Genomic DNA, 70048 nt, shown 5'->3' on the forward strand with positions numbered 1-70048 from the left:
AAGGGAAACCAGAAAATAGTCAAGAACGGACGGCAGACTAAGCAGGCCAACCATGGCAGATGCATTAGCAATAGACAGATTTTGGACATACATGAAAGAGAGGCACGCGCAAGGCCCAAACCTCACTAGCCTGTACCTAGCCAATACAAGACACGGTGAGGTCATAGGTCAAAGGTAAGAGGGCATGGTTTGACGGTGGGGAGAGAGGAAAACCTATTTTGAGGTTCCTACTAGGGCTCTTTTGGGAGAACTATCCTGCTGGGATGACATACCACTTAAAGGGGCAAAACTGAGCTGGAACCACTAGGTGCATGCCATGAGGGATAGGGAGAAAGAAGGCACCCACACCGTAGCAAGAAAGGGTGCCACGACAAACAAAAAACAAAATAGCTTTCTTTTGTCTGGCAATGGGGAGTGGCACATAGACAGACCAGTGGTGGTCGGTAGGTACACCCATACCAGACAAAGGTGGTTAAGGGCTAAAATAGTAAAATTCAATCATGGCAGGCACTATAAAGAGGCCCTTGCCATGTGCAGATAAGGGGACGAAAAGCACCATAGTATTGAAAACTTGAAAACTAGGAAATAGAAAAACAAGGATTAAGAAAAAGAAGTAGAAAGAAAAAGATAAGAAAGGGGAATATTAGAAAAGAATGAAAGAAAAAGATAGAGAGTTAGAACGGTAGGCATGTACCAATAGGTTAATTCTCTCTCTCCCTCTCAAAATCTTGCTCTCTGCCAGAAACAAAGAGTGTTCTTGTGTGCCAACCATTCAGGTCCGCTTCCCTCAAAGTGATTAATTTCCACGGTAGGATCTCTCTAAGAGATTATTCACTTTGAGAAGAGGCGTTCTTCCCTCTTTGGTTTTGGTCCTGCGGATCAGACTTGATCTGATTTATTTCCTCTCTCAATCAACTCATATACCACCCCCTTATTCCCTTTACTTTTCTTATAAAATAATTGTTGTTAAACTGTGATTATCTTTTTCTTAAGTAGGGATTATCTGTTTACCTTAATAAAGATCTCAAAGTATTTTATTGTATTGTTATTATCATATCTGCCTACTGCAATCCATCTGAAACAGTTCTGCCCGCTGTAAGCGTGCTTCTGGCAGATGGGGCATAGTTTGCGCACAAGCTGGACCAAATTGAGTTGCAGTTGGACCGGTCTCAACTCTCATACTTAGAATACTTGGGCCCAATACAGCAGGAGGCAGCCCAGCCCACTTTAATCACAAAAGGCCCACTACACACTTTTAATAACACTCTTAAAAAAAATAAAATAGAAGAAGAATATAAGATCTCTTTTTGTTTTCTTATTTCTTCACTTTTGGTTTGGAATTGTGATGCTCCATATTGATCATATATTGATTAAGCATGCTTTATATGGATGTGTTATAAGTCTTACATTAGGTATTTACTAGGTTGGTTCAAGCTTTATATACAACTATAAAGAGTCTTAGTTGTGACTAAACTAGTTATTTTGGAGTATATCGTATGTGGCTAGTGCTTTTCTTCAAGTCATTAAAAACTTAAAATACCACTTTGTTAGAAGTTGGCATTCACACACTTACACTCACACATCACTCACAAAGAAAGAGACTCATGCTCCTAATGGAAGATAGAATTAATGGATATAAGACTTATAAGGATATATACTACACCATTTAACCTTAACTTCCATCACCCATATCGTCGATTGAGTATTCCAAAAAGAAAAAAAAAAACTCGACATCATGCATGACATCTTAGTCTTTTGTCTATATAAATGAAGTTGATGGTTTACAAAAGAGTTATTATCAAGAGCGGACATCATAGGTTAAATTCTCTTAAAAAAAAAAAAAAAAAACTTCAAGACATCTTAGTTTTCTTATATATATATATATATATATATACACACACTTACATAATACAACCCACATATTTAAATAAGCAACGCAAACAAAGTTGCATATATAGTTTTAGAAAATTATTTCCCCAAACCAACAACTTGAATTATTTCCCATCAGTGTCTTCTTTCTAAAAAAAAAAAAAAGCTTCAAGACATTGTAGTCTTCTTTTATATATATATACACACACACATACATAATACAACCCATATATTTAAATAAGCAACGCAAACAAAGTTACATATATAATTTTAGAAAATTATTTCCCCAAACCAACAACTTGAATTATTTCCAATCAGTGTCTTCTTTCTAAAAAAAAAAAAAGCTTCAAGACATCATAGTCTTCTTTTATATATATATATACACACACATACATAATACAACCCATATATTTAAATAAGCAACGCAAACAAAGTTACATATATAGTTTTAGAAAATTATTTCCCCAAACCAGCAACTTGAATTATTTCCAATCAGTGTCTTCTTTCTAATGATTAAGATACAAAAATGCGACCTCTTTTTTAATAATCATATAATTTATCTACAAAGATTCGTGACTCTAATCCTATTCCATTTTAAAGAGAGCTCATTTAATGTGTACAGTTATTATACATTGTTAGCTCACTTGTAATTAGTTGCTAATGGTTTAACCTTTTAGGATTGATGCTTCACCAATATGCATGGTATCAAAGTCTTTGTCCATAAGTCATGAGATTTTCATGAGTTCGATCTTATCATTCATTTGCTAGAATTGTCTTCTTTTGCTTTAGACACGCAAGGGCTACATTCTGTCAAATTTTTTTGCCGGGTTTGCATTAGATGAGATTTGCCAAGTACATATTTCACTTCACATGCAAATATTAATAATTCAGAAAAATATATATGCAAATATTAGTAGAGCCATGAGGCTTTGATGACAAAGTTATGAATATCATAAAAGTGTTTCAGTTTGATTGTAAAAACAATTTATTTAAATTCTTGTCATTACCTATGTAATGTTTTAAGATTTTATATATCAGGTATAATTTTAAATAATGTTATATCACCTAATAACTTTTTTATTGGATTAATTTTTCAAAAATCTCACTGTTGAGTTACATGTTTTCTATATTCTTAACATGCATACCAAATTTCATGTCAATTGAAAACTATTTACAATTCAATCTAGAAACTCATCTTTTATAAACAATTTTAATTAAATACGAAAAATTGTAATTTAAATATTTAATCAATAACATAGTTATTAAAATTACAAAAAAAAATGTTAAGATTTCATATTTTTTGAAACTACTTGAACTAGGTTGAAAGAGATAGTACAATCCAAAATAGTCGATATTTAAATCAATATATTTCAAGGGTGTAAGTTTTGATTCATTTTGCTTAATTAGTAAAAAATTTTATTGTCAAATAAATGTAGGGTTTAATCTTTGTTTATATCAAAAATTAATGTGTGTTTCAAGGGGATTAAGTATCGGTTACTGATCTTCCTCAAAAAAAGTATCGGTTACTGACCAAAATTTTTTTATCAGTTTGCAACAGGAAATATATAGTGGGATCCATCTGGTAATACACGTGTTGCATGAAGAATGCATTCTTTATCAAAATTGTAAGAAAAGATAGAAGTGGTACCTTATTGGCTAAAATTAATCATACCCGAAAAAGGACAAACTATCTGAATTGTTCCTCAAAGAAATGAGAGGCTGTGGGGGCCAAAGGCCCAAATCCTTGCTCATGTCTGATACATCATATCTTCTCTCTCTCTCTCTCTCTTCTTCTTTTTTATTTATTTTTTAACTCAAAAATGGGTAAAGGAGGTGATTAATGTGACTTTCTTGCTTGGGCGGGACTATTATAGCACCCTATCTGCTCTTGAGTAAGACTATACTCTCAATCTATGAAAAACTCAATTATTATATTTTAGACCATTTAGAATAGAGACTAATATATCATTTCACCACTATAATAAGAGTTTTTACAATTACCACGTAAATTTACCACTATAATAAGAGATTTTACAATTACCACGTAAATTTTGTGTTGCAACCTCCTTAACTCAAAGTCTCACCTAATTGAATATCATCTCATTATTTCAATCATTTGCGACACCATGAAGAAAAATCTGGATGTGTTTTGGTTGCAAGTCAGTTTCCCACCATACAAAAGGGTGGTTCTTACTTTCTTTGCCATGCCCAATTGGATATCAGCATTGCTTATTACGCCATGTAAATAAAAAAGACTGGGTTAAGAACTTAAATGTAACACCCATAACATAGAAATTTTGTGATTAGTAACTTAAAAGAGTATCAGAATTGGGTTTGAAAAGGATTTCAACATAATATTCCTTGAAGTCAGATTCCTTGGTGGTGGCACTTCTATATCTCAACCTTGGCCTAAGGTCAAGTTTGAAGGGACTCATCATTTATGTATGATTTGAAGTTTTGAACTTTGAAGGGAGGGTTTTTAATTTTGAGTACCAACTTTATTGGTACTTTAATTTGAGATTAACATTTTTTATTTATTTAAATCCATTTAGTCTAATACTCCAGTATATAATTAAGAAAATTTAATACAGCTGGATATATATAATATTAAAAAATATGTAAATAGTTAAATTAATGTTGTGCTTGTGTGTCCCAAAGAAGGGGGAAAATACATAAAGTCTGCACATGTCAGTAGATACAAAAGGTCAGATTTAGTTGCTGCAGCTCATAAGGTACATATGGTATTCATGGAAGTGAGCTACAGATTGTAATTGTTTAAGTCTCAGTCTCATCTCCTCTCACTTTCTCCAATTAAAATTAATTTGCAAAAGAGAGATTTTTTTTTTTTTTTTTTTTTGATATAGCTCATTGTTTAAGTACTTTTCAACAAGTTCACAAAGAAAAAAAGATCCTTCCCATCTTATTCCCTGGGGGAAAACTAAAAACCAAAAAAGTTTCAAGTACAATTTTTTAAAAGAGACAAAATAGGAGATCTACATATGTCCTTCAAAAACAAAATAGTAGATATGTTATCAAAAAAAAAAAAAGTAGATATACATCTGCCCTTGAAATATTTTGACTAACTATTGATTTTGAATGAAATAAAAAAAAATATATATATATATATATATATATATCAGGGAAATTTTATGAATAATGTATCATTAATGTGTTCCCAAAAAAAAAAATCATTAATGCATACAAATTCAGATTTTGAATTAATGAATAAAATTTAAAGGAGAAAATTAAAACTAAAATTAACAAAGGAAAAATGAAAAAAAAAAAAAAAATGGTTGGTTGCTCCTAATTCACAAAACCTGGTGAGATTTCAAATATCAATAGACACATACACACAAAAAGATAAAAAGGAATACCATAGCATAAGTTTTCACCTTTCACCATGGAAAATGTTTTCCCACCAATTTTGGGCAAAAGATAATTATGTGGATAATGTGTTTGAAGCCACATTCGAATTCGATACAGATTTTTATGAAAACGTTTATTTTGGGTATGCAATTCACATGTGAAACCCACCAACCATAATACTAATAGGACTACGTGGACCTAGCTGTCATATTCAAATCCAACTGTAACTAAAGGAATGGGAGGTCTTTTGAACAGCTTTCAATTTCATATACAGAAGAACAAGAGCCTACAAATATCTTATAATTAAATGGTTTATCTGTTTGTGTTTATAATCACCATTCCTTTTCCCTTAAAAGCCCTTTTATTTTTAACCATACAATTGTCAGAACAATTCCTCAATGCAAAGCCTAGAGAACTCATATATGAACATGGTTGGATCCAGCTTTTTGTTTGTTTATTTATTAAAAGTTCGTTTTTTAGTGATTTTTTTTTTTTTTTAATTTTGATTAGTTAAAACCATCAAATTGATTAATTTTTGTTCATGGACTCAATGAGTTACTATTAAGTATTAACTAAAAGTAATAGCAATTCATGCAAAACAATTTCCATGTAAAATTATAAGACCTCCGGCTGAAATTATATCATCATCATTTATTTAATTATTGTCACCAAAACATTCACAACAAAACTAATATTATATAAGTTTATGTCAAAATGATATGATATGAAATACTATTTTTTTTTTTTTATAGAGAAATATCATATACTATCTAATAAAGTTGTGTACATATTTTGGTTGTGCTAAGTGAATGTCCTCTCATTTTCTTTTTCTTTTTCTCCTTATGTCATATGGTGCACTATAACGTTTATAAGTATATCAAAATAATTAATATAGTTGTTCTAGGTGAAATCTCTATCGTCAACATTTCAAAATGTTTAAATATATTACTTTGATTAAAATTCTACTACCAAAAGTTTCTTGAAATTTAAAAGAGGGTTGATTAATTATATGATATTATTTTAATAGCTTACCATAATTTTTTTTTTTTTGGAGAAAAATTCAACCTATGACGTCCGCTTCTAATAATAGCTCTTTACCATTAGACCAAAATACCAATCGATTTTTGGTGTAGGTGGGGATTGAACCCCAAATCTCTTATTTAACTATCAGAGATTTTACTAGTTGAGTTAACTGGAACCCACAGCCTACCATAATTTTAATAATGAAAGTTGGGTTGTATATGTTGTACTTATACTATGTGGCTCGATGCAAGTATTATAAATACATTAAAACTATGAACATGTTTAATTCAAGTGAAATTTTATTGTCTAAGATTTAATAGATTAAAATACCACTCTAATTAAAACTCAGTTATCAAAATGTCTTGATTTGGTGATAAAAAACTATTATCAGGAGCGGACATTATAGGTTGAAACTATTCAAAAAAAAGTTATCCAAATGTCTCAACAATAAATTTGTTTCATTATTTATTTTAAATTACTTTATAATCTACTATAATGTTGATTTTTTTTTTATAAAATTTAAAATTTAAGTCCAACCAAACAAGCTATCATTGGGTAAAGTGGAGTACCATGTGTAAACCAAAGGGGGAAGGAGGTATGGGCTTTAAAGATTTAGCTTTGTTTAATGATGCACTTTTGGCGAAACAAGCTTGGCGGCTCCTACATAATGACCGGTCACTCTTTTACCGAGTTTTTAAAGAAATTTTTTTTCCTCATTGGTCAATCTTGGAAGCCTCGGATTCTGCCAAGGGATCTTATGCTTACCGAAGTATTTTGCATGGAAGAGAAGTGCTGAAGAATGGAGCAAGGTGGCGAGTGGGTAATGGAGAAGATATTAGCATTTGGGGTACTGCCTGGCTTCCATCCACCTCTGACCTGAAAGTTAATAACCCCATGGGAATTGATTTCCCAGAAATCAAAGTCAGCTCTTTGATCAATTCACATACACGAAGCTAGGATGTGGATTTGTTGAAGGCTTTATTCAGACCAGAGGAGGCACAATTGATCAGTGGCATCCCACTAGGAAGTGCATCAGCCAGAGATAAGGTGATTTGGCCTCATACTCAATCTGGGATATACACAGTAAAGTCAGGTTATTATTTCCTTTCCCTGGACTGAGATTTGTTGGATGGTGGATCATACATTCCTACCCCTTCAAAGAAGCCTTGGAAATTTATTTGGAGCATGTTAGTCCCAAGCAAGGTCCGGAATTTCTTGTGGAGGGCAGTAAAGAATGCTATACCAGTCAAGACCAGCTTAGTTCAGAGGAAGGTATTGACAGAGGAGACTTGTGATCAATGCAAAATGCAACCCGAGAATGTATTACATGCTTTGTGGTCGTGGTCTTGCCTTGATGAGGTGTGGATGTCCAATCGAGTTTGGAGTTTCAGGAACACAATGATTTTTTCAAATTTCCAGCAACTTATACTTCATGTTATTGAAGCAGACCTGGACCTGGAAGTGTTCTCCATGGTGGTGTGGTCCTTATGGCATAGATAGAATCAAGTTAGAGTTGGTAAGGCAGTCCTTCCACTCGGGCAGACCCTCGCTTGGGTTCAACAGCAATTGCAGGACTATTATCAAGCCCAGCTAGTGAAATCAGCCCCACCACAGACTACTCCTCACTCAAATACTCGGTGGACCCCTCCCTCTGGTCGCACGTTGAAAGTAAACTATGATGGAGCAATTTTTCGTGAAACTAGTGAAGCCGGATTAGGTGCTGTCATCAGGAACAGTGCAGGCCGAGTGGTAGCATCCAGTGTTGAAAGGGTTACCCTTCCTCAGACAATGGCAAAAGTGGAAGCAGCAGCAGCTCGACGGGCCATTCTCCTTGCGAAGGAACTGAATCTTAGCTCCATTACTCTGGAAGGTGATTCGGAGATCATTAACCGTGCCCTTCAAGAAACAGAGCAGTCCTTTGCTACCTTTGGTAACCTTATTGAGGAAATAAGATTTCACGTAGATTCTTTTCTTAATTGTAATTTTTCTTACGTTAAGTAAAGAGGGAATTCTGTAGCTCACAGTCTTGCTAGACATGTGAAACATGTTAGCGGCTTAGTTGTTTGGAGAGAGGATGTTCCCCCACCTATTGTTTTTGTTCTCTTAGCCGATTCTGGCTGAGTTTTTCTTTTAATGAAATTTAGTTTCTTTCTCAAAAAAAAAAAAAAAAAAGGCTATCATATAGGGTATGGTACTTATTAATTATGAATTTCAGAAAGTATGTAATTATGTAATATAAAAAGCATTACAACTCATTACTCTTCCATAGAAATTTTTTTAAAAAAGAAACCCATTAGTCATATTGATTTGTAATTAAATTATTTAACATTTTTAGTGTATATTTTTTTTTCCATTTTATATATAAGTAAAAAAACTGAAAGGTTGCTTGTAGCACTTTGTTCCTCTAAAAATATTTATGAAAAAATTCAATAAATTTTGAAAAAAAAGGCTACTATAAATATTCAAATGATTTTTCAACTATTGAACTTAAATTAACATCTCTATCTTCTATTAAGATCTGGAACATTTGTAATAAATCTACTATCTAGATTTAAAAAAAAAAAAAAAATTTATTTTGACAATTCGATAATTGGAGGAGATAAAATTTGATTATTTGGCAACAATTAAGAATTTTATTTTAAGAAAATTGTTGCATTGATTTACCAACCTATTGTGAGATTCACTAAATGAAATATAAGTCCCCAAAATGCAAAGAAAAAGAAAAAAAAAGGACGGGTCAAACAAACTTATTATATTTATATATGAGATTTACTAACATGTGACCTTAGGGCATATATTAATAATCTATTTTAAGAAATTTTTTATAAAAAAACGAAAAAAATAATTTATTGTTTTGACAATTTTTTTAATTTTTCATAAATTTTTTTCCAAAATAGATGGTAACCAGGCCCTTTAAATATTTAAAAATGATATTAAAAAAAAAAAAATATATATATATATATTAATTAAATAATTTCTTGAGTCCCAAAATTAAAAATAAATAAATGAAGAATTGCAAGGCACTATATATGCGAAAAAAGAAAAAGGTATTTTTATTTTCTAGAAAAAAAAGAAAAAGAATTACAGGGCATCTTGGAAAAAATCCATGACTCCCTAGTCCCTCCTCTCTGCTTTCCTGAAAAGCGGGGTCAGCTTGGAAGACAATACAGAGGGCCCCTCATTGCCTCTGAAAAAGTTACCTATTACCTTTGACAGATTAAAGAAACAACCAGGGGGCACTTTTGTACATACACATACACATGCACCTTAAAAATAAAAATAAACCAACCCTCTAAAGAAGAAAGAGAGAAAAAGAAAAAATACAGAGAGAGAGAGAGAGAGTGAATGTTAGATTAGAAAGAGAAAGGGAGAGTACAACTACAAGAGCTTAGTTGTGCTTGTATGTGAGTGTGTCTCTGTGTGTGGCCATTTAAGAGACAGGAAAACCAACCTAAATAATTTGGTTTCAGTTCTGTAAATTCCTTTTCTTCTTCTTCTTCTTCTTCTTCTACATCTGGTTCAACTTATTAATCCTAACTTCCACCATCTTCTTCTGCTGTTTCAGAAACAAAGAAACAAATTTATAATATCTTATGCTGATTCTAGAATTTGCACATTTTCTTACAATGTCAGCACTCTAGCTCCCCCTTCAATATCCAACCCAACACACACTTCTGTCTCACTTTCTCTTCTTCTATTGCAAGCAATTTTACACCACCACCAACCATGTCAACCAAATCCAAGTAAGTTCACTTACCCATTTTATCTCTCTCAATTTTCTCACTTTTAGCACTTATCTTCAAAGATCTGATTTGGGTTTTTAACGTTCTCTTATATTTTCTATTTGGAAGAGTTGTGGGTGTTATAAAATTGTGTTTTTTATTTTTTCAAGTTTTAATTTTTGGTTCTTATTTGGAAGATTAGTGGGTTGGATCTATTTTTTTGTGGTCTCTAATGGGGTTTCTCCTGCTTCTTTGATTCAATTTTGGGCGAAATTCTTTCTCTATGGTGTCTATTTCTATCGTCTTTCACAGTTTGTCAGTTTCTTAATTTGTTTTGTTAAATGGGTTTTGCTTCAGTTTCTTGATTCTTAGTCTTGATCTTGGCTCATTTTGGTGTTTTTTCTAGTGAAGTTGTACATGTTTAGTTGGATCTATTCTTAAACAATTTGTGCCCTGATCAACATATGTAGTTTCTTTCTCAAAAAAAAAAAAAAAAACATATGTAGTTTACATGTTATCTCTGTGTGCACGTGCGTGCGCTTCTATTGTTGTAGTAAGAATTTCATTGCTGTGTTTCTGATGCTAAATTTATGCACAAAGTTTCTCATTTTTGGCTTAGATCCATCTTTCTTTTTCATTCCTATTTGATTTACCTTTACATGATTAATATTTATGTATATTTCATTGCCTGTCTCATTTAATGTATTTTTTTTATGTATATATACTATGGTTGCTATATTTATGAGACTCTGCACTTGAACAGATCTGCTTTGTCCGAAACTCCTAACAAAGCATCACCGGCAACTCCTAGAGTGAGTAAACCAGGCAGGGGAGTGGCTAAATCAGAATCTGATTCACCCTCTCCTTTGCAAAATTCACGGCTTTCAGTTGATCGGTCCCCGCGAACAGTTACCTCGAAGCCTGCCATTGAGCGTCGATCACCCAAAATTGCTACCCCACCTGAAGTAAGTATTACAAATGCACTTCAAATACTATTTATCTTTACTAATTCAGTGCATAATTTGTTCCATTTTAAAACTTGGGATTTTGAACTTCTCAAAAGCATTGAAAATGAGGAGGGAAATTATTGCAAGATGTCATCATTAATTATTTGGGTCTTCTTAGGCAGATACTGAAAATTAAATCCTGGACAAATTGCTTTTTTGATGTTCTGGAATGAACGGTTAAAGAGGAAGTTTCCTAAAATAAATTTTCAAGTGTGATCTTCATCACATTTTCAGTTTGTTTATTTCTTGAAACAGAAAGAGATGTTCCCTTTTTACATTGTCTTGTGATAGGTGATTTGAGTTTTGATATGCATTGTTAATTTATCTTGTTTTTCAGAAACAACCTACACGGATTGCAAAGGCATCAGAACTGCAGGCGCAATTGAATACTGTTCAGGAAGATCTAAAAAAAGCAAAAGAACAGATAGCTTTGGTTGAGAAAGAGAAGGTGAAAGCCATTGATGAATTAAAAGAAGCCCAAAGAGTTTCTGAAGAAGCAAATGAGAAGCTCAAGGAGGCTTTGGTAGCTCAGAAGCGAGCTGAGGAGAATTCAGAGATTGAAAAGTTCCGGGCTGTTGAATTGGAGCAGGCAGGAATTGAGGCATCCCAGAAGAAGGAAGAGGAATGGCAGAAAGAGGTTGAAGCTGTGAGGAATCAACATGCTTTGGATGTGGCTGCTCTTCTCTCTACCACTCAGGAGCTCCAAAGAGTGAAGCAGGAACTAGCGATGACTTGCGATGCAAAGAACCAGGCAATGAGCCATGCTGATGACGCAACTAAGATTGCTGAGATTCATGTCGAGAAAGTGGAGATTCTCTCGGCTGAGTTAGCCAGGTTGAAGGCTTTGCTTGATTCAAAGATTGAAACTGAGACCAGTGAAAACAACAAGATGGTGATGAAGCTTAAGTCTGAGATAGAATCCTTGAAGCAAGAACTCGAGAAAGTGAAAAGTCTTGAAGAGAACTTGATAGAAAAAGAGGCCTCCATTGAACAGCTTAATGTTGAGCTAGAAACCGCAAAGATGGCTGAGTCTTACGCACGTAGTCTGGTGGAGGAGTGGAAAACCAAGGTTGAGGAATTAGAGATGAGGGTTGAGAAAGCAAATCAGTTGGAGAGATCTGCATCAGAATCTTTGAATTCAGTCATGAAACAACTAGAGGGAAACAATGATTTATTGCATGATGCAGAATCTGAAATTGCTGTTCTAAAAGAGAAGGTGGGGTTGTTGGAAATGACAATTGGAAGACAGAAAGGGGATCTTGAGGAATCAGAACGTCATCTTGATATGGCCAAGGAAGAAAGTTCTGAAATGGCCAAAAAGGTTGAATCTCTGAAGTCTGAGCTTGAAACTGTGAAGGAGGAGAAAGCCCAGGCTTTGAACAATGAGAAGCTTGCAGCTTCTAGTGTTCAGACCTTATTAGAAGAGAGAAATGAACTTATTAATGATTTGGAGAATTCCAGGGGTGAAGAAGATAAGAGCAAGAAGGCAATGGAAAGCTTAGCTTCAGCCTTGCATGAGGTCTCTGCAGAAGCAAGAGAAGCTAAAGAAAAGCTGTTATCCATTCAAATTGAGCATGAAAATGATGAGACCCAGATACAAGATCTAAAGTTGGTTTTGAAAGCAACAAATGAGAAGTATGAAAACATGCTTGATGATGCAAAACATGAGATTGATGTTCTTATGAATACAATTCAGCAATCCAAGAAGGAAATTGAAAACTCCAAGGCTGAGTGGGAGCAAAAAGAACTTCATTTGGTGAATTGTGTAAAGGAATCGGAAGAAGAGAGCTCTTCTCTGGAAAAGGAAATAAAAAGGCTGGGGAATTTGCTCAAGCAAACTGAGGAAGAAGCTTATGCCTCCAAGGAGGAAGAAGCTCAGCTGAAGGAAAGCCTACAGGAAGTTGAAGCTGAGGTAATTCATTTGCAGGAAACTCTTGGGAAAACAAAGTCTGAGAGCATGAAATTGAAGGAAAGCTTGCTGGACAAAGAAAATGAGTTACAGAGTATAATTCAAGAAAATGAGGAGCTCCGAACTAGGGAAGCTGTTTCCCTTAGGAAAGTTGAAGAGTTATCTAAGTTGCTTGAAGAAGCTACAGCCAAAAAGCAAACTGAAGAAAATGGTGATCTTACAGACAGTGAGAAGGACTATGATATGCTTCCAAAGGTAGTTGAGTTCTCTGAAGAGAATGGGCATGGAAGAGAAGAGAAGCCTAAATTGGAGCTTCCACTAAATCAATGTGAGGAACCCAGAAAAGAAAATTCACAGGAAGAGCATAATTTCTCGTTTGATGAGGCTGAAAAAATGGTTTCTGCCAAAATTGAGAACGTGAATGGAAAGATGAAGGAAGATGAGAGCAAAGAAAAAGAAGATGATTCAGTAGAAGTTGAATTTAAGATGTGGGAGAGCTGCAAGATTGAAAAGAAAGAATTTTCACCAGAGAGAGAAACAGAGCAGGAAAGCTTTGAAGAGGAAGTGGACTCAAAGGTGGAAGGTGGTGAGAGCTTTGATCAGATAAATGGGGTATCTTCTACAGAAAATATTAACGATAGTGAAAGCCCACCATCAAAGCAGCCGCAACAGAAAAAGAAGAAGAAGCCTTTGCTTGGAAAGTTTGGAAGCCTACTAAAGAAGAAGAGCACTAGCAACCATAAGTAGAGAAATAGACCAGTTTGGCCTAACTTGTGCTCTACTAGCATGCAGGTATATTTGGTATTATTTTTCACCTAAATGTGTTTGCTTCATTGTTTATGCTTCCAGAAAGCAGAATAGGTTAAAGAAATGAAGAGGCTTGTATTATCTTTTTAGTTTTTCCTTCTCTCTCATTTGTTTTTTAATGTGATTCCTCATGTGGGACAGTATCTTGTATGTGATGGAGAATTTTTTTTCCCCCTTCATTTTCATTGTGTTCATTGCCCTTCTTAGCTAGATTTTATGAAAAGGAGTGATAATTTGATTTTGTATCTTGATGTCTTGTTGCCAAGTCTGTATTCTAAATGGATATGATAGTTGTTGCAAAGAGCTGCAAAATTCTATCTTGATATGCAGTCGTCTATTAAATGGATGTCACCTATCACTGTTAGTTGTTGCAGAGTATTTAAACTTCTTTACTGCATAGAGTTACTGTTTGCAAAAGGAACCAAACAACTTGATGTATTTTGCTGGAATTGAATTTCATTTGATTTGGAAACAGTCTTATAAATCTAGCCAACTTTACCATTTCAAGTTATTTAATTGAAGTGTGCCAACTGATATTGGAAGTGAATTTCTATGTTGCCAAGTTCTGATGTGCCATGCATAAGTTTAATCTTAGGGAAATGGCCTCCACCTCCAACTGATTAACATTATCAAATTGGTAGGGAACAGCTACTTACCTTGCAAGTACAATATCTTAAGATCAGGGCTGACTTGAGTTTAGATGGTAGCCTAGTTTCATGTCAGACTCAAAATCCTTTTTTGTTTTTTTTTTTTTTTTTTGCTTTGTTGAAATTTGAAGAGAATTTCTCTGGTAGTTGTTGAGCGTGAAACAAGCGTGAGTGCTTCCTTTGTTCCCAACATATATGAGATAATCCACAAGCTTTGTCTTGTGTCAGCCTTTCCATGTATTGGAAACGCTGATTGCCTAAGTATTGGTGTATCAGATTGCTTATTTCACAAGTTGTGGTGAATTCAATAGTTCTGCAACATTGCTAATGTTACATGGACTGTTTTTTGATGTTGGATGGAGTGTTACACGTACAGTTTTTTTTTTTTTTTTTTTGCTGAATGAAAAATGAGGTTTTTGGTATGAGTTCATCGACCTCATGTCACGTAATAGCAATAGGTAATATCATGTGTACCACATAGGTCTTGTTATGGCTATCGCTCGACTTGCTTATCTCTGATGTTGGGATAAAGACTCTTTATATCAAGCTACACCTGTATGGTACATGTACAGTTTGTTGTGGTTGTTATTGTGGTCAGCCGTATAAAAAGTATACCGAAAGTAAGTGTTATGTGTTAGCATTATAAATAAGTGGCCCCAATGCATACTTATAGCCGAAGGAAGGTGAAGCTTAGGTGAGTGGGAGACAAGTTTTTTAGGTACTGAGCCAGTGCCATTTTACCCAACAAAATTATCATTTGTAACATGAGGCACCTAGAAAGTCAAATTCTTAACTAATGGTTAATATTAAAGAAGCTTTGCTTTGAACAATCCCAAGCGTATAGATTTGGGTCAAAAAGAAGGGGACATGCTTTGGAAATTCTCATCGGGATGAGTAATCAAACTCTTCTTGCTAGTAAGTACTGCCTAGAAATTTCCAAACTACTAATGAAACAAAAATTGTAACAGTAGCTTGGTGAAATTTGCACAACTTTTAATGCCGTCATCAACTCGTAACAGATAATATTACCATCTAGAGCATTCCATTAGCTCGTGAAAATTTTTATTTTTATTTTTAAATTTTAACTTAAGAATTTTTTTTCCCTATTTTACATAATTAATTTTCAAAAATACCTACATTACTTTTAAAAATACATACTGTGGGGATAAATGAGCCGAATAGGAGTATTGGGCCATGGGCCATGCTCGAAGATGTAAGGTAGCCTGAGGAGGGTCAAACAATAAGATAAGCGTGTGGGGCAATGTGATGAGGACAAGAACAAGTAATGACGAACAAAGGTTGTCTCTTGAGGATCCAAACTTCCTCGGGAAACATTGTGGGGGATTGGAACCCGGTTGCTTAGAGAATACTGTGCAAGAGGGTACCATAATTCTAAGGATAAGTTTCAGATAAAAGAATATGCAGTGAACTAGAAAATATTTGAAAAGAAGACTGCTACCACCACATTAAATGCTCTGCACCTAACTAACTGGCCGCATTTATGTAGAAATGATGTCTGAACAATGATATTGAGCCTTACAGCTACACACAAAGGTTCCAAGAAGAATTTGATGGGACAAACATCCAGAAAATCACTTATATAATCAATAGGTGGAAAGTTGGGATTGAAAAGGAATATGATTGTATAAAGAAAAGACTCCCGTGAGAAATGGGGTATATATTCACTAGAAAAACAAACAAAATGGAGGGGGAACATCTTGTACTTAGATAAACCTGAGTGAATATAAGAACATTTCATCCTCGGATTTGACCAAGGAGTGTTAGTCCCTTCAAACTGTGTTTTCTTATCTTTCTGGCACGAATCCAATCTATTGTGTTCCATAAATGATTTGCTAAGTTTTTACACTATATTTCATTAAAATATTATTTGTTTATCAATTTTTTTATTATTCTCAAATTTTCTCTCTTTTTGTGTATACGAGTAAAGAAACATTAAAAATTAAATTTGCATGTGAATAGTAACCATGTATATTTATACGGTTATTGTAACTCACATCTTATTTTTAACAAATTTACATGAATTGATGCAAATGATTTTTGGAGTTAAATGTGCTAAATTTATCCCTTATGCTATTCAATGATGGATGCAAGTACTCTAATAAAATCATTTTGGATAAACTGGTTTCTTAGACTTAGACTTTGTAGTCCATGCAAACTAGTTAGGGGTGTGACCAATCCAAGAGTTAAAGCTTTTCGGTTAGGGTAAGGATTTGCTATAAACTAAGTTGCAACAATTCTTGCAAAATGCATGCCTCAAATGAACTCCATTTGGGGAAAAATTCAATCTTGATATGGAAAAATATAAAACTAGACAGGTGTCTATTTAAGGCATTGACACATGTGCATTTTTATAGGAGTTGTTGCAATTTAGTTTGTAACAAATCTTTGCCCTTTTGGTTAATACTTAATAGTAGTAGGAGTATTAATAGAATTGACCGATAAACTACAAGTTATAAGACAAAATGTATAGTTTCAATCTTTTGCCAGAAAATTTGTTTCTCAAAGCCCATTGAGCTATTTCATGTGCTGCTCCATTTATACTTATCAGAGTACTGCTATACACCCAAAAAAAAAAAAAAAAAATTGACAATTTTTCACATCAGTTGAATTGGTAAGCTTTTATTGGTTTATCATTTAGGTTAACCAGTGACATCACTTTTTTTTTGTTTACTACTAAAAGTTTGCTAAATTAAATTAGAAGGTGTCAAGTTATTTTTCTTTTTTCTTTTTTTGTATATTATCTAGACTTTCTCGCACTTAACCTAGCAGAAGTTACAACTTGATAGATTTGATTTTAAGCATTTAATTTTAACATCTTGAAGAATTATTTCCAGCTCCCAACTGGGTAATGGTCCTGGTTTGTGTGTGCATTCGTGTAGTTTTGCTATTCTATGGTTAAATGATCCAAGCCCACCTCATAGGTTCTCAGTGTGGCCCATTGAACAGCTTTTGTTTTCTGCTTCTTTTGGCTTGCAAAAGAGGAAAGAGCCTATAGTACATGTGCTTCAATCAGGTCCTTAGACCTTACCACCAAAGCTATGCAGCTTCATTTTTCCCCAACTGCTGCATTACAATTAAGTTCCACAGATATCAGGGTTCTCAAAAAAAAAAAAAAAAGTTCCACAGATATTCTTCAAACATTTGGATGTCATGTCATATAGGGAATTCAGTGAAAGCCATGACTGTATGCCTACTAGACATGTCTTTTGCTTTTGTTAGTCAAGTTTTCCGGTTCATCAGGAAAAAAAAAAAAAAAAAAAAAAAAGTCATGTAAGTTGAAAAACATGTCCTAATTTACACACAAAAAAAAAAAAAATAACAAGAAGATTTGAAGTTAAAATCCTGTGGTTCAATGACTGTAATTTTATTGATTATAAGTTGATTGTAATAAAATAACTCTTACACTAAAATAGACAGAATATTTTGCATAGACGGGTGCGATTGTTCTAAAGTGTATATATTATTTTATTGATTTATTTTATTTAAAAATAAGTTAGATAAAAGTAGACTAAAGTACTGTATATTCTCAGCCTAGTTCGCAAAACTGCCCATTATACTTGTGAATTTTTACTATTATGCTTGGAGTATTCACATCCGAGAATTCTATCACATCCTGTTTTACAATCCCAAAAAGCCACTTTATCAATTATACAATACAGTTTTACAATACTCCCAGCATCTCAACTTTTATTTTACAATACAACACATTAAAATAATATTTTTACACAATAAAATAATATATCCCAAAATCATATCTATTCTCTCCCATCTCTCTCCTCTCTCTAATTTTTAGCTCTCTTCCATCTGCAACTTCCATCGGAGCCTTCATTTCCTACGAGGTGTTGAAATAGTCCGAAGCCATAATCTTATTCAACCTCTCTCTTAATGCCGAATCTACAACAACACACAAAGAGACAAAATCACACACACCAATTATTGAAAATTGATTCAAAACAAAGAGATCATCGACTGAACCATGAATTGGAGGAGAATCAAAAGATAGTTTTTTCTTAAGACCATTGAATAGGTTCAAGAAAAAAAATGCATCAATCAAACAAAATCCAACAATAACCCATCAACTCAAACACCCAAAACTTCATAGATCAACCAAAAACACATCAATCAATAAAACCCACAAACAAAAAATCCTAAATTTCACAACAAAATCCTAGATCATAAATAACCCACAAAAAAAAAAAAAAAAGGAACAAACCCATCATCAATCAAAGAAAGAAAAAATAAATAAATAAGAAAGAAGAAGATCGTACTCGCACTTCCATCTTGATCATTCGCTCCATGACGAGCTTGTACTAGCACTTCTCATAGATATGGCACTCAGTCTCGTACTTCCATGGGAGGTACAACTTGGCTTGCCTGCACTTGTTGATAGGAAACCACGCCGCAAACCACGCCGGAAAATGCTTAAACACGCCGATCTGCAATGAGAAAGAGGATAAATAATGGGAGTGGTGGCTCGCTGTGGTGTGGTGGCTACAGGTTTTGGGTCTGAAGAGAGAAGGAAGAGAGCAGAGAAAATGAGAAATAATGAGAGAGAGAGAGAAAGAGAGAGAGAGGAGAGAGAAAGTGTTGGAATTGTTTATAATAAAAAGTAGGAGAGAGAGAGAGAATTAAATAATAATATTTAAGTTTAGAATTGTAATACTTAGTTTTTACAAGTTCGAATGTGGGGGAGATTTTGGGCTTTTATGCTAAATGTACCTTACATATGGCATATGGCATATGGCATGCCGGGTGTGAACGCTCTTATGACACAAAAGTTCCACTTACTAAACAACCAAGTTGAATTTCATTGCCCTCCCTCCCCTAATGTTTTTTGGGAGTCATAACTCATATGTTGAATATCAAATATATTTCAATGTTATCATTACCATCATCTACTAATAAAAAATATTGGTGTAGCTAATAAAACATGTATTTGTTAGCTTAATTCCAATAAACAATGTCAGTAGTTAGGAAAATAAAAAAGAAGTGTTACGTCCACAACATTTTCACAACACTATTACAATAAATTATAGGGATAATTAAACATAACCCACCTGTGGTTGAGCGAAAATCACTTTGCCTACCCGTGGTTTGAAAAGTGTCACTTAACCTACCTGTGGTATGTTCTTGTCAATCTCTGTAACCCACCTCAAGCCTAGCCGTTACAAAAACACATTTTATCCCCAAAACACAACGTAATGCGAATCAAAATACCCAAAACTGAGAAACTTTTCGAGAGAAAGACTTGTGGTGAGATCAACGTGTTCTTCGTGGTTTGGAGTGTTTGGAGGGGGAGAAAGCACAAGTTTCGCAACATCGAAGCTAGGGAAGGTAGTTTCGGTAAAAAAAATCAAGGTATTTGTGTCTGTTCTCAATTTAGTGTTTCAGATTTTGTTCAAGTGCCAACTTACTGTGTGAAACTCTAAATTTGTACTTCCTAGGAATCGTGTTTTGTTGATATGTCAAGTGGTAATTTCTCAGGTTCATGTGGGCATACATGCAATGAGCAGACTTGTGTTTTGAGAACAAGTTTGAGTTTGTATAATTTTGGGAGGAGGTTCTTGGGTTGTAGCTGTTATAATGTTGGTCCTAATTGTCCGTTCTTTGTTTGGCTTGATAGCCCAACCTGTCCTCATGGGAATGAAATTGCACATTTGGCTCTGGAAAGGATGTTTAGGCTTCAAAGTGCTTTCCAACTTGCCAATGAGAGGGAAATGACAGATCTGGAAACGGCGGATGCAGCAAGGCAGATGGTAGAAGAAGTTAGGCAAAAGGCAGAAAATGCTCTTAAAGAGAAAGCCAAAGCCAAGGAGAGGGAGAGAAAGGCTCGAGCTGTTTGTACAAAAGTTAAGGAAAATGCCATGTTTGCTGAAGAGAAGTAGAGAATGTGGAAGTTTGGATGCATTTTGTCATGGATCTTTTTTGTTATTGTTGTGTTTTGGCTCAATTGAGTTCTCTGGAGTGAAGAGATCAAGGTTGTTGCCCTGAAGTAGTTAATTAGTTAGTAGAGATAGTTATGGCAATGGTGTTAATGAATTTGCATTGTAATAGCACTAGCCTACTGATGTAATGTTTTGATATGTCAATGAATGAAGAATTAGTCAATTATTAAGTATTTTGTGCATACCATAACAACCATTCAATGAAAGAAGTATTGGTCATGCCACTAGTCTCTGGGCATATAATGAAAGAAGTATTGGTCAATTATCAATGACCTGTGCATACTATAATAACCATTCCACAATAATAACTTCCATACACTCTGTATTGGAAAAATCTACTCGGACACAATCTGTAGCAGCAATAAATAAACTTCCATATAATCTGGTTTGGACAAATAATGTTCCATACAAACTGTTTTGGACAAATAATATTCCATACAAACTGAATTGAATAAATACCACAACTTCCAAACCATAATACCACAACTTCCAAATAATATCACAACTTCCATATAATACCATAAAATTTCATACCATAATAACAACCTGGAGTGTATAGTACCTTAACTTCTAGTAAATTACAAAAAAGCACATTCCATGGTTAGCTACATACATACATACATATATATATATATATATACACACACACACATATATAATTGCTCAAAATAAGGTGATTGTTTTTTTACACTAATTGATAATTACAAAAAACCAACAGTGGTCTTCACAAAAAACACTAGCTACACTAGCTGCAAGCCCACATGTTCTCCTACCCCTGCCTTTACTCCCAATGCTGGCATGCGTACCCACTAGCTTCATTTTGTGCAGCAAGCTGTCCTTTAGTCCTCGCACCACCAGTGCTCCTATTTGCATGTGAAGGCTACAAAATAAAAAATAGATCCACTTGTTAAAAAATATCCTAGTCTACACAACCATTCAAGAAAAAAGCAACTCAACTAAGTTACCTGTGAAGAACTTGGTAGGGTATCCCAAGTCTCCCTAGGTGTGTGAAGCTGTGGCTGTGAGGAAGAGAACCATCCTGCTCTATGTGAGATGGCCTAGATTGATTTCCTTACTATGAGGATGAAGGTTGAGTGGCAAACCTCATGTTGTAAGTTTGGGTAGGCTATTGGGATGGTGGCTGGGGTGCAACTCTAAATCTGGTACTAGGTGCAGGCACCCTTCCCCTTGCTTGCAACAAAACCTAGTTTTAGTACATAAATATCTTTGTAAGTTTAAAAACAAGTTTTTTTTTGCCATTTAAATCCTAATTACTTACAACCTTTTCTCTTTGAAGCCTCTGTCTCCTCTACCATGGTGTCTCCCCAGTGATGCCAGCCTTGCATCCTCTTTAGTTATGCCCTTCCTTTTTGCATTTCCCACACCTTACAGGTTTGTTCAGCTTACTTGCTTTGTAAGGGTTCCTAGGCTCATCAGGAGCCCTCTTTCTTTGCTTGGGTGGCTAGCCTGGTGGTTTGTATATGTAAGGTGCTAGGGGAGCAAGCTGTCTAGTCTCAGCCCATTCTGATTGGCCAGGCATGGGAGGAAGTACCTCCTTGTATATCTCCATGTAAGTTTCTTTGTGGTAGCATGGGTGGGTGTAGTTTTCTGGTGTCTCAATGTTTGTATAAATGGTTGTTTTGGCATGTTTGCATGGAATGCTATTTAAATCCCAAGACCTACAGCTGCATGTCTTCTTGATAAGATCAACTACATGCCTCTCATACTAACTGGCTACCTCATAAAGGAAACTGCCAGCTAGGGTAGCACTAAATGGCTTGCTTTTAAGATTCAATTTCTCCAACTTATCTTGTATGCTTGGACACAACTTTCCAACATACTTCTTTATCCCTTTCCTTTTTGTGTAAAGCATAGTCATAAGTCTAACCCTAATCCTCTCTAACATTGCCAAGATAGGCTTGTCCCTAGACTTCAATATCATTGAGTTAAAAGACTCATTCAAGTTATTTACCAAACAATCTGTTAAGGCCCTAGGAGTGAAGTGTGACCTTGTCCACTGTGCAAGTGTAATGTTTGCAAAATAATGATATGCCTTTTCATCCAAATCCTTTATGTACTGCATGCCTCTCTCGAACTCCATCACTGTTGTGGCAGTAGCACACCTCCACAGTACATCCTTCAGTTCCAATCCCTTGTGATCAACTTTGAAATTGTTGTAGATGTGTTTCACACAGTATCTATGCTCCACAGTAGGGAATAACGTCTCTATTGCAGGTATAAGCCCCTACAAATAACCAACCAACCAAACAAAACATGTTAGTTCAGCAAACCATTCAAGTATAACTCAAAAAAAAACATACACCAATTTTGAGAAAATTTTACAAACCCTAACTATGTGGGTGGGTTGCGATAAAAAAATGCCATTAAGAACCCAAATGCAGATCAACAACAGTCACACATACCTTCCCTAGTTTCTATGTTGCGAAACTTGTGTTTTCTCCCCTTCCAGACACTCTAAACCACGAAGAACACGTTGATCTCACCACAGGTCTTTCTCTCAAAAAGTTTCTAATTTTTGGGTGTTTTGATTCGCGTTATGTTGTGTTTTGGGGCTAAAAGGTGTTTTTGTATTGGCTAGGCTTGAGGTGGGTTACGGAGATTGATGGAAACATACCATAGGTGGGTTAAGTGTCACTTTTCAAACGACGGGTAGGCAAAGTGATTTTTGCCCAAACCACAGGTAGGTTATGTGTAATTCATCCTAAATTATAAGTAGTAAGTTGTTATTGGTTATAATTTAAATATACAACTTAAATTATTTTTTTACTTACTTGTAACAACCAATAACAACCTAACACCTAAAATTTATTATGAAAATTGTGTGGACATAGCATTTCTCAAAATAAAAATCACATCAAGTAAAAGATTTAGTCAACAAAAACTAAAACCAAACATTTAAAAAAACTAATCTCGAAAAGAAAAAAAAAAGGAAAAAAGAAGCTAATCTCCTTTATTTTCCTCCATTTTTTTTGATAGCCAAACAATATGAAAGCAAATTTAAGATTGGATCAAAATATCCAAAAATTACATTTTTTTTTCTTTTCATTTTTCAATTTTTGTTTCTTTTTCTTCACATATCTTTTTTATACCCTAAGTTAATTACTAAAATCATATTTAAGAGAAAAAGAAAAGAAAAATATCATCATATATTTATTTACTTCCATTATTTTAGATAAATATCCACAATTTCTAATACAAAAATGTCTAAAAGGTAAAACCAATATTAACCCAAACGTGTTTGGGTAAAAAAAAAAGTCAACAATACACACAATCTCTCTCTCTGTGTCTTTCGTTAGAAGATGTCCCAAAGGAAAAAGGCACGACCACCGATGATCCTCCGACGTAGGACAAACCGTGATCTCCCGGATGAAATCGTGTTGGAAATCTTAACAAGGTTACCCGTGAAATCACTCCTAAGATTCAGGTGCGTTAGCAAATCCTGGTACTCTTCCATAGCCAACCCCAATTTCATCTCCACTCACTTTATTAACAATCATCATGATGCTTATTTCATACACGAGCCCAACGTTAGTTTGTTTCGTTCTCACAGTCATGAAGTCTGTACTCTCGCTTCCAACCGCACGTTTGAAACCATATCCGAGTTTAGAATTCCCTTCACTTTTCATTCTTCGTTTCCCAAAATACTGGGTTCCTGTAATGGCATATTGTGTTTCTCTGATTATTTTATGTCAGCGTGTAATGATATTTACTTGCTGAACCCTAGTATTAGGAAATTTAAGAGGTTGCCCGATACTTGCTTGACCCAGTTAAGTAATGTGGCACTCTGATTTGGGTATGATTCCTTGAATAATGACTACAAGGTTGTCAGGATTTCACTGACTCGTTTCGAACCTATGCTTCCCCCTGAGGCTGAGGTGTACTCGTTAAGCTCGGATTCATAGAAAAGAATTGGAGTTGGATTCTCTTGGAGACCCATTGATTTTCGCTACCCCGGCTTTAATAATTATTTGACATTCCCATTTGTTAGTGGGCATGTGCATTGGCTGATAGAATTGGTAAAAGAAGGAAATGAACAGGACTGGCGTTATACCGATATGATTTTGTCATTTGATGTCAATAATGAGGAATTCAAAGTGCTACCACTGCCTGATGAAGGAAGTTGTTTTACAAAATGTCTTATGTCATTCAAGGAAAAACTGGCTTTGTTTAAATTTGATATTCTTCGCTTGAGCTTCTCAATATGCAACATTTGGGTGATGAGGGAGTATGGTGTGTTTGATTCCTGGAATAAACTCTATGTTGTACCAGTTCAAAGCTTTTCTAATATCATTGGTTTAACCAAGTATGGTTTACTTCTAATTCGAAATATGCCCTCGCTGGTCCCCACCAACAGTGAATTAGAGAGGAAAAATAAGTCTGTTTTAATTAACCCTGAAACTCTACATGAGAAAGAGATTAGTGATCAAGTTGATTATCTTTTAGATGTAGCTGATTACATGGAGAACCTTGCTTTACTTGATCAAGCAAATGTGGTATCTTACTAAGAAGATGGTGCTATATTGTATAAGAAGTGATGTCCTTATAGGTATGGATGAATTGGAACCCGTCTCTTGCTTTTACTTATTGCAGTAGGCAGGGCGGCACCACCTTATGGCCAGGGTGGTCCCAAGACCACCCCGACCTGAGATTTTTTTTTTTTTTTTTTCTTTTATACATATACCTTTAAAAAAAATTTTGGAAACATTTTGAATTTTTTTTTAATACCAGTAAAATTCAATTTTGGTCTATAATTTGAGCAACTTAACAATATATTATGGTATTTTAAGCAAAAAGAACCACATACTTTTATATTCTTTTCAACCTATACTACGACTTTACTTTTAGTTTTTGCTTTGCTTTATCTGACATACTGTCACTATACGACTACTTTTCCTCAAAAACATTATAATATATATTATACAACTAATTGGTCAAAGTTATGTAAATTTAGCTTTTCTCATTGGGCCAAAATGGCCCATTAGCATTAATTTTTGAAATATTTAGCAACAGAGCACTGTTTCGGAAATAATTAGGGAAATACCATTTTTTCGGGCCCTATAGCGGCGTTTTCCTGCAAATGTTTTTTATAAGTCTCATAACAGGTTCAAGGGGCCCTATAGTGGCGTTTTTAAGCCCTATAGTGACGTTTTTGGGACCTATAGCGGCGTTTTCCTGCAAAAATTTTTTATAAGTCCCATAACAAGTTCAAGGGGCCCTATAGTGGCGTTTTTAAGCCCTATAGTGACGTTTTTGGGTCCTATAGCGGCGTTTTCCTGCAAAATTTTTTTGTAAGTCCCATAACAGGTTCAAGGGGCCCTATAGTGGCGTTTTTTAAGCCCTATAGTGACGTTTTCGGGCCCTATAGCGGCGTTTTCGGAAAAAGTGGTACTTCCCTAATTATTTCCGAAACAGTGCTTTGTTGCTAAATATTTCAAGAATTAATGCCAATGGGCCATTTTGGCCTTTCTCATTGTACAACTACGTTTTTTTTTTTTTTTTTCCCGATAATTTTGATTAGAAAAAAATAGTAGTTTTAGTTAATTAAGTGAATAAAATTAAAAAGTTACTTAATTTTTATATAACATCAATTAATAATAATAATAATAAACTTTTTATTTTTATAATTATAATTAAACATGTGATTGTCCATTCTAAGGAAATTTAATTAAATTTACAAGAAAAGTGTCACTAAATATTATGTTTTTACATTTTGCTATCATATTATTAGTAATAAACTTATTATATTTTTATTTATATAATTTAAAATTTTATTAATTATATTATTTATGATGTCACCGGTTCGACCATCAGTCGGATCTCGGTCAGACCAAAAAACCAGTAACCAGTCACTTTTTCAGTTCTTTCACCATACTGGTTTATAAAACCATGGAAAAAACCCAAAAAGAAAAAAAAAAAAAAAAACTTGAACAAAAATCTGGAAAAAAAATAAATAAATAATAAAACCACTAACAAGGCCCAAACCAAATGCCAATAGAAAAGCCCAGTATAAGATCAATCTCATCTCAGACTAAGATCGACTATCACTACTCCAACACCAACACGATTACATTTTTAATTCAACAAATATTAAAAAAAAAAATCCTCATGGCCTCAGTGCCTCACGGCTTCACAAGTCATTAAACAATTTAAACTAAAACTAAATCAAACCTAAATGCTTAAAGGAAATAAGAAACTCACTTACTCTCCCTAGCCATCGCCGTTCATCCCTGTTCAGTAACACTAACAACAATTACAACTGAATTCTACAAATTTTATGTATTTATGTGTTTTTTGATTGTTATTGTTATTGTCATCAATATATAAATTATTTTTTATTAAATTATATAATTTATACTTCTTGAAAAATACCCTGAAAAAAATTCTTGAAGTCACTAAAAAGAACTCAGTAGAGCTCCGCAACTTTTTTTTTTTCCTTCAAAAAAGGAAAAGAAAAATAAATGCGTCGAAAAATTGGACAAAATGAGCATTACAACACGTAGTGAAAAATTGGACAACACGTGCTGAAGAGTGAAGAGAGTAAAAGAAAACTTCTATTTCAAAATAATGACAAGTTGACAATGACAATACACTTTTGCAAACACACAAGTCACCCTTACTTAGACAGACACACATGACAACTCTATTTTTGCCTGTGCACTTTTCCTTCACTTGACCTTTTATATGGCACACCAACTCCTACAACAAACACACCAACTCACATAAATATCCTTGCACACACCTCACTTCTGGACACCTAGGTACTGACACTAGCTAGGACTTCTTTTCTTCTTTCAAACTTTGCTTCACACTACTCTCTAATTGAGCTCCAGCACTCACTACTTTTGCATGGTTGAAGTCGGTTAAGTAACTGACTTTGAACTTCTAGCATCATCTATTACTGACAGTAAAAAATGTCTTTCACCTTGCTTCTAGACAACTTAAAAAGAAAATTGTGGCTGAAATTTACTTAGGGAAGGAAGTCTCTAATAGAAAGATGAAAGATAAACCATAGAAAATTCTAGAGGAAGAGGGAGGGAATTTTTTCTTGAATGGAGAAGAAAGAAGTTTCTTTCTAGAGAGGGAGAGAGAAAATTGGGGGGCGCAGGGAAGAAATGGTTCAGGAAATGTTATCTTTCTTGGAGGGGGAGGTTTGGTGGGAGAAGTAGTGGGGGGACTTGGAATGCGATCCCCTAGTGTCTTGTGGGGTGTATACGGAGAGAAATAAATGCTTGTTGCTTTAACGGGCGGGAGTTAAGTGTGCTGAAGTTGAATTATTTATTGTTAAAGTCCGTATATGAGACTTTGTCTCCCATGTCCTCTCTCACTGGTCTTCTGAAGTATCTGGATTCTCTAGTTTTTTAGTATAGTTAAATTGGCTGAACCAAAATTCACGGTTTCACACCTAATTTTGTGTTGTCTTTTTGTTTTTTTTTTTGTTTTTTTTAATGCATAATTTTAAAATCAGTAATAATTTTTATCTAAGATTTGTTATGAAAATATTATAGGCATAAAAAATAAAATAATAAAATATCAAACTGAGACCTATCACAGCTGGAAATAAAAAATATTGCGAAAACGTTGTGACATTTTGTTGTGTTCTTAGGATTTTTTTTTTTTTTTTTTTTGTGACATTTTGTTGTGTTCCTAGGCTTCTTTTTTTGTTTAGTCAAATTTGATGAGCCAAAATTCATTGTTTTAGGTGTAATTTTCTTCAATTGGCTTTTTATTTGTTTTTTTTTTAATGCACGGTTAATAGTGGTTAGTCCAATTTAAAACCAATAACAATTTACTACCTACGATTTATTATGAAAATGTTGTGGATATAACATTACTCTAAAATAAAATAATAAAATATCAGACCAGAACCCATCATAGTTATTGTAAAAATATTGTGACATTTTGTTATGTTCCTAGACTTCTTTTTTGGTTTAGTCAATTTGTTGAACCAAAATTCATTGTTTTATGCATATTTCTTTTAGGTTGATTTTCTTAACACATTTTTAATTTTTTAAAAACACATTGTTTTACACACACACACACACAAATTGACGAAGTAGCACTTTCCTCCTTTATGTTTGGGGTAGTTTCATTCCCCCCTAAACTAAAGTTGAATAACTCCCTCCTTTTTATATATATATATATATATATATATATATTGTAAATGAGCATATACTTCTACTCCCTTAGTCAAACCCTAACAAAATTTTATAATTCCTAAAATATTTCATTATGCATTGTTTAAAATATTTCATTATGCAATGTCTAAAATACTCCTACTAAATTTTAATGTCCCAAAAAATTTCTTATTTTGAATATTATGTCATAGACTGGTAGTCATACTTGGAAAGTTAGAATGATGATATATGGTATTCTATTTGTTATCTAGAGAACATTAATTTATTAGGTTTAAATCTTTTAGACTTATAATTTTATCTAATAGAAACTTTGATGATAGATGTCTTTTGTTATTTTATTCTTTTTTTAATTTCTTTTGCCACTTAAAAGAGTGTTCATTAAAAATAAGAAAGCTATAGTTAAACTCATAAAATAAGATGATAAAGAATAAAGTATGAATAACAAAATCTTTATTGTAGATGGTTGCAAGTTTATAATTTGATGAAGATCTTCAAAAAAATTGTAGCATATATCATCATTCATTACGAAAATTTAAATATTGTGGAAAGATTATGACATTTATTACCATTCTTTGTAGCATTTTTTGGTGAGTAGATATTACATTTAGTAAATAGGTTCTAAGAAATTGTCATAGTAAATAGATATTCAAATAGTTATTTTAAAGTTAAGTACATGATTTCATACTTCTTCAACAAAAAAAAAAAAAAAAAAAAAAAATTATATTATTTTTCTCACGAAAGGGCAGCACGTGCCTTGCACGTGCAACCCACACTAGTCTATATATAAAAAGCACCAATGCCCAAATAGTGCTTCCTTGGTTTGTTCAAGTGGCATTGTAGTTACAGTATTTTTTATTTTATTTTATTTTTTTTTAATTTTTATTCGGTCGTCTATTTGTACTTTTTTTCTTTAAATATTTATATGAACTAGCATATATATATTGTTATACTGACACAACAAATTTTACAATATTTTCACAATTATTGAGGTGTCAATTTCTTATAAGTCGAAATAAAATAATAAAATATGAGACTGTGACCAACCACAAATAAAAATAAATGTTTTGTGAAAATGTTGTAACACTTATTATTACCACAATATTTTCACAATTTTTGAGCTATCAATTTCTTATAGATCAAATAAAAAAAATGCTAAGTCCACAACTTTTTCACATTAATTTCACAACAAATCATAGGTAAGCTACTATTGATGGATAAAAAAGTGATATCAGTCATGGGTCTATTTTAAAATCAGTAACAACTTGCCAACTGGAATTTGTTATGAAAATATTATAGAAATAGCATTTTCATAAAATAAATAATAATATATTAGACTAAAACTTACAACGGCTAAAAATAAAGGTATTGTGAAAATGTTGTGACAATTTGTTGTGTTCTTAGTCTTCTTTTTTGGTTTAGTCAAATTTGGTGAGTAAAAATTCACTGTTTCATGCACAATTTTCATTTGTTGATTTTTTGTTTGTTGTTTTTTAAATGCATAGTTTAAAGTGGTTGTCCTAGTTAAAACCAATAACAATTTACCATCTACGATTTATTATGAAAATGTTGTGGATGTAGCATTACTCTAAAATAAAATTATAAAATATAATACCAGGGCCCACCATAGTTAAAATAAAGGTATTGAGAAAATTTCATGACATTTATTGTGTTTCTGACTTTTTTTCTTTAGCCAATTTGTTGAGCCAAAATTCATATAGTTTTACGGACAGTTTTCTTGGGCTGACCATTTTTTTTTTTAACACATTGTTTAAAGTAAAAAACACATAGTTTTACCAACAAAAAAGAATTATAGAAAAAGTATTTACCCCCTTTATGTTTGGGGTAGTTTCATCCCCTCAAATTTTAAAGTTGAATAATTTCCTCATTTATATTTTGTAGACAAGTATATAGTTCTTACTATTACTCTCTTAGTTAAACCCTAACAAAATCTTATGATTCCTAGAATATTTCATTGTGCAATAACTAAAATGCCTCATTAAATTTTAATGTCCCAAAAATTTTCTTCCTGTATTTTGAGTTTTATGTGTTAGTCATACTTAGAAAGTAAAAATGACGATGTATGGTATTTTATTTGTTACCTAGAGAACACTAATTTATTAGTGGTTTAAATCTTCTAGATTTATAATTCTATCTAATAAATACTTTAATGACATATGTCATTTGTTTTTTTGTTCTTTTTTTTTTATTTGTTTTCTTTCTTAAAAAGGTGTTTATTAAAAATTAAGTAAGCTAAGTATCGTAGTTAGGCTCATAAAATAAAATGATAAAGAAGGAAGTATGAATAACAAAATATTCATTACAAACGGTTGTAGGTATTTAATTTGATGAAGAGTTTCAATTGTAGCATATGTCATCATTTATTGCAAAAATTTAAATATTGTGACAATGATTTATCAAAACGTAGTTGTTAATTGTTGAAAGATGATGACATTTGTTATTATTCTTAGTAGAATTTTTTTTTTTTTTTTTGTGAGTAGATATTGTCTTTAGTAAATAGGTTATAAGAAATGAAAAAATATTTTGTATCAAATGAGACCACGTCATCCATATCAAAATTCAACAAACAAGAGATATGTGTGCAAAAATAACTACCCACTAACAAATGTCTTTCAATTGTTAGTGGGTTAGTTATTTTTTGCTAACATGTCTCATATTTATTAGATTTTGATGCTGCTAACATGGTATCATTTGTTACCAAATACCTTCTCCCAAGAAATTACCATACTAAATAGATAGTTATATGTTAAATGACTATCCTAAATTTAAATACATGGTTTGATACTATTTCAAAAAAAAATTCCATCTTAAATTTTCTTACTTAAGGGCAGCATGTGCAACCCTTACTAGTTTATTAAATGTGCAAAATTTTATCTTGGTGTGCAGTAGTCTATTAAATGGATTAAATCACATATCAGTTATCACTTATGGTTGTTGCCGAGTTTAAACATCATTAAATCATGGAGAATTACTGTTTAGAAAGGGAACCAAGCAATTTATTAGTGTCTTTTACTGCAATTGAACTTCATCTGATTTGGAAAGTATTATTAATCTAGTGAACTTTACCATTTCAAGTTAGTTAATTGAAGTATACCGACTGGTTTAGGAAGTGAATTTCCATGTTGCCAAGTTTTGATGTGACATGCATTGGTTTAATAATAGGGAAATAGCCTCCTCCACCTCCAACTGATTGACATTATCACATGGTAGGGAACACCCACTTACCTTGCAAGTGCAGTATTTTAAGATCAGAACTGACTTGAAATTACTTGGTAGCCTAGTTGCATGTCACTCAAAAAGCTAGGAAAGTTATTATTTAACTGCTTGTTTATTCCAATACATAGAAAGGCTGACACAAGACAAAGTTTGTGTATTATCTCATATATGTTAGGAACAAAGGGGTTTTTAAGTATGGCTGGAATTCGTAATTTCTTCGTTGAATTTAAGCTTTTTCAATTGTTGGTTGAGGAAGGAGGAAATTTTTTCTCCTTACGTATTTTTGAACGAGGCAAACACTTCATGAAGTCAGTATTCATGGGCAAGAATGCAGCATTATGGTTGATGAAGAATATAAAACACACGGTGGTCGGAATCAATCCCAAACAGTTTTTTACGCTTAAGGAAGGAGACACTGCGTACACTTTACAGCGAGGATCAAATTCCTTTGGTTAGTTCCTTTTAGTGTCTGAACTCAAAGTTGGCGGGCATAGAAGATCTGTCATAATTCCTGGAGGCAAAGCAAAGATGGTTGGAAGGTCTTTGGGTTTGAATTGAGGAGGATGTTGGAACCTGACCAATATGCTTTAGGTGGTTTAGGCTAGGCCAAATTTGTGTCCCTTCCATAGAGGAGAATGTTGGGGCCTCATCCCTCTCGGTCTTTTGTTGAGATTTTGAAGGGTCAAGTGTAGCCAAGGGATGTGACTCAGTCACAACATATTACAACCAAGGATAAGGATAAAAATATGATTCAGGGGGAGTCTGTGGAGAGGCAGAATCAGTCAAGGGGGTTGTTAGCAATGAATCCAAGATTTACAGGTGCTAAGGTGGGGGATTTTTCAGTGGGCAAACCTGATACGATGGTGGTGGGAGGAGGGGATAGGAGGAAGTAGTGCATTAATGTGGAGATAGATTTAGGTGAGCAAAATTCGGTAGAAAATAGGAAACGTATCCCATCAAGTTTCAGTTTGAATTCAAAAGCAAATGAAAATGGGAAGAGGAGTGATTTAAGGAGATCATGCTGGATAGGGAGTGGTCTAAGATTGATGTGAAAGGAAGGAGACGGGTTTCCTAGGATAGAAATAAAGGGGGAGTAAAGAATTTTAAATGAGCAACACGGGCTTGTAAGGAACTTGGCAAGGGTAAGTTGGGTTTAGGCTCTAACAAGTTGGCAGCCCAACTGCCAATTAGTAAGTCTAGTTTAGGCCCAAATGCCATAAGCCCAAAAACTTTTGAGCCTGGGGAATATTCCAATAATTTTGTAGGGCCTATTTTCTTAATCGTTATTCACAAGAAGGTTGGAGAGAGCCCATTGGTGATTCCGACGAGCTCTAAGATGCCGATACAGGTGGTTGAAGGTCCTGTAAGGACACAGAAGGAATGGGTTTGGTTGAGAATGGTGGAAAGAGTTTCTCGGTGCCTCCGATGAGTCCTGTTTTGTCGATACAGGTGGAGCGACGTATTGAGATTCTTCAAAAGGACTGTGACAAGGCCGCAAAGGAGGGAGAGTGCACTTTGGTTTATCAGTTGCATGTAGTTTCGTCGGTAGGGGCAACACAGGCTGATGTAGATGGAGTTTTGTTTACTCATTAGTGTTGTGCTTCACCGGTAGGAGTGTCGAGGAGCACAGAGTCTCCTTCGACGATGGTTTTTAGGTTTAGCTCTGACCGGAACAGTATTTTGGGCTCCAATATGTGGTCGGGTGGGTTGATTTCTGAAGGTAAGAGGACGGTAACTCTTGAATTAGTGCCGTGATTGGTTGGACCTCCTTTTCCCAATATTTTCTGGAGTTTTTGCGAGCTGGGTCACTGGGTTTTGGAGTATTGGATCAGGAGGTTAATTCCTCTTATTGTAAGGAACTCTTAAGCCTTTCTAGAGAGGTCATGCTTGTGGAGGATGCAGCTAATATTTCTATAGGTTTTGGTGAAACAGAATTGTCAGATTGTTTACCTTTACAAATCATTGCTCCAAGTGCGTCGACAAATTTGGCAAAGTTGGAGGAGGTCACTAAGGTATTGAGTATTGAGACTAAGTTAGATATTTCTGGGTGGGTGAAACATAGAATTCTTGGTTTCAGTAAATTGGTTGGGTTGTCAATGACTCGACATGAGAAGTTGTGCATTGCTCTTTTACAGAGGCTAGAAACTGTGATGGAGGCAGCCAATGTGTTACACAGGAAAGCAACAGGTAGCAAAAAAGTGGCTAAGTCCAAAATTAAGGGACGTAGAGAGCTGCAAAACTTGATCTCTTCGGTGAATTATGACAGGAGATAGAGGGTGGTCTTGTGCTGGTGTCAGTAGTTGGGGATATTTTTGTGTTTATGAAGATAAAAATGATTTCGTGGAATGTTAGAGGTTTAAATGATCCTCAGAAACGACTTGTGGTGAAGAATTTGTTGCAGAAGTGGAAGTGTGATGTTGTTTGTCTACAAGAGACGAAAATTGCTAGCATGAATAGATAGCTGGTTTGTAGTTTGTGGAGTTGTCCATATGTGGATTAGGCTGTTTTGGAGGCTGATCGGACTGCTGGTGGTATTTTGCTTATGTGGGATAAAAGGGTTTTGGATAAGGTGGAGGTTATGGTTGGTACTTTCTCAGTTTCAGTAAAGTGGCAAGGGGTGGGGGACGGTTTTATATAGGCATGCTCAGATGTTTATGGCCCTAATGAGAATAACGAGAGGGGTCACATGTGGGATGAGTTGATGGGTATTCAGCAGTATTGGAGGATACCGTGGTGCTGCTTTGGGGACTTTAATATTGTTTACTTTCCTAGTGAGCGTAGGGGTGAGACATGTTTGACCCTAGCTATGGAAAAATTTTCTGAATTTGTTGAGGATCTTAACTTGGTTGATTTGCCTTTGTAAGGAGGTAGCTATACATGGTCAAGTGGTACTTAGCAACTAGCGATGTCTAGGATTGATAGAGCTTTGGTCACTCCAGATTGGGAGGACCATTTGTTATTCAAAGGATTTTACCCCGTTCTATCTTAGATCACAATCCAATTCTCTTGGAGGCATGGGGAATGGCAAGGGGGAAAAGTCCATTTAGATTTGAAAATATGTGGTTGAAGACGGAGGGATTTGTGGATTGAGTTCAATCCTGGTGGAATCGGCATTCCTTTGTAAGTACACCTATTTTCGTGCTTGCAAAAAAATTAAAGACTCTGAAAGAGGACATTGTGCAATGGAATTACTAAGAGTTTGGTAATGTAGAGGGTCAAAAGAAGCAATTACTGGAGAAGTTGATAACATTAGACGCTAAGGAAGGGGATTTTGGTCCCACTGATGGGGAGAAATGTCATAGGGCAGATTTGAGGTCCTAGGTGGAGCATCTTCTTTCCTTGGAAGAAATTTCCTTGAGACAAAAATTTAGGATGTTATGTATCAAGGAAGGGGATAATAACACCAAGTTTTTCCACAAAATGGCTAACTCCCATAGAAGGTTTAATCATCTAAGGACCTTAGAGGTGGATGGGGTGGTTTTTGAGGAGGAATTCGAGGTAACTAATCAAGTAGTATAATTTCATAAAAATTTGTACAAGGAGACTGAGGGGTGGAGGCCTTTTGTGGAGGATTTGGAATTTGATCGTATTGGGGATATGGAGAGGGTTTAGCTTGAAAGGAAGTTTGAAAGAGAGGAGATACTTCAAGTTGTAAGTGACTTGGAAGGGGACAAAGCTCCAGATTTGGATGGGTTTACTGCGTTTTATCATCATTGTTGGAGAGTAGTGGAGAAAGACGTCCTAGCGGTCTTTGAAGAGTTTTTTCAACATTGTAAGTTTGAAAAATCCCTTAATGCTACCTTCATTGCATTAATTCCTAAAAAGAATGATGCCTCTAATATTAGAGATTTCCACCCTATTAGCTTGGTGGGGAGTGTGTATAAAATCTTGGCTAAGGTCTTGGCAAATCGTTTAAGAGTTATTTTAGATCAGTTGATCTCTGAGACTCAGAATAGCTTTGTGGGTGGGAGACAAATCCTTGACTCGGCTCTTATTGCGAATGAGTGTGTGGATAGCCGAGGGAAGAGTAGGGTTCCTGGAGTCATTTGTAAACTTGATATTGAGAAAGCCTACGATCATGTGAATTGGGAGGCTTTATTGTATTTGTTGAATAGAATGGGCTTTGGAGTGAAGTGGTGTAAGTGGATCCGTACTTGTATATCCACAATTTAGTTCTTTGTTTTGATTAATGGGTCTTCAGCTAATTTCTTTGGTAGTTCAAGGGGTTTAAGACAAGGGAATCCGCTATCTCCTATGCTGTTTTTGATCATGATGGAGGTGTTTAGTAGGATGTTGAGAAGAGTGGTGGGAGCTGGTTTGATCCGTGGTTTTAAAGTTGAGAGTAGGAGGGGTGGTGGGGAATGAGTTTCACATCTATTGTTTGCAGACGATACTATCCTATTTTGTGATGCAGATGTGGAGCAAATTCTTCATATTCAGTTGTTGTTACTTAGTTTTCAGGCGGTAACAGGTTTGATGGTCAATGTGCACAAGAGTGAAATGGTTCCAATAGGGGAGGTTGTTGATGTGCATGTCTGGGCTGAAATTTTAGGCTGCAGAGTTGGAACTTTGCCTATGTCTTATCTTGGCATGCCATTGGGGGCTTCACATAATTCCCCTTCAATTTGGAATCCAATTTTGGAAAAAATTGAGTGGAAATTAGCTGGGTGGAAGAAGTTGTATTTGTCTAAGGGGGGTCGATTGATGTTACTCAAGAGTACGCTATCTAGTCTTCCTATTTATTTTCTATCGTTATTCACCATTCCTACTCATGTAGCTAATAAAATTGAAAAGTTGCAAAGGGACTTTCTATGGGGTGATAACAAGACTCATTTGGTAGGATGGGATAAAGTTTGTGCACCTATAGCCAATGGTGGCTTGGGGATAAGGAAACTTACTACTTTCAATAAGGCCTTATTGGGAAAATGGTTGTGGCGGTTTGGGAAGGAAGAAGATCAGTTATGGAGGAGGGTGGTAACTTCAAAACATGGGGAAGAATGGGGGGGATGGACCTCAAAGCTGGGTAGGGGAGTTTATGGGTGTGGTTTGTGGGGAGGTATTCATATGGGATGGGAGGATTTCTGCAAAAATTGTCAGTTTGTTGTTGGGTTGGGGAATAGAGTGAGGTTTTGGCAGGATGGGTGGTATAGGGATCAACCTTTTCAATTGGCTTTCCCAAGGTTGTATGGTATTGCCATTGATAAGGGGGTATCTGTAGAAGCTTCTTTGTCAAGGCAGGGGGCGGAGGAGAGAAGAATTTGGGATATTCGTTTTATTAAAGAATTTTATGATTAGGAGATGGATGAAGGGTTGCATTTTCTTCGTTTATTGGGATCTAATACTCCTCCAATGAATGTTGGAGACCGGATGAGATGGAAGTTGAAGTCTAATGGGGAATTTAACATTCGGTCATATTATAACAAATTAAGGGATTCTCCCTTAATTTTCTTTCCTTGGAAAGCTAAATGGAGAGCAAAGGCCCCTAGGCGAGTTTCTTTTTTTGTTTGGTGTGTAGCTTGGAATAAGATCCTAACGGGTGATAACTTGAGATTAAGGAGATTGGATTTTGTGGACTGGTGCATTATGTGCCGTCAGTGTGGAGAGACGGTAGACCACTTACTTCTTCATTGTGAGATGGCTTATCGGTTATGGAGATTTGTCTTTATAACTTTTGGCTTGTCTTGGGTTATACCTAGATCGATACCAGATTTTCTTTTTGGCTGGTGGAATTGGTTAGGGAAGCATTCGTCTCAGATTTGGAACTTAGTTCCATTGTGCATCCTATGGTATATTTGGAAAGAGCGGAATTAGCGGACTTTTGAGGGCTTGGATAGTTTCGGTGATCAGATGCTTACTTCTTTTAGTGGGACTCTTTTTGATTGGTCTCGGGCATGGGGACTCACGACTAGTGACTCTCTCCCTTCTTTTCTTTGCCCCCTTTCTCTTTTGTAATTATTATGTTGTTTGGTTTTCTTTTATGTTTTTTCTCTGTTTTTTTCTTCTTGTTTTTTCTAGGTTTGCTCTATGTTCTTCATGCATAGAGTAGCCTTTCATATATATAACATTCTTACTTATAAAAAAAAAAAAATGTTGGGAACAAAGGAAGTACTCATGCTTGTTTCACGCTCAACAACTAACAAAAAAATTCTCTATAGATTTCAAAAAAATATACTTCCATATGTGCAAAACAGAAAATCTGTCTTACCCAATTAGTAGATTTTTAACTTAAACGTATTACCCACTTCCCTTATACCAAACAAGAAGGTCTGCAAAAGCAACTTCTTAGGTTTATGAAGGGAAAGTATCAAACTAGCAAAATTTATTAAGTCTAAATTTTAGGGTCTTTACTAGCTAGATCCATAAACAAAGCAAATTTGCTCAAACATAAGGCAGATCTTCAGTTTTGTCAAAGAAGTACACTATTATTCTACTCATATATTCCAAGATTACACTAGATTAAACAAAACAATCATAGGCTGGATTTTAGGGTTTCCAATTGTATGAACATTTCTAGGGTTTCTAGCTTATTTATGGCAACAAAAGTGCATGTTTCAGAGTATGGTGCAGCAATTCAAAATTGACAAAGGTCGTCTTCACCGATTACACATCTGTCACGCCAAGTCCTATATCTTCCATCATGAATACTGAATATAGCCGAAGGCCGCTGACTGAAGGTCATCAGTTTCTTGGAGAGACCATTGCTTGTCGTATATATTCATGTCTAGAGAAGACATGGAATGAGAAGCCTCTTCATAGCTGCAGCCATATGAAGCATCGATTTCTTCAGGGATGTTTGAATTTCCATAGTTCCCCATAGAGTTTGACATGGACATGTTCTCTTGGTATGGCATTGTTGAGGCATTATTGTTGATGTTTGGGTTGAATTGTTGCATCATGTTTGAAATTTCTGACTGAAACCAACTTTGAACATCTTGTGGATGAGAAGGGTTTCCATAGTACTTTTCATTAGGGTTTGCACAAGCAGAGCCATTGAGAAAGCTTTGAGCTGCTTGTAATTCTTTAAGAGATGCTAGTTGAGCTTGTAGATTGACAACCTTCAGAGAACAAAGCAAAATACCATGGATTGAGTCAGGACCAAGAAAAAAACAAATTAATTAGGGTTTGAATCATCAAATGAGAGAGAAAGGAAAAAAGGGTACTAAATAAACCTGCTGTTGGAGAGCAAAAACATGTGAAACACAGCCATAAATAGGATCTTGAAGCCTAGCTTGAGCTTCATATGAGATTGTGACTGCGGCTTCACTACGACCACTCACTGGGAGGTGAGCAAGAAGCTTTGATACATTGCTTGCACCAAAAACCTTGTGAATGCCAGCAAAATGGGTGTCTCCCTGTTCATGACAGAAATAAGGAGCAAAAACACAACCCCTTACACATTTCCTTCTCAAGAACTTGCAAGCCCCACAAGGAGAACCAGGACCTGTCATCTTAATTATCTTTTGGGGTTTTTGGGGTTTTGATATTGCTTGTTGGGTTTCTTAGCTTTGTGCAAGGCATTATCACCATGTTTATAAATATCAGAGGAAGAGGGGGGTGGATTATATTATAATGAATAATTAATTACATTAAGTTCCCTTAATGGCCTACAGTTTTCATTATTGTTTAATGTAAAACTGGATGTCACCCGGGTGACATCGTATGGAGGGGGGCCCCTCCATACCAAATTCTTATCCTTTTATTTAAGATTCAATTCATCATCCTTATATAGGACAAAATAGCTTTCTTTTCTAGTTTTCTTGATGATTGGATATATATAACTACAACTACATTTACAGATTGGTATGGGGCCCCCTCCATGCCAAATTTGGGTTAAAAAGATGTTTGTTACATTTAAATATTGTTACACAATTAAAACAATCACCACCATAAATTGAACTCTGTGTAAACTTCTTTATTAGTTTGTGTGTTGAAGATTAATACCCACTATTAGATGCATCTCCTGGAAGCAATCTCTCCAGTGGAAAAAGATTATTCATATTACTTCTTTGAACTTGTGTTGTATGCTTAGCCTGCAAATTTGAGACATACATCATGCTTTTTAGCTTGAAAGACATACATCATGTTAGATGGAAATGGGTAGGACTCATAAATTGAGAACTGATATAACCGAATTATTTGCCATGGGACGTCTTAAGTCCAACCTATATTACCTGACTCCATTTACTCGTCTAAAACACTTCACATGAATCACATTACAATTGAATTTATGTACCATTAATTGTAATATCATTTAGGTTTTTGATTGTCATACTTGTTATAGTTTTGAGACTTTTATTTTGAATGGAATATAGGTTTTTTTTTTTTTGGTGGCGATACACTATTTATGAAAACCTTGGGAGATTTTCCAACTCCTTAGTGAACAATGGTGTTAACACTTGGATTTTTTTTCCCCAATAGGAGGTAAAAACTTGGCATTGAACCTTAATTATGTGCTTAAATCTACTTAAATTGGTAACAACAAATGGCAGGCTCTTATGGAGGATGGGTGTTTAATTAGAATATAATCCAGGATGATCAAAGATGAGAATTATCTTGGGAAGGATATTAGATTTCATTTGTACTTATGATGGATATGAAATATCCAAATTTAGATATTTTTAGTCTTCCATCACATTTGTCAAAACCAGAAACTTCGCAGGGCATTTGAAAATCTTATGGTTAAAATATTAACTTCAAAAAAATACATTTTTTTAATATGGTAAAAATAATAATTTCTTTAAAAAATTGAAAGAATAGTGTCAAATACCAGAAAATCTAAATATTTTAACTTCATAAGTAATAGGCTAAGAATGTATTGACCCCTTGGGTAAATTAACCAATTAATTAGCTAAGTAAATTAATTAAGTCAATTTAACATGCAATACACGTGGTAATATAAACAAATCACTACATAACTAAATGCAGCAGAAATTAAATTTGACACCGGTGATTTGTTTACGAATGGGGAAAACCACCGAGGCAAAACCCCACCGGGTGAATTTAAGGTCACCACTCCCGAGAATCCACTATTATCAAAACAAACAATTACAAGTAAAGGAATTCTAGTACCTTATACCAACCTACAATTAAACCCTTACCCCAATACCCAATTGGACTTGCAATGTAGTGACAATTTCTCCTTTTAATGCACAACTCCCAGTACGTGACTAACCAATTGATGTGCGGATCCTAGTACGCGACTTACTCTTTTGCACGAATCCTAGTACGTGATTAACACACCAACTTGAGAAGGATGTTGGCTGCAAAGTTTTTCAGTTCATCTACACGATGAAGATCAAGAAACTCCTTAGTTACAAGACCCTACGGCGTACAAACGCAGCAGCTTCTTCAAGAGAAAGATGAATTAAGGCAAATTGTCTCGGTCACAATTTGAATGAATAATCACTTTGCATCAAGTTGCATCACCTTTGACGGCCCTTAAAATAATCTTTATATATGTCTAGGGTTATGAGAAAAGAAACCCTACACAAATAACTTAGATATGCATGAAAAACAGATCTGAAAATCTGAATTTCGTAAACCTCGATAGATAGGTTATCTGTCAAGCTGCTATCAAGCATCGGGCTAAAAGTCCTTTTTTAAACCTCGATAGATACAATCTATCTAGCTATCTGTCAAGCTTTAAAATACATCACTTCTTCATTTGATTTTTGAACAGATTTGCATGACTTTAACTCTTGACTTGAACAATATGTTGCTTGAAGACTTAAACCATCTTAGATTTACCCAAATACAAGTAAATTGCGTTTTGTCAAAGGATTAACCAATTCTAAACGACATATGTTCATAACAAGTTCCATATATGTCCTAACAATCTCCCATTTTGGCAATCCATGACAAAACCACAACAAAAAAATGAAGTATGATAGAAGTCATAAATCACTAAACTCATAATCACTTGTTGAATACAATAAAATCTAATCCTAACACAAACTCTTGAAAAAATTTGCAAGAAAAGAGTTCATGGCTTGATAGATTTTGACAACCTGTATTTCTGAAATACTTTAAATAAAACTCATCAAGACATCTTAGTGTGAAATAAATATAAAAGATTGCATACATAAGAAACATGTGTATAAATATATAAAAGAGACAACACATGAAGAGATAGGTGAAAGTGATAACAACATCATCATATATATATATATATATATCAATGATAAGTACGAAGTTTGTTATCACTAATGTATCTAAAGAGAAAAGAAAAGAAATTATACATAAAACCTCACTACATCCCTAAAAAAAGTAAACACTCCCCCTAATAAAAAGGTCTTATGCTAACTCTCCCCCTAAGTACATGACTACTTTCATACCCAAAACTACTCTCCCTTTTTGTCACGAATGACAAAAGCAAGTCATTGAGAAGCAATCATCTCCTCATTACCAAAAGAGCTAGCATCCTCATCCTCATCATCATCATCATCACCGGAGCCATAATCATCGTCATCATCCTCTGAAGCCTGTGGAGATGGAGAGGGAGAAGCAACGAAGCCACCAAGGCGAGCCTAAGGATGTGCAATACGACCCACACAAGTGTTCACCTAATACAACTCAGTAGTGAGAGTACCTAGGTGAGCATCCACGCGCTCAAGCTGCGCCATGATGGCCTCAAGCATCACACCACCTGCGGAAGAAGAAGGAGCGGAGATGGATAGAGGAGTCACCGTCTCGGTCCGTGGCCGTTTCAGTCGAAGCTGGGCCTTGCCCCATCGAATAGTACTGGCGTCAATGGCAAGCATGATGGGGAAATGATCAAACTCGAGATTGGAGACAAAGGAGTGGCGAATGATCCTCATGATAGCGAAAGGAAAAATAAGCTTATCATGGGTCGACATATCCTTATAGACATCTATAAGGAAGAGAATGAAATGAGAGGAAAAGTTTATAGTAAGGTCCTCAATGAGGGACAACAAAAAGCGAGCACGAGGCTCAATAATAGAATTATAGTGAGACAAGGGATGGAGAACAAATGTCATCACCATATTCAGGAACCTCGGACCCTTTACAAAGCCTGAGCATGAAGTGTTTTGACACTCACCCTAAGAAGGTGTCTTACAAAAGAGAGACAGAAGTTCGTCTTTGGACACAGTCCTTAGATATGGACATCTGGGGTAATCAGGATGCGATTCCCTCGAAACTTGTAGCATTTAAGAGATAAGTTTCGAAGTAACTACTATACGTGTACCTCGTACAAAAGTAAAAAACTAAGGTATAAACGAATCAAAACCATGCATATTGGAGTAGAACTCCTGTATGATCATGGAGGGACAACTCACAGGCATCTCACATAGAGATTCCCAACCCTGCCTGTGAATGACAGTTGGTAGAGTAGTATTAAAGAAGTCTGATAAGATAACGTGGCATCCCGAATGAATGCCACGTTTGAAGAAGTTCTCTGAGAAGTCCTTACGGGCCCTCTCATCACGAAACCTGACATGAAGAAGAGTAGAATCAGAAGATGATGCCCTGGAACGAAGAGGGTTCCGGGACGGAATAAATTTGCACTTGGTTGCCATTGCACAACCTATCTGAGAGAGAGAGAGAGAGAGAGAGAGAGAGAGAGAAAAGCACCAATCAACAGATAGTACCAGAATATAAAAAAAAAAAAAAAAGTATGTATGCATAAACAATGCATGAGCATGTGACATGCAACAACAAAAAAACATAATGGGCTCAGCCCAATCCAATCCTACCAGCATATAAGGTTCAAACATATAAAACACACATCTAAATGCACAAAACATTGTGAAAATGCAAATGTAATGTAATGCATGAGCATATAACATCATTTAAGCAAAACCCAACCTAAAAATTTCGCAAAATACTCAAAGATTTTCAAAAACCCCAAAAAATTTTAAAAAACCCAAAACCTAGATCTAAATGCATGAAAGGCATAAAGAATGAGAGAAAGAAAGATCATACCAAAGAAGAAATGATCACTCTAGGCCGAAGATCAAATGGGTTTGAGGTTTAGAGAGAGAGAAAAGTGTTTGGGAGGTGAAAGGGCTGGTTTTTGTCGAGAGAGAACAAAGAAAAATGAGATTTGAAATCGCGTTGGATCTATTTATAGAAAACGCATCTCAATGGATCGAGATCTGTCGAGAATCTGTCAAGTACTAATTCTCGACAAATAAATCTGTCAAGGTGCTATTAAGAATCTGTCGATGGCAAAGAACCTCGATGGATTGAACAGCTATCGAGAAGCTATTGTCCAGACAGAAACTTTCTCGATGGATCGAGAATCTGTCAAGAAGCTATCGAGAAAAATTCTAAATAGCTCGATGGATCGAAGATGCGTTAAGATCTGTCGAGAAAAAGAAGTCCAAGGGTCTCGATGGATAGATATCTATTGAGAGCTGTCGAAAAGCTGTCGAACTTGATAAAAACAGGTTTTTCAAAGAAGAGAAAAACACACAAAAGAATGCAATCAAGCAAGCTACTCAACCAAAGATCCAAACAACATTTTAATCCTTCAAAAACATCTCTCAACAAGAAGAATGTAAAGCATTTAAGATCCAAACACATACACACACACACACAAAACAAGTCTAACCAATTTTATATTTCAAAAACAAGTCAAGACAGTTTAGTGAGCATACATTAACACATATATTCCTTGTGATGACCAAATCACATTGTACCAGCACATGTACCAAAAGTAGTAAAGAATTTTGCATGTTGTGTGTGAAAACATCGCAAGATTACATTAGTGTCTCACATTATGACGATTTGAGATATGAGAAAATTAATTTAACTCACACATAATCATAATTGCTTGATGGGGACTATCACCTTCGAGGTACATCCTATAACTTCCACATCTCCTAGAAACACGCTTGCAACCATATTTAAAAGCATTTTGATTCTTTTTGCTTTTGAATTTTCTTTGCATATTTTTCTTTTAAGCATATCATGCATGAGCATATAAGAAAGAGAAGAAATACCCAATTATGTTAGGTCAACAACATCACAATTTTGCTATGCTGAAGCATACAGATGTTATACATGATTGGCGGGCTTTAGTGGAGAGATGGTTATTTATGCCTTTCTCTTAGGATTTTTTAGTCATTCCCATCAAAAAGAGCGATCTGAATGTTAAATACAAGAGATTATTTAATTGTACTCATCATAAACATGAGCCACAAAGCTCACTTGCTTAGTTGTGTATTGAGATGCTCATTTAAGGTACAAAGGATACAAAGTTTAGAAAACTTTGTTTCAATGGCAATCCAAGGTACATAAGTACCAATGTACACAGAACACACACTGTTTTTGTATTTTTTTTAATTTTTTTTTAAAATTTTTATGAAAAACAAAATAAGGCAAAAACTGAAAACAAACAAACAAAAACCGTGTCAAAACAAAGTATAGCATAAAACTAGAATGCCTCAAAAAAAGAAAGCAAAACACACAAGTAATGCATAAACAAAAAGAGAGGGAGAGAGAAAAAGTGACTAAATCACTTAGAGCCTTTTTCCTTCCACACTTTGGAAGAACCTTTTCGTTTGGCAAACCCTTGATCCAACGGTGAGGGGGAAGAATTGAAATCGTTCAAGTTCGAAAAGAACATGAGGGCCTTCAGAAGATCTCCAAGAGGAGCAAAGGAGAATGGAAACTGATTCTGATTTCCAGATGAGATCACACTGTTACTTTGTTGAGTGGCTAACCATTTGTAGTAATTAGGTCGAGTATGTCCTGTAGCTCCAAAGTGATGACAGAGATGCTGCTTCTTTTATTTAGACTTTTGGTTATTACCTTTCTTAGTCCTAGGGTTTTTAGTCTCTTTCTTTTCAAGCTTAGGGGATGCTCCTAAGATAGATTTACCCTTATCTATGTTTTCATTGGCTAAAACAGTTTTAACATCATTTTTCTTAGAAACAACATTATTAGCAGGTGGAACAAACACAATAGTACTAGAAGAAGCAATATTAGGAGAAGAGAAATCATACCCTAAACCGGTTATATTAGAAGCAGATTTCTGAAAGCTAAGCATCTTATCAACCTTTGCACTGGAAGTCCTCTCCAATCGAGCTCTAACCTGGAATAGCTCATCTTCAAGCTTTTTGGTCCTTTCAGCCAAGAACTTGTTCTCAAACCATAATGCTCCAATGGTCTGATTAGCTTCATCAACCTTTGTGGAGAGCTCTTCTCGATCAAGTTCCACATCACTCAGCTTCTTGGTGGCCAGCCTATACAATTTCTCATACTTCTTGAAGACCTTGTATAGTTTTGTATAGGCTGTATGGATGCCATCCTGTTCATCCATTTTCTCAAATTTAGACACCACCAAGTCCTCTTCTTCATCTACCTCTTATACAATCGCCTCAGTAGGATTCATTGTGGCAGTGAAAGCATTTAAGATTTCCTCATCATCATTATCTAAATCATCCTCAGGCTCGATGTCACTCAAGGTAGCAGCAAGGGCTTTGCTTTTCCTAATGGTCTTGAGATAAGTTGGACATTCTTGTTTCATGTGTCCAAAACCTTGACAATCGAAGCACTTTGGTTCAGAGGGAACAATGTACTGACTGCCATCCCTAGCATCCTTCTTCCTTTTATCTTGGCTCTTAAACTGTGAAGAACTGGATTTCTTTCAGTCTTTGTCAAATCCTTTCGCATTGGCATTCTTCATAAAATTTTTGAACTGCCTTGTGATATAGGATTTCATTTTAGAATCTTCATCATCAGAAGACTCATCGATGTCACTGCTTTTGGCCTTTAGTGCCATGCTCTTGCTCTTGCTCGATTTCCCAATCCTAGACAAACCTAATTCATAGGCTTGTAAATTGCCAACCAGCTTCGTCAAAGGAATTGGGTCAATGTCCTTTGATTCCTTAATGACGGTGATCTTGGCATGGAATCTTTATGGAAGAAATCTGAGTACCTTTCTAACAATCTCGAGTTCTGGAATGGTTTCCCCAAAATTAAAAGCAAAGTTCACTATGTCCTTTAGTTTGGCATAGAACTCATCAAATGATACATCCTCCTCCATCTTAATCTCTTCAAAGCTCGTGGTAAGCCTTTGAATTTTTGAATCCTTGACAACCTTAGTTCCTTCATAGGTTGTCTGGAGGATGGTCCATGCTTCCTTAGCAGTTTTAGTGAATGATATCTTCTTGAAGTCCTAATTTGTGACTGCACCGAATAAAGCATTCAATGCTCTGCTGTTGAAGTTTACCGCTTCGGTCTTAGTATCATCCCAATCAGCCAGCGCTTCCTTTGGCTTAGTTCAGCTTATCTCCACAGCTTGCCACACCTTCTCATCTAATGATTACAAGAAAGCTCTCATGCGTACTTTCTAGTGTGCATAGTTAGTGACATCAAATAAAGGAGGTATAATTAAATATTGTCCTCTATCCATGACAAACAGGGGTTAATGGATCACACAGCAATGATTAACCCTAATCAGAGTGTGCCTGCTCTAATACCACTTCATAGGCGAAGAATGTATTGACCCCTTGGGTAAATTAACTAATTAATTAGCCAAGTAAATTAATTAAGTCAATTTAACATGCAATACATGTGGTAGCACAAACAAATCACCAAATAACTAAATGCAGTGGAAGTAAATTTGACAAGGGTGATTTGTTTACGAATGGGGAAAACTATTGAGGTAAAACCCCACCAAGTGAATTTAAGGCCACCACTCTTGAGAATCTACTATTATCAAAACAAACGGTTACAAGTAAAGGAATCCTAGTACCTTATACCAACCTACAATTGAACCCTTACCCTAATACCCAATTGGACTTGCAATATAGTGACAATCTCTCCTTTCAATGCACGACTCCTAATACGTGACTAACCAATTGATGTGTGGATCCCAGTACATGGCTTACTCCTTTACACAAATCCTAGTACGTGACTAACACACCAACTTGAGAAGGATGTTAGCTACAAAGTTCTTCAGTTCATCCACACGATGAAGATCAAGAAGCTTCTTGGTTACAAAACCCTACGACATACAAACGCAGCAGCTTCTTCAAGAGAAAGATGAACTAGGGCAAACTGTCTCTGATCACAATTTGAGTGAATAATCACTTTGCATCAAGTTGCATCACCTTTGACGGCCCTTAAAATAATCCTTATATATGTCTAGGATTATGAGAAAAGAAACCCTACTAAGAATGGCAACAAGCCGAGTTTGGGTTGGGTTTTTTCATACTCGGACCTGGCCTGTGTGCCCAAACCCGCGACTTGAATGGATTTTTTTTTTTGCAAGGCCCAGACCCGCCCTTGCCGAGCCCTATTTAGCCTAACCAGATTTGGGCCCAAGCAGCGGCCCAAATCGTGGCCCAACCCAAAAAAAAAAAAAAAAAAAAAAAGAGAATTGATGCCCATTATGATTTTTTGCCTAGATTCAAGCCCATTCAAGCCATATAATGTGGCCCAACCCAAAAAAAAAAAAAAATACAGTACCAAAATAGTCCTCACACACACATACACACACACACACATACAAACTCAAATTCAAAGAAGAACAAAATCCAACCAAACACTCAACAAATTCAAGTATGTAACAAAAATGAACTACTCTCCAAACATGGTTGCTGCCCTGTCACAGTTGCAACAAAATCATCAAGAAACCAAACTACATTTGTGATTTTAGATAGTAAACCTTATTTGAGCTCATCCAAAAAAGAAAAAAAAACATTTTATGAAATACTTAAGAAAACTATGGGTTTTCGTTGGTTTTTGGATTTACAAAGGAATGTGATTATGAAATACTTAAGAAAAAAATAATTGAAGAGAAGTAGAGAACAGATAGGCGATGACAGCTGGGAACGGCGATGAGACCTTGGACCAGTGGTGAGAGGCAGAGAGCTTGGACGGCAGTGCTTGAGAGTGAGTGAGACGGAGGCCGTGTGACTGTGTGAGCTGTGAGATTGAGAGTGAGTGACAAAGGGAGGCGGTTGTGGCTGTGCTGTGAGTGTGCTTGTGTGAGGCGTGAGCTGAATTGCTGAAATGAGATGTGGGTACTAGGTGGGTAAGGGATGGGTGGGTAAGGGATGAGTGAGAGGGAGTGACCAAGTGAGAGTGGGAGAGGAGAAAGGGAGTAGCGGCTGATTGTGTGAAATGGGAATATGGAATTAGGTTTTTTTTTTTTTTTTTTTTACTTATATATATATGGGGGTATTTTAGTATTTTTAACTTATATATATAAACGGGGGGTTCGGGTTTGGGTCAGGTTTTTGCCGGACCTAACCTGGACTCGCTTTAGGGTTTTTTTTTTTTTTTTTTTTAAGTCCATACCCGACCCTATAATTTATTGGGCCAGGTAAAATCCGACTCATTAGGGTCGGGCGAGGTCGGGTATCCACGGGTTGGATCTAAATTGCCATCCCTAAACTTTACACAAATAGCTTGGATATGCGTGAAAAACAGATTTGGAAATCTGAATTTCGTAAACCTCGATAAATAGGTTATCTGTCGAGCTGCTGTCGAGTATCGGGCTAAAACTCCCTTTTAAACCTCGATAGATACAATCTGTCGAGCTATTTGTCGAACTTTAAAATACAGCACTCCTTCACTTGATTCTTCAAAAGATTTGCATGGCTTTAACTCTTGACTTGAACAATATGTTGCTTGAAGACTTAAACCATCCTAAATCTACCCAAATACAAATAAAGTGCGTTTTATGTGCGTTTTGTCAAATGATTAGCCAATTCTAAATTACATATATTCATAACAAGTTCTACATATGTCCTAACAATAAGAACCTATTGCTGAACTACTCTACAGTTGGAATCAAGTTAGAGATCCCTATAACATGTGTTTCATACATTAGTTTAGTGTACCAATCAAGGGTAGTTTTAAGGAGATTTAAGTTTTAGCAAAAAAAATTTGGAGATTTAGTTAAGCTAACTTTATTATGGGATCTGAAAGCTAATAACTTTTTTTTTTTTGGTTGAATCCGAAAGCTAATAACTAATAGTCAAATTGGTTTAAGAGTCAATACGGTGGATCGAGCCAGAATATATTTTCTATAAGGACCATAGTCTAGCTGCTATGGTCCTCCTTGAAGTAGACTTTATTCTTCTGCAATCTCTAGGTCTTGGGAACCCAAATCCAATAGTGGATTTCATTAGAGATGCGAAATTTATTATATGCCTGATATCTATCTTCCCTACTGGTACAGTACTACTTCTTCTTCTTCTTCTTTTTTGAATCCATACTGATACGGTACTACTGTGGTCCAATTGTCCAAAGTTGAAATTGGGTTTTAGCCAATATGTGAAAAGTTTGAAGTATTTAATAGGCAAATCCGAACCCAATTAAGCTCACGGCCCAGGCAACTTTATTTATTAAGATGTATTTAATGCTCTATTATATAATATTTTTTATATATTTTTCAAAGAATGATTTTAATTATGTATAAATATCAAGAAATTAAATTACTCTTAATTACAAGGAATTTGTGCATACAGACCAATAAATTATTAGCAAATGTATTTTTTCCCTTTTGTTTGATAAAGATTTATATTGCAAAGTACGGCAATCTTGTCCATCAATGAATTTAAGGGTTAGAGAGTTTTTTTTTTTTTTTTTAATGAAAAAAATGGGTAGAAGAGAGCAATTAAAAGTGGTTTCTCTATTTTTTCTCCCAAAAAAAAAAAAAGTTGGTTTCTCTACTTGGGGTGACCATTGACCATAATAACATTTTACTTGCAAGATTTAGTGAGCCATAACTATCCTAACCCCACTATGGTATCACTAAATACAAAACCAATATTTCACCAATAATCTATAGGTGCTTCCTTTGTAGAAGTCAGACTCAGGAGGACATAATGTCCTCTAACTATTTGGGAGTAAGGCTACTGGCCATTAAACCACCACCCCCTGGGTCAAGAGTGCATAAGAGAATTGCCCTTTAGGTTTGGTGAGAGGCGGGTATAATTTGTATTAATATTATTGATATTCCCTTCTTGGATCAAGCCAGGAATTTTCCAAAATATATAATTCATGTTTATTGACAGAAAATTTCATTTTGTTTATATTTTTACTTTTTCATGTTGGGTTTTGTGGAGCCTAGTTGTGTTCGATCTGGATTATGACCCGACTCGAAATAATATTGTTATAGTTTTTAATGGGAGATTTTTTGAGGCTTAGTCTATTGTGAATCTTGTGCGCAGGATATAAAAACTGTTGTTTTGGAGATTAGGGTTTTGATGTCGTTTTTTAGAGAGAAAAATTGTACTATCGTACTCTGTATTTTTCCCTGAGAATAGTGAAATCCCTGCAACTCCGTGGACGTAGGCAAATTGTTGAACCACGTAAATACTGTCTTGTGTGTGATTATTTTTTCTTTGGAGTATATTTTTCTCTATTTTTGCATCTCACAAATCTGGGAATTTCGTACAAATTCTCATCAATGGGTATCAGAGCCTAGGATTAGGTTTGAGTGGGAGCAATGACAGAGGAAATAGGAAAGGCGTCTGGAATAGAAAAATTCGATGGCACAAACTTCAGATTATGGAGGATGCAAATCGAGGACCTATATCTATGGGAAGAAGTTGCACCTGCCGGTTTTAAGGGAGAAACTTGCAACTATGAAAGATGATGAATGGACTCTTCTTGACAAACAGGTACTGAGAGTTATCAGATTAACCTTGTTAAAGTCTGTTGCACATAATGTCGTGAAGGAGAAGACCGTGGCAAATCTAATGAAAGCTTTGTCTAATATGTATGAAAAACTATCAGTAAACAACAAGGTGCATCTAATGAAGAAACCATTCAATTTGAAGATGGCAGAGAATGCATCAGTAGCACAACATCTGAATGAATTTAACACCATCACAAATCAACTATCTTCTGTAGAAATTGATTTTGATGATAAGATCCATGCATTGATCATTTTGGCTTCGTTGCCAAACAGTTGGGAGGCTATGAGAATGACAGTGAGCAATTCTATTGAAAAAGAAAAGCTGAAGTACAATGACATACGAGATCTAGTTTTGGTTAAGAAGATTCACAAAAGAGATGCAAGTGAAACCTCAGGGTCTGATTCTGCCCTAAACCTTGAGACAAGAAGTAGAGGTAATGACAGAAATTCAAATCGGGGCAGATCAAAATATAGAAATTCCAATCAAAACAAAAGTAAATCTAGATCTAGCCAATAGGTATAATGTTGGAACTGTGGCAAAACTAGCCACTTTAAGAGGCACTGCAAAAGTCCTAAGAAGAAGAATGATGATGATTCTGCTAATGCTGTAATAGATGAGGTACAGGATGCGCTACTTCTTGCTATAGACAGTCCACTTGATGATTGGGTTTTGGACTCAAGAGCTTCATTTCATACCACTCTATACCAAGAAATCATAAAGAATTGTGTTGAAGGTGATTTTGATAAGGTGTATTTGGCTGATGGAGAAGCCTTGGATGTTGTGGGTATAGGAAACGTTCGGATTATATTGCTCAATGGGTCTGTCTAGTTACTGTAGAAGGTTCGACATATTCTTAACTCGAGGAGGAATTTGATTTCTGTAGGACAACTTGATGATGAAGGGTATGCAATACTATTTGTTGGTGGTACCTGAAAGGTTACAAAGGAGCCATGGTATTGGCTTGTGGAAGGAAAACTGGTACTTTGTATATGACCTCAAGTCTAAGGGACACAATTGCAGTTGCTGATACAAATACTGATGCAAATCTATGGCATCGTAGACTTGGTTACATGAGTGAGAAGGGAATGAAGATGCTACTGTCAAAAGGGAAACTACCAGAACTGAAGTCTATTAATCTTGACATATATGAAAGCTGCATCTTAGGAAAGCAGAAAAGGATGAGCTTCTTAAAAACTAGCAGGACACCAAAGGCTGGAAAATTGGAGTTAGTACACACTGATTTGTGGGGGCCTTCTCCGGTTGCATCCCTTGGAGGTTCAAGGTACTACATTACTTTGATTGATGACTCAAGCAGAAAGGTATGAGTTTGGTTTTTGAAAAATAAATCTGATATATTTGAGAGTTTTAAGAAGTGGAAGGCCATGGTTGAGACAGAAACAGATTTGAAAGTAAAATATTTAAGGTCAAACAATGGAGGAGAGTACATAGATGGAGAGTTCAATGAGTATTGTGCTGCACATGGAATTAGAATGGAGAAGACCATTCCTAGGACACCACAGCAGAATGGTGTGGCTGAACACATGAACAAAACTCTCAATGAGCGTGCTAGGAGTATGAGGTTACATGCTGGATTACCAAAAACTTTCTAGGCTAATGTTGTTAGTACTGTAGCTTACCTGATAAACTGAGGACCATCAGTTTCTATGGAGTTCAAAATTCCTGAAGAGGTTTGCAACAGTAAAGAGGTAAAGTTTTCCCATTTAAAAGTTTTTGGTTGTGTCTCTTATATTCATATTAATTCTGATACTCGTAGTAAACTTGATGCAAAGTCTAAAATATGTTTTTTTATTGGCTACGATGATGAGAAATTTGGCTATTGATTTTGGGATGAACAAAATCAAAAAATCATCAGAAGTAGAAATATGATATTTAATGAACAGGTTATGTACAAGGACAGATCAACTGTAGTGCCAGATGTTACGAGATAGATCAAAAGAAATCTAAGTTTGTCAACTCCTCTGTCTCTTATCTTGAGTCTACTCACTTCTCCTTCATGGGTGCCTTGAGCGTGGCGTCCATTAGACGGAGTGAGGCCCAACTTCAATTGAAGCAGCCACAAACCGAGACGACAATTCCTCCAGCCTCCTTCACTCCATCCATCTCCGCTCCTTCTTCTTCAGCGAGTGGTGTGACTTTTGAGGTGATCATGGCACAATTTTACTGCATGGATGTTCACCTTGACACTCTCACTGATGAGATGAGTCAGGTGACCACCCATGTGGGTCGTATTGCACGACGTCAGGCTCGCCTTGGTGGCTTCGTTGCTTCTCCCTCTCCATCTCCATAAGCTTCAGAGGACAAGGACGATGATGATGGCTCCAGTGATGATGATGATGATGAGGATGAGGATGCTAGCTTTTTGGGTGATAAGGAGATGACTGCTTCTTAGTGACTTTCCCTTTGTCATTCGTGACAAAAAGGGGGAGTAGTTTTGGGTATAAGAGTAGTCATGTACTTAGGGGGAGAGTTAGCATAGAACCTTTTTATTAGGGGGAGTGTTTTTTTCTTGAGGGATATAATGAGGATTTATGTATCTTTTATTTTCTTTCTCTTTTAGATACATTATCCTTTTGTACACAGTCTTGTGACCACTTAGTGATAGAAAATATTGTATTTATCTTTGATATATATATATATATATATTTGATGATGTTGTTATCACTTTCACCTATATCTCCATGTGTTATTTCTTTTCTTTCTTTATACACATGTTTCTTATGTATGCAATCTTTTATTTCTGTTTCACACTAAGATGTCTTTATGAGTTTTGTTTAAAGTGTTTCAGAAATACAGGTTGTCAAAATCTAACAAGCCATGAACTCTCTTCTTACAAATTTTTTCAAGAGTTTATGTTAGGATTAGATTTTATTGTATTCAACAAGTATGAGTTGAGTGATTTATGACTTCTCTCATATTTCATTTGTTTATTGTGGTTTTGTCATAAATTGCCAAAAGGGAAATTGTTAGGACATATGTGGAACTTGTTATGAACACATGTCATTTAGAATTGGCTAATCTTTTAACAAAACGTACTTTACCTGTAATTGGGTAGCTCTAGGATGGTTTAAGTCTTTAAGCAACATATTTTTCAAGTCAAGAGTTAAAGCCATGCAAATCTGTTCAAGAAACAAGTAAAGAAATTTTGTATTTTAAAACTCGACAGATAACTCGACAGATTGTATCTATTGAGGTTTAAATGGGAATTTTAACCCGATGCTTGACAGCAACTCAACAAATAACCTATCTATCAAGAATTACGAAATTTAGATTTCTAAATCTGTTTTTCACGTATATCCAAGTTATTTGTGTAGGGTTTCTTTTCTCACAATCCTAGACATATATAAGGATTATTTTAAGGGTCGTCAAAGGTGATGCAACTTGATGCAAAGTGATTATTCACTCAAATTGTGACCAGAGATGATTTGCCCTAGTTCATTTTTCTCTTGAAGAAGTTGCTGCGTTTGTACGTCAGAGGGTTTTGTAACCAATGAGCTTCTTGATCTTCATCGTGTGGATGAACTGAAGAACTTTGCAGCCAACATCTTTCTCAAGTTAGTGTGTTAGTCATGTACTAGGATTCGTACAAAGGAGTAAGTTGCGTACTGGGATTTGCACATCGATTGGTTAGTCACGTACTGGGAGCCGTGCATTGAAAGGAGAGATTGTCACTAAATTACAAGTCCAATTATGTATTAGGGTAAGGGTTCAAATGCAGGTTGGTATGAGCTACTGGGATTCTTTTACTTGTAACCGCTTGTTTTGATAATAATGGATTCTCGGGAGTAGTGACCTTAAATTCACCCAGTGGGGTTTTGCCTTGGTGGTTTTCCTCATTCATAAACAAATCACCTGTGTCAAATTTAATTTCTGCTGCATTTGGTTATTTGGTGATTTGTTTGTGCTGCCACGCGTATTGCATGTTAAATTGACTTAATTAATTCACTTGGCTAATTAATTGGTTAATTTACCTAAGGGGTCAATATATTCTTGGCCTATCACGTGTAAAGATGCATAGAAAGCCAACGGGTGGCACAAACAAGCATGGCAAGCATATCATTGCACGGAGTGGAAAAGGGGAAAGGTATGCACAAAGCAACCCAGCATCCAGAGATGCCTCCTAAGTGGTTACACCCAAACAAGGCCTCATCGGCATCGGACGTAACCACACAACCACAAACCCGCTAAGAGCGTTAAGCGTGGCAAAGCCTAGAACAGAGAGGCTAACACAAGCATAAAGCATATAAGCAAGCAAGCATAGACATGCAAATAGGATGATCCAAACCCTTTGATATGGGCCAAGGTGTACGAATGACGACCAAGACCATAGGATCAAGATCAAATTTGAACCAATAGGCCAAAACACAAGAAAGAGAGACAAAAGCAACAAAAGGGCTACAATAGCACATGGCATGACAAACATAGCCTAGGCGTAAGCACACAAACATGGCAAGGAGCACACAAGCACACGGAAGATAGTATAAAGCATGTAGGCATGTGAAAACATGAATCTAGACATATAGGCATAGAAACATGCATGTAAACATGTAGATCTTAGCACATAAACATGGAAAAACATGAATCCAAGCATATAAGAATGTGAAGACAAGGATCTAACCCTATAGCATGGAAGCATAGGCATAAACACATAGATCCAAGCAAGGCATAGCCAAAAACATCATACAAGCATGTGAGCATGTAACCCTAACATCAACATAGAGCAAAAAGAGGAACAAAGCATGGGAAAACATGGCATAAAGTGTAAAACATGTAGATCGAGATAGAAAAACATGTGAACAAGCATAGAAACATGTGGATCTAGTCAAACAACACATGGAAAAGATAGATCTAGGCACAAACACATGGAATAAAGCATAAAGCACGTAGATCGAGACAAATAACAGGTGAACAAGCATGGAAGAACATAGATCTAAGCTAAAAACATGCAAGAAACAAGATAAAGGAACAAACATATCAAGGAAAGCCATAAAACATGTTATTAAGGCAAAAAAAAGCAAGATAAATGCTAGAGAAGGATTTAAAAAGTTAGGGGTGTGGATAATAGCTAAAAAGCTACATCCACACCCCTAAACCCCAAATCCAAGATGTAGAACCAAGGAGAAGAAGATTGGGTACAAGAACACTACCTTGTATTCTTGGTGAAGAAGGAAGAATCAAGAGGCTTTGATGTATTTTTCGTGAGTTTTTTGTGTTTGGAAGAGAGGAAAAATGTGTAGAAAATGTCTAGGCAAAGAGCAAAACCTTGGGAGACCTCTCTTTTTTTGGTCTGGGGGGTGCCTAGGGCTATTTATAGCCCCAACACACTTTTCGAGGTAGCGGCCCTTCAAAGGCTGCTAGCCTCAACTTCCTCTAATTGGGTTGATCTTGACACTCTTGGAAATATCTTGACTTCTTAATTCTGAAAATGTATGGAACTTGAAAATCCAACGGTCGGATCAAAAGTTATGGCTCTGGTAAGTTAGCGGTGCATCGATCGGTGCATTAACCCAGTTTTCACGATATCTTGGCCTTTCCAACTCCGATTTCGACCCATGAATGGTCGTTGGAATGAGAATTTCGATAATCTTCACAATGGTGTTAGTTTCAACCCGTTCTGACGACTGAATCAAAACTAGGGTTTTTGGGTTCACTAAGGGTTTTTTGGTCATTTTGGCTGAAAAAGGCACTTTGAGTGCTTCGATGTCCGAACGGGTTGCGCCATGTCATTTTAGATGTTCTTGTGGCGCCATGGAGAGAAAATAATATTTTTTTGATTTTTCGGGATTTGGCATGCAAATCAAGGGCGGACAAAATACGATATCAACAACAGAGATAAAGAGAAAGAAGGAGATAAAGGACATATAATGCATTATAAATTAGTAGTGGGGGTACCGGTGAGTTTTGAGGCAATGGGTGACAAAGATTAAAAAAAAAAAGATAAAGAAAAAAAATGAAATAAATAATATAATATATATGTGACACAAATTTATCAAAATAAAATTGTCAATGTTTGATTAGTCCTTTTGTGAGATAATAAATATAATTTTCATTTTGTTTGTAGATCATGAAAAAATCAACTATAGTATTTGATTTTTTTTTCAAAAGAAAAGATTTATATTCAACATATATGAATGCAGTTGTGAATTTTTTTTTTTTTCGCATATCTCCGAGCCCCTAGCTTTAAATCCTGAGTTCGTCCCTGTCTCGAGCTAATAAATAGTGCCAAAACCCAATTGAACCACCCAATGGAGCTGTCCACTAAAACCTCTTTACCAAGTGGTTTAAGAAAAATTAGTCCAAATGGTAATGACATAAACTAAGTAGGTAGGTGCAGCATGTCTATTGTCGGTGTTATGTGTGTGTCCAGGGGCGGAGCCAAGAATTTTTGTTTGTGAGGGCCAAGTTACGACACTAATATATTTATCAAGACAACCCTCATATACATATATATATATACACACACATGTTTTTTTATTATATATACACACATATATATACACACTTTTTTATTTGATAAGTTATTATATATACACACATATATATACACACTTTTTTATTATGTTTGATGACAATATTTATAAAATAAAATTCATTTTTTCCATTTTCATAATGAAATTCTTAAAAAGTTTCATTTTAAATACAAATTATCAAATTTTATACTAAAGTAAAAAATCTTTCAATTGAACTAATGAAAATTTCAAAAACATGCAACTAAAGATGGACAAAATGGTCTTTTATGCCCTTTTCACCCAAATTATATAGCCTTATGCCCTCCTTCCCAAACTAATTAGGAAAATACTCATCCTTTGTAACTCAAATTTCTCACATTTTATATATTCCTTACCCACAATTTTAAACTTTAAAATAATGGATCTTATGCTTTACGGTTTACACCATCATTGCAGTATTTTTTTTTTTTTTTTGAGAAATAATTATAGATTCTTTAGCTGTGAAGACTGAGATAATATGCCCATTAGAGTCACGACAAACTGCAAAGGGAAAGGAAGCACTCGGGTGATGGCAGCGTCGAAATTGTATTTAACCCAATCAGGAGGAGGAGGTTCCCAAGCGAACGTGGTGGGCTACATCTTCAATTTCCAAGCGTTAGAATGGGCAGAGAAACTTTTGTTAATATCAACAGCAATGTAAATAGGGGAGGCTGGTGGTGAGCTATCAAAAAACAGTTTGTTGCGACTCCACCAAATTAGATCACATGTTATAGCAACCAAGAGAGTAAAGGTGTGGGCGTCCTAGGGGTTTAGATCAAGATGTGTGGATGGGTTAAGGATCAGTTGAATCCATTCAGGAGCCGATCTTGGAGGGATGTTGCCGATGTTGAGGGGTTAGGATAGGTGTCTCCATATGATGTTGGCAAAGGGACATTCAAAAAATACGTGGACAATGGATTCTTGGGAACCATGGCAGCGAGGGCATATTGAGTCCATATCATGGATTCTACAACAAAGGAATTCTCTTGTGGGTAAGGAATCCTAGGCAATTTTCCATAAAAAGAGCTTAAGCCGCTCATTAATCTTCAAAGCCTACAGCTTGGACCAGTCTTTTTTGGAAAGACGACTAGATGGAGTGAATCTTGCTTCTTGGCCGGCTAAGTAAGCCGATTTAACTGAGAATTTACTGCTTGGATTCTTTGCTCAAATTGCAATATCTTCAGTTGGGGAGGTAAAGAGATGGATTTGTTGGATGGAGGAGGCAGTTTGCTGGTTAAAAAGAGCATGGAGTAAGTCACTGTTCCATAGCCTAGTACTTGGGATGATAAGCTCGGCAACCAATTGGATGTCCAATGGGGTTAAAGGATGCAGGGGAATGAAACCTTGGAGAGAAGGTATCCATGGATCGTTTTAAATGTTGATAGAATTCCCTGAGCTAATAAGGTGACAATGGCCCAATTTTAAGAGGGGGACAGACTTGATGATACCATGCCAAAGAGGGGATGAATTGGTTTTGGCAGAGGCATTTAGCAAGCTGCGACCTCTTAAATATTTAGACCAAAGAAGGTTTGCCCAAGGTTTATCAGCATTTGAAGCAATTAACCAACCTAACTTGGAAACAAGAGCATCGTTAAGATCATGGACTTTTCTGAAATCAAGGCCACCAGAAGGTTTAGGCTTACAAATATAGCCCCAAGCTTTTGGATATAAGTCGCGGTTGGAATCAGAGAACCCCTAGAAGAAATTACGAAGCCTTGCATCAATTTGGGCACAAGTGTTCTTAGGTAGTTGGAAAGAGGACATCCAATAGGTTGGAATGGATGTGAGGACTGATCTGATGAGGGGGAAGTGGGCGGCCTGAGATAGAACTTTTGCCTTCCAGCCAGTGGTCCGACTATTAATTTTATCAATGATGGTGTTGAAAGGAGACTGGTTCCCATGCTTGATGTGGAGGGGCAAGCCAAGATACTTGGAATTTGGATCCAAGAGCTTAAGCCCTATTTGATTGCAGAATTCAGCTTTGGCTGGCTGTTGAACGTTGATGCTAAAGGAGATGGCAGATTTGGCAGTACCGACCGAAATGCCCGACCATTCATGGAATTGGTTGAGATAATCTTGGATAGCTTCCATATCTGATGGGGGAGCTCTAGAAAAAATAATCAAATCATCGACAAACATAAGATGATATATTGAGGGACAATTCCTTGCAACCTTAATTCCCTTGAGGAGCCTATTAGATTCTTTCTACAAAATAAGCCTAGACAAAACATCAGTAGCCATAGTAAAAAGGAAGGGTGATAGTGAGTCACCTTGTCGAAGGTCGCGATTGGAATTAAAAAAACCAACAGGTGATCCGTTAATAAGGATTTAGAAGGTTGGTGTTGATGTACATTGATTGATGAGGTGGATCCATTTGTCAGAAAACCCAAAATGTTTGAAAATGGATAAGAAGAAAGGCCACTCTACTTTGTCGAAAGCTTTCTCCGTATCTAATTTAAGGGTAGCAAATCCCTCAGAGCCAGATTTTTTTTTTGGTGCATTGTGTGGAAGATCTCATGGGCAGTGATGGAGTTGTCTTGTATGTTTCTACTAGGCACAGATACAGCTTGCCAAGGAGATACAAGGTTAGGGAGAAGGGATTTGAGTCTGTTGGCAAGGATTTTGGAGATTGTCTTGTAGGATATGTTACATAGACTAATGGCGCGGAATTGCTTGTCTATGCATGGTTTGGGGTTTTGGGGATGAGGGTAATGAAAGTATGATTCATTTCCTTTAACATATAGCCATCAACAAAAAAACTTTAACAGAGTCAATAACTTCCTTACCAATAATGTTCCAGTAAGTTTTGTAAAAAATGGCGGACATGCCATCAGGGTCAGGGGCTTTGTAAGAGCCAAAACTGAAAACCACATCCTTAATCTCTTGATCAGAAGGGATACTAAACAAAGAATCATTTTCCATATCAGACACAGAAGGAATGATGAGAGTTGTTGTAACTTGTAAATTGTAGTATCTAAGGGGCTGTTTGGGTGAAAAAAAATGGTCACTCATCACTCTATAACGCATTTCCTATCACTCACTAATCCCCAAATATCTCCAAAACCCGGTTTGACACCTAACTCAGTTCTGTTTTTCAACTTCAAAAACTTTAAAATGTGGGACCCATTTTTAAAACTTAAAAAACTTAAAAGTTAAAAGTTGCGGCTAGACCCATTCCAAAACATAAAAAAATCAGTTTAGATTGTCAAAAGTTGCGAATAGACCTGAGAAGTGTTCTGACTGTGGGTCCCTCAATGTGTGTATTTACAAAAATGTCATCATAACTCAGTTTCCATAACTCAAAAACACCAAAAACTTGTTTTCAGTTTTGCTGACACATTACTCAAAAATCTGAGTATTGAGTCATGGAAACAAAACTTGAAAATAAATCCAAACAGCCTTTCTCTGCGTTTGTCCCACCGTTTTTGAGTGATGAGTGATGAAAACAGAGTGATGGGTGATGGAAACACCAAAATCCAAACAGCCCCTAATATTCTCTCAATAAATAAACACTATACAATCATATAGTTTTACTATTTTGAACTAAACTTTATAATTGGAAAAGAAAAATGAGTTAAAATCCTATAAATAATTTGAATGATACGCTCTTATCAGTTTGGCATTGGAATATTGTGGATAAACTCATGCATAAACTAATGGTCGTGAAATCCAAACCAATACAAATATTAAAAAATTAAAATGAAAGAATCTAGAATTAGAAATGAAGCATGCTAATGATCATGAATCTAAAAGGGAAGGAGAAGTTTGGTTGTATGGACAAAGATGGTGCTGGAAAATGATGGTGACAAATGTTCCACTAAGACCAGTCAAGCCGACACCATGGTTGCAGATGGGGCCATTGCACGTGTATGGATGATTGCCAGATATCTGGGGTTTTCTTTTCTTTTTATTTTTTGCTTCTCCAATCTAGAGGAAATCTAAAAACCTCCATTGTTTGCTCCCAGACTTCCTGGTAATACTCAAACAACTTATAAGATAACACTCATGTAACTTTGAATACTACAATTTTCCTGCTAACATTCAAAAAAGATAACACATGTTAGAATATATTGGGAATATATTAAGATATTAAACTGTGACAAAAAGCCTGAATTTTTTTTGGGAGGGGATAAGGTATAAAAAAACAAATCACCGTTTAAGAATGAAAGATTCAATACTAAATTAATACATGAAAAGATAAAAGTAGCATTTATCATATATATATATATATATATATCTTAAATTAATCATATATTAAGATGTAAATCGAGATCCTTTTAAATCTTGAAAATCATCTATAATAATTTCTATATTAAATTTTTAACAAGCTCCCTCGATTTTAGAGCTAGAAAATATCCTAAATTCTCTTATAGAAACAAAATTATGTTTTCATATCCTAAACATCATGACTAATTTCAAACCCCAAAAAAAAAAAAAAAAAAAAAAAAATTGATGAGATGATTATGATGGCGAGAGAAATATATTACTTAAAAAAAAAATGTAAAATCAAATAATTTGACACAAAAATAGTACTTTTAATTTAACTCTATCAAAATGATTTAGTACTATGGAAAAGGAAAATATATATCTTCCAATCCAAAAGTTTAAATTTTTTTTACTCAATAAAATATAATCATTAATAATATTGATTCAGAATTTTCTTTTTTTCAAAAATAATTCTAGAGGGAGTAGAGAAACATGAGCAAGAACTCTTACTCTAACTAGGATCATGAGTAGTATTGAGGATCTCGAGGAAGTGATTGTTCATGGATAAGCAGAAACACTTCATATAATTATTGACGTCTTTAGTTATGGTATAGCATTACTTAAATTTATATATTTATTAACTAAAAAGTACTCCCCCCCCCTTGGGAGGGACTAAGGAGACTTTTAATGAGACTTTGTCTCCCATGTCCTCTCTCACTGGTCTTCTGAAGTATCTGGATTCTCTAGTTTTACATTAGTCCTTTGTAGTAGTTTTTATTTCCTCTTCTTCCAAAGTCTCTTTTTTCTTTTTTTCCCCTGTTTGTAGCTATGCCCCATGTACACTTCCCGTTATCTTGTTTACTCAAGTAGTTTCACTCACTTTATTTTTAATGAAGTATTCACTTATCACTAAGATTACAACTATAATTGACAAATAATTAATTTGGTTCTAGTTTTTGTTCTCTCGGAAAAATGTTAGTTTTACTAACTTTTTCCGTATAATTGACAAAAAGTTGCTTTTTTAGAGCTTGATCTAGTTGGTGACATTGAGAGAACTTAGAACTTAATAGAATTTGGAGAATTTGAGAATAGGATGAAGGGGAAGAGTAAAAAAAAACCAGAGAAGAAGGTTTACTTGCCTGATTACCATTGTGTGATTTTTTGAAGAGGTGGATTATGTGCCTTTCTACCATTGGCCCATCTCCAAAAGCCATTGTCCAAAGTTGTTGTCAACCCCATAGTAAGCAAGATTGAATTATTCATGAGTAGAGAGCCAAAAATAAAACCCCCTTTTTGTTTATCTCTCTCTCAAATAATTGTCAAGATTACTTTATATTCAAAATAAAGAAAAAGAAACCTATTAAAAGAAATTTAGAATAATATAAAATAATAAAATTTAATATAAGAATAATAATTTAAACTTTACATTATTATTATAATTCAAAAATTATGGTAGGTTAGTCAAATAATAATAATAATATAGAATAAACAATAAAACTTATTTTAAATTTCTAGAAAATCTGGGTTGTGTAATAATAAAATAATAGTTAGAATAAGCCTATTAAAATAATATAAAATAAATAATAAAATGATTTTTATTGTATATTTTTCTGAAGGAAGATGAATTCGAAGAAAAGATGACTGGGTAGAAATTGAATTTAAGATGTGGGAGAGCTGCAATATTGAAAGAAAGAATTTTTGCTAGAGACAGAAGCAGAGCAAGAATGCTTTGAAGAGGAAGTGGACTCAGAGATGGAAGGTACGTGAGAGCTTTGATAAGATGAATGGGGTATTTTCTACTGAAGACATTGACTATGGCGGAAGCCCACCAATGGTGGGCCACCATGAAAGCAGCAGAAACATAAGAAGCAGGAGAAGCCTTTGTCGGAAAGTTTGGATACCTACTCAAGGTTACTAGCAACCATAAGTAGAGAAATAGACCTGTTTGGCTTAACTTGTGCCTACTAGCAGGAAGGTATATTTGGTATTAATTTGCACCTAAATGTGATTGAGATTTTTTTTTCCCTTCATTTTCATTTTGTGTTCGTCGCTCTTCTTATCTTAGATTTTATGATAAAAAAGCGGTAATTCCTGTCTGTATTTTGATTTGCTGCATCTTGTTCTCTATTCTAAATGGATATGTTAGTTATTGCAAAGAGGTGCAAAATTCTATCTTGATGTGCAGTAGTCTATTAAATGGATATATCACATATCACTGTCAATTGTTGCAGAGTTTAAACATCATTATTGCCTGGGAAATTACTGTTTGCCAAGGGAACCACACAAGTTGATGTCTTTTGCTGGAATTGAATTTCATCTGATTTGGAAACAGTCTTATAAATCTAGCCAAATTTACCATTTCATGTTATTTTATTGAAGTATGCCCACTGATTTAGGAAGTGAATTTTATGTTTCCAAGCTCTGATGTGCCATGCCATGCATACCTTAAATCGTAGTTAAATAGCTGCCTCCATCTGCAACTGGTTTAACATTATGACATGGTAGGGAACACCCACTTACCTTGCAAGTGCAATACTAAGATCAGGACTGACTTGAGTTTAGATGATAGCCTAGTTGCATGTCAGACTTAAATGCAAGGAAACTTTATTTGTTCTTCTGTTTTGCACATGGAAAGGATTTTTATTTTTAATAGAAATTTGAAGAGGATCTCTCTGTTAGTTGTTGATGAAACTGGCATGAGTGCTTCCTTTGTTCCCAACATGTATGAGATAATCCACGAACTTAGTCTTGTGTCAGCATTTCAATGTATTGAAATTGCTGATTGCTTATGTATTGGTGTATCAGATGGCTTATTTCATAAGTTGTGGTGAATCCAAGAGTTTGAAACATTGTGAATGTTGCATTTACAGTTTGTTGTTACATGGGTTTTCAGATGCCTCAATGCATACTTGTAGCCGTAGGCAGGTGAAGCTTAGATGGGAGCCTTGTTTTAAAATTAAATTAATGGTTAATTTTAAAGAAGTTTTTTTGCTTTGAACAATCCCAAGCGTATAGAAGTACCTGGGGTAAAAAAGAACCATAGTACATTCTTCATTCAACTACTTATCTGCATTCTTTACCACCACAGTTATGCAGATTTTTTTCCCCCAACTGTTGCGTCACAATTAATCCAATCCTATGTTTGGATGGATGGAGATGCAGGTATAGGTCCTCTCCCTCCATCACACACATACTTAGGTGCTCTTTGATTATCAAAAAAAATACCTTGGTGCTCTTCAAAAATACCTAATTGAATGTTGTTGTTGGTTTATATTTTTTGGTAGATTTTTCAGTTTAGAAAAAAATAAATATGTCAAGGCCATGTAAGTTGAAATAAATTTCCAAATATACACTAGAATAGAAAATCTGGGTTCACATGTCTCTGTCTCACTTGTTATATGGAAGGGAAAAAAAACGAGTTAAAAATAAATTTTGAAATATATAAATGATAGAAGAAGATATTGTCAAGTCAATCTCTTTACTATTTCGCTCTTTACATGGTAAATAGGAAAAAGAAGATGAATAGTGACTAGTTCATTTGGTATGAGATAATTACCTCCAGACTTCTCTTGATTCTTTTGTGCAGACAACATTTTTGTTTGATATCATTCTAATATGATTATGCATTTTATATGCTCTTCTTTGACTCTTATTATTTATTTTGGCTCTTTGGAACATTTTGGTAGTTCATAATAAATTGATTTTCCAATAGTTAGACAACTCTTTCTCAACTCGTTTCTCAAAAAGAATTATAATACAAAAGTTTCACTAACTAAACAGCCAAGTTGGATTGGTTATAACACAAAAGTTTCACTCACTAAACAACCAAGTTGGATTTCATGGTTTCCTCCCCCTACTGGCTATTGGAAATCATAAGTTGCATACTATTGGAAATCATAAGTTGCATATAGATTGTAGCTCCAAAGATATCTAATGTGCATGAAATATATACAATAAAGTAATCACATATCTAATATTTAGTCTTACTTTTATGTTATTTTGTGACTGATTATATAATATCTTTGTGTTGTAGGTAACAAGGGCTATACATGCAAAGTGGGGCTAGGCCAATTGAATCAAGCCAACTTACATTCAGCCAGGCATGAATTCAAGAAAATACCAACCCAATTAAATTTAAGTCCAATTGAAGCAAGGAATCAAAGGAAATTTGCACCAAATCCAAGTCCAATTCGGATTAGGATTCCAGACTGCACATCAGTTAGTATTTTTGTCATAACTTTCGGCTCAGATGTCCAATTGAGATGATTCAAGTTGGGCTGGAACGATAACTTAAAGGGCTACAACTTTGTAGTTTACCAAAAGTCCAAATTCTGACGTTAAATGGGCCAAAATAGTTGGTTAAGTGAAGCCTAAAAATCTGAGATTTTCTCCAAACGAGAATTCAACTTGTAATAGGATTCCTTGACCTATTTAAGGACTCTTTAGGGAAAAATTCAGAGAGGCGGAGGCTAGTGCTAGGGCTGAGGGCTGAATGTGTAGAGAGTTGCGGCTACTTCTTCCATGACAGTTAGTTTTATTTTATTTGTCTAGTTTAATGTTTAGTATTTTATTTTTGTGTTTTCTTTCAATAACTATGTGTAGCTAAATTTATAATTAAGGTTGAGGATGAAACCTTGTTAAGGATTTTCAATAATATTTATGTGATTTGATTTTTCCCACAATAGTTATTCTTTAATGATTTAAATTGTTCTTACTTCATATCAATTGACTAAGATGGAATTCTAGATATGAGTTTAATCATGTTTTTCTCATGATTTAGGATTTGTCTTAATTAATTGAATGTTTGGTTTATTAATTCTTGATTATAAAATTGGATATCGTTTGTGATTTGTCGGTCAATGGATACAATTTATGATTTGATTTTTAGAATTGGATATATCTTGTGATTTGTTTAGCTACGGATACAATTGATGATTTGATTTTATACTTAAGAAGCGAAGAAGAACATGCTTTAGATTCTTAAACATAAGTTTTAATGATGATATTTTCCATGATAGCAAGATTGATTTCTAGATTATCATGTAGTGAGTTGGGAAAAATCAATGATCATAAATATATATTGATATGACTTACAAGATGGATTCCAAAACCTTAATTTCTTTCTCTTGATTGTTTACATCTTTTTATTACTTTATATCTTTTGCTTATTTTAACTATTTGCTTAATTTTATTATTATTTTTAGTATATTTAATTGCAAAAAAACCAGTTTTCATTAAACTAGATTATGATTAGTTTGGTTAAGGTTTAATTAATTTTCCAACGTTTATTCAAGTCCCTGTGGGTTCGGCCTCGTTCTTGTCCAACTATACTTCGTTACGGTTCGTACACTTGTGAGTACTTTAAAATTTCACAACAATATCCATGATTCTTTGCGAGCTAATGGTATTATCAAAGATTAATCTGGTTATTAGATTGTTGATTTCTTGATTAACATAGGATGTCAAAACAATTTTTATGGGATTGGTGGTGGTGATTAACTGTGAAACAATACTAGTGTAAATTAATGGCATTTATTTCAATATCTTAATTGATTGATGATATGAAATAATTTGGTCTTAGGGTCCGTTTGGATACAGCTGAAAACTGAAAACTGAAACTGAAAACTGAAAATCACTGTAGCAAAATAATTTTTAAATGTGTGAATAGTATCGTGGGACCCATTTTTAATGAAAAAATTGCTGAAAAGTGTATTTTGTGGGACCCATGAACAGTACATAAAAGCACTGTTCACACAAGAAAAGTCAAAAAGTTACTGCTTGACAAAAAAAAAAAAAAAATTGTGAAACGTAAACGTGCATCTGGGAAGCGCAAAACGCGCTTCCCAAACGCACTCTTATTATAAAAAAGAAAAATAAAACTCTTCATCTAGTAATTGTAATGGTTTATTTGGTATAGATTGTTTTTATTGATTTTTTTACTATTTAATAGTAAGCTAAATAAAAGTATGAGGTTGAAAGATGTACATTCACCCTTAGATGGGGAAAATCATATGCTTTTTCGCCTCAAATTTTTTTTTTTTGGGGTCAATTTGGAACTTACTGTGCTCCAACATGTTTCATTGATATCATTTCTATCTTCTACTAATAATTTTTTTTTTTCAATAAAGTACTATTGAAACATTTATTTGTTAGCTTAATTATAATAAACAATTTCATGTAAGCAGCTTGGAAAATAAAAGCCACATCAACTAAAAAAGATTTACTCAAAAAAAAAAAAAAAAACTTGAAATTTTAACACACATTTTAGACCCTGTTTGGTGAGTAAGTTCTAACACACATTTTCACATTTTAAACAACTTTACACATATTTCAACATATTTTTTCACCCACACATATATCAAAAACACCCAAACAACATTACTCAAACTCCTCTACCAAACGAGCCCAATCTCCATTCTCTTGGGTCTTAGTAACCAAAAAGTACGAAAGCAATTTAACATGAAATCAAATATCAAAAATATCAACCAATTATAAATTTTTCTTTCTTTTCATTTTTCCGACTTTTGTTTCTTTTTCTTTTCTTTACAACAAAGTTAATACTAAAAGAATATTTAAGGGAAAAAGAAAAGGAAAATAACCACAATTGATGTTAAAAAAAATATATATTTATATTTTCAAAATTTACCCATTTTAATAAATGAAAGTGAATGTAAAAAAAAAAAAATAGAAAAGAGTGAAAGAGAGACACAGTCACACTGAGTCACTGACACAGTCTTCCTCTTCCGTTAGAAAATGTCCCAAAGCAAACAAGCACGAGCACCGAAGATCCTCCGACGTAGGACGAAGCGTGATGATCTCCCAGAAGAAATCGTGTTGGAAATATTAGCAAGACTGCCAGTGAAATCCCTCCTAAGATTCAGGTGCGTTTGCAAAACCTGGTACTCTTACATCACCAACCCTAATTTCATCTCCACCCACTTGCTGTGCTACAACAACAACCATGATGGTGGTTATGTCATACACATGCCCAAGGCTACTTTTTCCATGGCTTATTGTCATCGTCCTCACAGTCAAATCTGTTCGCTCGCTTTCGACCGCACCTTTGAAACCATATCCGAGTTTAGAATTCCCTTCACTTTTCAATCTGGGTATCCCAATTTAGTGGGTTCTTGTAATGGTATATTATGTTTCATTGATTTTATCATATCAAAGTCTAAAGATGTGTACTTGTGGAGTTCAAAAAAATAAAAAAAAAAAGTCTAAAGATGTGTACTTGTGGAACCCCAGTATTAGAAAATTTAAGAGGTTGCCTAATACTTGCTTGACCTAGTTAAGTAATGTGGCACTCGGATTTGGGTATGATTCCCAGAATAATGACTACAAGGTTGTCAGGTTTTCATGGATTAGTTTCTCAAAAAAAAAAAAAAAAAAAAAGGTTTTCATGGATTATTAGAGTGACCTTCTAAGAAGCCCCAATGATATAGACGTGTCTCATGAACATACGAGAAGGAAGGAAACCCAAAAATATCTAATGAAAAACTGTTATCACCGCATTAAATGCACTGTAACTACTTTTCTGGCTGCATTTATGTAGAGAAGACCTCTAAACAGTGCTGTCTTGTCTACCACAACTCACAAAAAGTCAAAGAGGGTGTTCAATGGGACAAGTGCTCAAGTAAGGGTTCAGATGATCAATAAGTGTAGGATCAAGATAGTCCAAAGGGAGCTATATAATTTGAGAGACCCTGCATGAGCAAGGGGATCGAAAGAGAAGAACGATAACATTATAGCAATCTAAATTGTCCTTATATCTAATTGTGATCAATTAATAAAAGTTTGACCTCCTCGGACTGAAAGTCTGATAATATCAGAACCTCTTATTTATGTTTGATTGTCATTTAATTTAGTGTTAGCCGTTGTCCAATTCGTTAGAGTTTAGTTCTTTAACCCACTCTCTACAAATTTATTGTATTAGGTTCATTGGGCCAAGATCACATACATCTTGGGCTTGGGTTGCGAACTGTGTCCATACAATAAGCTTTCA

The 70048-nt window shown here is 35.1% G+C and overlaps 2 protein-coding genes across 2 annotated transcripts; one reads left to right on the plus strand and one right to left on the minus strand.

The window, feature by feature from the left end:
* Nucleotides 1–9556: 9556 nt before the first annotated feature.
* On the plus strand, nucleotides 9557–14024 carry LOC115960857 (WEB family protein At3g02930, chloroplastic-like). Its single transcript, XM_031079858.1, has 3 exons — nucleotides 9557–10001; nucleotides 10744–10945; nucleotides 11325–14024. Exons 1-3 carry the CDS (start codon nucleotides 9985–9987, stop codon nucleotides 13641–13643), a joined length of 2538 nt encoding a protein of 845 aa, XP_030935718.1. The 5' UTR covers nucleotides 9557–9984; the 3' UTR covers nucleotides 13644–14024.
* Nucleotides 14025–38191: 24167 nt separating this feature from the next.
* LOC115960860 (LOB domain-containing protein 29-like) lies at nucleotides 38192–39154 on the minus strand. The gene is made up of 2 exons (XM_031079860.1): nucleotides 38876–39154; nucleotides 38192–38761 (listed from the first exon to the last, which is right to left on the minus strand). The coding sequence occupies exons 1-2, from the start codon at nucleotides 39152–39154 to the stop codon at nucleotides 38342–38344; spliced, it is 699 nt and encodes a 232-aa protein (XP_030935720.1). The 3' UTR covers nucleotides 38192–38341.
* Between the last annotated feature and the right edge of the window lie 30894 nt (nucleotides 39155–70048).

Source organism: Quercus lobata, chromosome 9 (genome assembly GCF_001633185.2).
Source record: "Quercus lobata isolate SW786 chromosome 9, ValleyOak3.0 Primary Assembly, whole genome shotgun sequence".
NCBI lineage: Eukaryota > Viridiplantae > Streptophyta > Magnoliopsida > Fagales > Fagaceae > Quercus > Quercus lobata.

What these genes read in the sequence shown, in the direction of transcription:
- LOC115960857 (XM_031079858.1), top strand. An exon ending in AAATTGCTACCCCACCTGAA is followed by an intron (nt 10,946 to 11,324) that starts GTAAGTATTACA and finishes CTTGTTTTTCAG; the next exon opens with AAACAACCTACACGGATTGC.
- LOC115960860 (XM_031079860.1), bottom strand. Translation starts at nt 39,154, where the DNA reads ATGACAGGTCCTGGTTCTCCTTGTGGGGCTTGCAAGTTCTTGAGAAGG. An exon ending in TTTTTGCTCTCCAACAGCAG is followed by an intron (nt 38,762 to 38,875) that starts GTTTATTTAGTA and finishes TGTTCTCTGAAG; the next exon opens with GTTGTCAATCTACAAGCTCA.